Below are 72,089 nucleotides of genomic sequence, written 5' to 3' on the forward strand. Positions count from 1 at the left end.
TGAGTGAAGCAGGTGATTCTACCATTAAAGCCAAATAGCAAACCTCTGCAGTGCATGGAACTTGACTGCATTCCGACACTAATTTCTCCCTGGTAAATGTTAATACCCGCAGTATACAAGGCCAAAATCAAGACTCACCGCTTCGTTGCATGTTATCATATTTCTGTGATATGCGTGACTGAGACATGGCTTGGTAAACATATCTTAGATTCTGAAATTTTACCGCCAGGTTACAGCGTTCTCAGGAAAGATAGATGTGCCAGAGCGATGGCGGAGTGTCACTCTTTGTGAACTCTTTGTTAACCGTATTGTCTGGCGGTAGGGGCTGTTTATTGACTTCCTGACATGCATTTTGGTGTACTTTAAGAGTTGCTGATTATGCAACCAAACACAAGCTAAACTGTTGTAAAATTATAACTGCTGGTGATTTCAACACCCCTGGCAAGGATTCGCCAACTCTATCTCCGAGTGGCAGTCAGCCATTTCTGATCGTTTGATTAACATTTCTGTTTCTTTTGATTTGAAGCAAAATTGTTCATTCTGTAGCCCGCGAAAGCTCAGTTTTAGATCTTGTTTTCATTTATGAGCAACTTACACAAAATGGTTATCATTGTAATATATTCGAAGGCCTGTCGCATCATAAGGGCGTCATTGTTGATTGGAATTTAACTGTGCCTAAGCTTTCTTCACATCAGACTGTACTGAACTTTGAGCGTGCTGATGACAACTCCGTAATTCACTTGCTCCCATCTTCTTTTGATGAGTTTTTGAGATTCGCTAATCGTTGCTCTGTAGACGGGTTAGTGAACCCATGGTAGAGTGTATAAGCGCGACTGGACGAGGACGTAGAAAGAAACAGATACACAGACACAGAGCTTCTCTCTGTTTTTTTCTACGTCCTCGTCCAGTCGCGCTTATACACTCTACCATGGATTCTAACCAACTAGCCCGCCAACGTGTTTTAACCAAGTTCATTGTTAGTGAACCCTTTTGATGCAACTGTCTCGCAATGTATCACTGATTACATTCCAACCTACTGTGTAAATTACTATCCCAAGCACCCGTGGTACGCACGTGAGATTATACAATTTATTCGTTGCATCAGGCGTCTCCGAAAGCAACCCTATACTAATAATCTTTCGAAAGCTTCAGTATTGTCCACACTTAAAGCAACTTAAAATCTGCTATGTCAAATAAGAAAGGTTTCTATTTTGATAACACTTTATCATCCTTCATCAAAAGCAACTCATCAATGTTCTGGAGAACCATCAGTCGACGAAGTCAGAGCTTTACTTTATTTATTATTGCCGATCAACCATGCTCAGATAATCTTAGCCTCACTAAAACCTTGAATGACCAAATTAAAGCGGCATTCACCTGGGATGACAGATTCACCCCAACGTTTCGCACTGATCCTTCGTCATCATCTTTTCATCGTATGGTAAGCACTACGGCTGGTGTACGTAACGTTATGCTCAAGATCGATATGAGAAGTGCTGAGCTAGGTTATAAACTATATGGGTTATTACGGCGATATTTGGAATTGAGTTCTCGGTATTTATCCCTAATTTTTTCAAAGCCTGTCGAATCATCGACTGTTCCAATACTCTGCAAATGTGCTAAGGTTATTTTCATTAACAAAGATTGCAATAACCAGGTAATCTCTAACTACAGAACTATTTCTTTAATATCAACATTTCAGAAACTAGTGGAACACATTATTAATAAATATGCTATTGAGTACTGATTTGAACATATTATTCTCTCGAATGCTCAACATGGTTTGCAAGAGAAGAATTTAGGCAAATGAGAAACAAAGTAACCGCTAAAATAAGACTAGCTAGGAAGCGCTACCACACAGGCAAGTTTTCAGCTTGCAGTCGTAATACCGGTAAAACGTAGAACTTGGTTAACAATATAATAGGGAGACCTGCAAAAAAGAGTATTGAAAATACTCTTGCGGATGCCTTTCTCCACTCACCTGCTGTTCAGATAGCGAATAATTTTAACAAACATTTGATCGAGTCAGTAAACAACATCACAAATGGTGCATACCGACAAATCTCCGAAACAATCTTACGTTCTCTAACATTCATACTGCTTTTCTGCCTACTGTTGATGAAGCAGAATTGTGGGATATAATACGATCCGTGAGCTTAACAAGGTCTCCAGGTTTTGATAAAATTTGGATAAGAGATATAGCTGCGAATTTCAATGTGCTCAAAAGTTTTGTATCCATCCATCCAAATCAACACTGCTTTACATCTTAAATGAAACATATAAAAACCGGTCAGATACATAAAAACACTAAAGTTGGCATTGTGAGTCCTCTTTATAAGAAAATATCTCAAAAACTTTTCAAGAATTACCGATCAATTTCAATTCTGTCGTCTTTGGCAAGCATATTGGGAAAAATAGTCTATGTTAATATGACCTCATTTTATGAAACGTTTAGCCTTATTAACCCAGCGCAGTTTGGCTTTCGCTCAGGACAGAGTACTGTAGGCCTGTTGGAAGACTTTAATGACTATATCTGTAACGAAATCGATGAAAACATTATTGTTTTGACTCTTTCCGTTGACTTACAACAAGCATTTGACACATTAGATCATGAACGGTTACTATCAAAACTAAGCAGATGTGGTTTCAGAGGCCCGTATTACTCATTTTTAAAAATTTTTTTAACAGGCAGACACCAGTGTGTTCGTGTGGCGGAGTCCTATAGTTCTTTGTTGTGTGTTAAATCAGGGGTACCGCAAGGGTCCGTATTGGGAGCGCTTTTGTTTGACATTTACATGAATGATCTTGCTTGCTTACCACTAAATTCAAAAGTTTATTTATATGCTGATGACACGGCTTTGGTTGTATCGAACAAACTGTCAAATGAAGCCGCTAGAGTATTACAGTATGATGTCTGTAAACTACTTGATTGGTTCATTAACAACAAAATGTTTATTAAGACTAAGATGATATGTTTTCACAGCCCATATAAAGTAGTTGCGGATATTTCCCCTCTTTATCTCCACACCAGTGACTGCCTTGCATGCTCATGTCTTCCGGTAACTATGGTAAATAACACAAAATACCTGGCTGCACTTCGACGACACGTAATCATGGAATGTCCACATTGAAGAGCTCGCAAGGCGCTTACGTGCTGCGTGCGCTCATTTGTATGCCCTAAAATCTTTCTGGGATGTAAATGTTCGTAAAATGGTTTACAAAGCACTTCGGGAATCGATCATAAGGTACGGAATAACAATTTATGGCTTTGCTTCTTCTAGTAGACTTAAGATAATTAACCGCATCCTAAAAAAATTGCCTATAGCCTCTCTTATGGCAGGCACACTTGGTCATGGGGAACATGTCTTGCTGAGCATGTACCAGTCAGACATGTTGTTTGTTGAGCAACAACTTCTATGCGACGCCATGTGTAAGAGTTATTTTTCTACTAATTTTAAAAACTTGAAGGTGAAATCTCGCAGCTTACGTCAGACAGAAAAATATGTCGTACCTCGTGCGCACACAAACTACGGCAAGAGGACTGATGCTTTCTACGTGCCAGCTAATTTCAATAAATTGAATGAGAATGATATCGCAAGAACATTTAAACAAATAAAATCGCATTTAAGGTCATGGGGGATATGTAATGCCCATATTTTTTAAACTTTTTCTTCGGGATTTGAAACATGCGAACCTGATTGTGAAGTTATCTTTAATGTCAATGTCATTTTTTTCTGTTTATGGAATATTACCTTATTTTGCAATATCATTTTTTTAAATATCATATTTCCCTATATTTCTTTATGTATTTATTTATTTGTACACATATCAGTACTACCAGCTGACTGCCCAGCCTTGCACACAAGCAATGCTGCTTATCCGGGCTGGATTTGTAACCATGACATGACTGGATGTAATAAAGGTTATTATTATTATAATATTATTATTATTATTATTATTATTATTATTATTATTATTATTATTATTATTATTATTATTATTATTATTATTATTATTATTATTATTTACGTCCTTGCTTTCCGACGGTGACACAACTTCTTGAATTCTCCCACGATACTGCATTCACGTTTAACCTTACAGGACAGCTTGATGTCATTTTCATTAATTACAGGAAAGCTTTAAATACAGTGTGTCATAAGAAATTTCTCAGTAAGCTCAAAGTAATAATTCATGATTTCAAACTACTGGATTGTATACAGGATTACCTAAGTACAAGAACCCAGTTTGTTGCAGTCAATCATCTTCTTCTTAATCTTCTTAACATTACTTTCTTGAATTAATCGATTGATTGTTTAAGTTATTCTTTTCTTCCACATACAACTGCGATTTGTATTAACCTTGAGGAGTCCTTACGCGAGTTATAAAATGATGAATGCGCCGACCAATTGCCTAATTATGTTTATTAATCAACTATTTCTTCCTGATATTTATTTTCCCATGTTGCTTTTTTCTTTTGTGTTTGCATCGAAGAAGCATTTTTCAATTGTTTGAAAACGTGTGTGAACTCACTCCTGCAATATCTTGGTATACAAGATGTCAGTATGTGTAAACAAATAAATAAATGCCTACATTCATTAATGAAACGTGGTTTTCATACCTAGAATGAAGGAAACAGATCACTAACTTATTGTTTCAAGCGCAGTTTACAGCAGGCTGGTTTAGGCCGTACCTGGACAGTTTAAGAAAAATGGGCAAGCAACAGTGCATCGCAGCCGAGCAGCGAACGTCGGCGCACGTCTGAGCATGTGTCCTGTGGCTGCGTGTCCCTTTCCTCCAACCGATGCGACGCGTCGCGTGCTGACGGATGCCAGTGGTTGGGTCTTTAGCGCAGTTAACTTCCTTCCTCGCCCGTCTTTTCCATCACCCCGATGCGCGGCACTGAACATGCGGACGTGGCAGCAACCCAGCCAAACGATTGCGCTCTGTACGGGTCGTAAAATGTCGGCGCGTTACGACCAGCGAAGCCGCCGCAAAGCGTGCCAACACGTAACCGTGTCGTCGACCCACAAGCCGGTTTGTAAGAAAGACGCCGCTCCGAAGTGACACTGCGCCGGCCAGTCAGCCGGTATGGAGATAAGTTGCGTCATTCGTAGGTCTTTGTTTTCTACGCGCCACCCATGTCGCCCGTCGGGTGCGACTGACTGCTTTGCTGGCACGTAGGTTAGATGGAACATCTGGGCTCGCATTCGCAAAGCAAGTCTTACACTATAGAGCAATTCATTGGAAATGGCGCTGTATTTCCCAGTCGTATCGATGCGTACTCAAGGTCTAAGACGTCAAGCCAAACCCGATATTGTTTGGACTTGACAGCGTCTGTATCTCGCATGACCTACCGTACGACGTTTGACGCGTCCAGAGAGTCACCCTAATATATATATATATATACATATATATATATATATATATATATATATATATATATATATATATATATATATATATATATATATATATATATATATATATATATATATATATATATATATATATCACAGAATGATATCAAGTGCGACAAGGCAAGACAAGGCAACAAACAAAATAGTCACCCTTAATATATATATAGATATATATATATATTAAGGGTGATTATTTTGTTTGTTGCCTTGTCTTGCCTTGTCGCACTTCATATCATTCTGTGACCTCATGTATAATCATCGCGACACCATAATGATATTTCATACATATCATTTATTGTGCTTAAGATATACATACTGCTGCACTTTTTCTGTTATTATTTGCAAGTGTACACGTGCATGGACTGCTGATTATGCGCACGTGCGCATGCCCATAAAAGCGGGTGAGCACTTGTATCTGTGTTTATTCTGACGAAGGCCGTGCTACGGCCGAAACGTTCAACCATTAAAAATGCAGTTTTCGTAAGTGTGCTCTTTCGTTTCTTCAACTACCTATGCACCGGACCTGCAGAACTTTTCATTGTATTCTATGTGTATATATATATATATATATATATATATATATATATATATATATATATATAGAGAGAGAGAGAGAGAGAGAGAGAGAGTGTTTGAATCCCATATGTTGCGTTCGATAATATGTGGGATTCAAACACTTTAACAAAAGGAGCTGCCACGCTTGGAAGTACAACGAACCGAGAAAAAAACAGCAATCCAGACTGGAAAAAAAGCAATACAATGAAGGAAACAAATGGAGCACATGAAATTGTATTTGTGAAGCCCAACGTGTCATAGGCGAAGACATTAGGTGAGTAATTAGTAGTTTATAACTGCTTACAAAATGATTACTCATTATCTAGTTCCTGTGAAATGCCTCCTGACGTGATAACAGGAAAAAAATAAATTTTGACCGATTTAGCCGAAATGTTTGGCGTATCAAAGAAGAAAATTAACTGGGACTCTATCTGTGAAGAAATTAAATTCAATTAGGGCCTTTTGTTATGTTTTTCCTGAGATACCTTCGGTGACAGCTACATACGCTGAGCACAACATCTCTTTAAGTACAGAACAACTTTTTATTAATTTTACATCCGAAAGAATTGCGGAAAATAAAAAATTCGCGGTTTAGCTTTTTCTAAATCTGTTGTTATGTTTTCAAGATGACAAGCCTTCGGCTGTCGATGTAAAGAAAAGTGTGCTTTTAGTTTGCCCAACCTCCCACATCAAACATCATACAGTTATTGCCAGTTCCTCGGGGTAAGGCATCGAGCACTTTCTCCGCGAAAGAACAAATTATATAGCACGGAACAATGTTATACACAATAAAATATTTTTGAGTATCGATCGACTAGGAATAAAAAAAAATGAAGGTGAAAGTATTTTTTTTTTAAGGCTGAAGAAGACATGCAGCCCATAATGCTAAATTTAATAGCTGACGCTTCGAAAGAGCTTCGAGTGAAAAGGCATCACGGAGGAAGAAATGACACAAGGCGCTGCACACAGGATTTTTCGCGCATCAGCGGAAGCACTAAGTAAAACTCTTTTTCGCGAGTAATGGCGAGCGCCCTAAAACAGTCGTCCGCGGTTAAAAAATTGCCGCAAGGTGTTTAAACCGAGCGAGGCCTATAGTAGAAACCCGACTGACCATAAGACGCACGTTCGACACAGCTTGTCCGGAATACTGGATCCAGTTTGATGAAACGGATGTAAAGGGGTGCTTGGCGAGGGGTATCAAATGTACGAAGAAACAATTTCAACGCAGCAGAGCTGTCGTTGAATCAATCATCGTCATGTGAGAGACACACCTTTGGAACAAAAAGCTTACCATAATAAAGGCTTGTAAAGCACGCACAAGCGTTTTTGAGCATGCGGTAAAAAAGTATAGGTGAGGGCTTGTGCGGAATCAACCTTATTCTCAGCGACTAGGCTTTCTTTCTCAGCACGTGGCAGATATTTATCACGCCGTAGGTCGTACAGCATTCAGAACCACAGTTAAGCAGTTGGCTCTGTGATAATATTTTGACAAGCTATCAACCTCTATGACATGTAACTATTCTACGATACCAAGGCATATAATGAGTTCGCGCCTCTACCTTCACCAAATATTGTTCTCCTGTATGACAAGCATGAACTCAGGAATGATCTTTTGTGGGAGAGACCAGTCTTTACAAGAACTGATGCGAATTTGTTATGAATGCTAACAAACCTACCGCCCCTTTTTCGATATTGTGAAAGCGCGATATCGTGTTGCTATCAGCAGCATCATTTTTAAACTGCGTATGGCAGGACTGGAATCTGTAACAGTACAGTGACTCCATATTCTCCCCCAAAAAAACGGCAGCCGTCCAGAGTTATGAAAAAAAAATCGGTCTTCCGTTTCTTTTATCACCTTTTGTTGTGACCGCCAATTACTTGCTATTGGTGAATGTTGCAAAACGCAATCACCGACTCTGAGCGTTTCTAGAAACTCATCAGTTTAGGCGGTAAGAACGATAACGCAAACATATTCTGCCACATGTTTCTCCAACTCCCGCTTTCCTATTTCGAATGTTGCAGATCGAACTGGTCCAGTGTATTAGGTTGGTACCACCGTATCCTCAAGGACTACACCAGAATGTTTATGCCATCACGAATGTAAGCTTTAGTACCCTTGAACTGGGCAGTTTAGCTTTATTTCGTTTTCCAGCGGCCCTATAACCTAAAACTATTGCAATATGTTTTTATTCCAATCTCCTGACGTCAAATTTGCGTAACCGCCGACGCAAGGCTCGGGCGGTCACCCACAGGGTTGTCTGAACAGACCAATCAAACGCTGTCCTCGTTCATAGACGGTCACTTTTGTTTGCTTGAAGAACGAAGAACATTGCCTACACTGAGCGGCTTGTCTTATCTAATTGGCTGGCAAGAGGCGAGGAGCACGCTCAAGTGGAGAGGGATTCGATGAGGCCGAGCCACTGGAGTGAAAATCGATAACTGGATGAAGAGGGTGGTGCTGGCGTCTGCGATTGGTCCGCTTTCCCTTACTTGGCTTGAGGTGGCTGGTCGAAAATCGCGGAAGCATGCAACGGAAGGTTGAGATTGCAACTAAGACGCTAGAATAGCAGCTTGGGCTTGTTGGTTTTCCATCCTGCTATTAACAGTGCTTGTGGTGTCTTCTTGTCTCGTCTATTGTTTACATTTTGCGCTGTTAATAGCAGGAACTAAGACGGATCCTCAGCAAAGAAGAGTTGGCAAAGCGAGGTCGTAAATGTGCCGAAAGTGCTCGAGAACGTTACACGGCCACGCAAAAGGTTTTATTGTACGCAAATAAACCCATGCTCTCCGGCAGTTGCGAGTCTCTAGTGCCTGAACGAGCGGTGGCAGCCATCCTTTATTCCTTTCTAGTCTTTCTAGAAAATGCAGTTTTGTTCGGCATATTAATGCATCTTTATCGCATACACGTCACTTTGACGCGTGAGTTTTTGCGGTTTTGTGACGTAGCATGACAGGCAGGTGAAGTGGGTGCAGCCCGAAAACTTTTGACCAATAGCCGAGGGCTAATGGCGAAATGGGGTCGAATCAGAAATAACTATTTTTCTTTTGTTCGACCAAATCATGCATAATCCGTGTGTACACGTTATATCAGATGGGGAGCTATCACGGTTTTCGTGACGTCGCGTGACAGGTAGGTTAAGTGGGGGTGGTCCAAAAAAGTTTTCACCAATCGTGGAGGGCTGATTGCAGAATTGGAATAGAAAACTTTGGAATAGTTTTACGTTATAGCGTCTCAGTTGAAGTAGCCTCTTGATTCTGGTGCCCACATCTTCAATATGCATTTTTCGCGATGGCGTGTCACCAGACATTGCCTAACTGCATGTCAAAAAGAAAGGCAAGCAACAATCGTAGCACTGTCTTCCTAATTACTGTGGGTTCTTGGGGGAACACTACATGCTCAGCCGGAACAATTGCCGGTTACGCATGCCAGGCTAACCTCGTCTGCTGCTACACCGCCTCCACTATCACCACCAAAACCACTACCACGTATGCAGTATTTAATAAATCCCAAAGAAGCTATGCGTTTGAGGGAGTCAACGTATTTCCCAAAATGGCTGCTGTCAATATTTTAGCGAACATATAAGCTGGTATAGGTGATGCGTTATTTTACATTTTCCTTGTTCATTTCTCATTGCATCGTTGTTCAATGATTTGTACCGTGTCGTCTGTCTTTTTTTACGTTTTTCCAGTCTAATTATTTAAGATAATGCTTCTTCCTTGCTCTGATATACGATGTACTTTGTGTTTGCCGGGAATGCCGGGGATGTCCCTTTTTCATGGAAGTTTGTGCATTAATATGTTGTACTCATTTCTAGTAGTGTTGCTCCGTTATATTGATTGCAGTTTCTCAATCTTATTTTGGTATATTATTGGCTCACAATGCGGCGGTAATTGACACACTTATAGAAGTAGGCGATACTGGAACCCTCTAATTGTTTTTCATGCACTGGCCATCTTTCTCAATGCGCCAAGCAGGTGCTTTCTAAGAAATTTTTATGCAAGAAAATAATAAAAAATGACACATCATCATAAATTAGGTGCTTTTAATGTGTACTATGTTACCGCGGTGCACAATTGCCACCATAGGCCTGTACTTCACTCAAGTGCAAGACGCTGCGGTGTTGGCACAATTAGTTCGTCTTAGTGTTGAACACCGCAAGAAACGAGGACTGAGAAAGAGCTGGTATAGTGTCCCTTTCCGGTTGTCATTTATTGTGCGGCTTCCACGCTTACCAAATGTTCTAAGCGGGGCTAGTTGCTTTGCGTACAACATTACGAATAGCACAGACGATGGGAAAATTAATCATCCTGTTTGCTCGCTTGTCTCAGCGTCTGTTTCGTTCGTTATCCTTAACGTAATTCATATTTTGCTCAGACCTTCTGGGCGCGCTCAGAAATGATATACTTTAACAAGTAACGCGCTGGCTGAGACGTGAAATGAAATTTCTTCTTTTTTTAATGCATCAAAGCGGGGCGTGACGAACTTCCAAAGTTTTTTTTTTTTTTTTTTGTATTCGCTGTCTGCGCTGTCAGAATCACTTGTGCGCAGCAATGCTTCCGTGGTAGGAAGTAAAGTAAATTACACATTCTGTGTTACATTCCTCACCCATTCACAGTATCTGCTGCGTATATACGCGTAAGCTGTAGGATGTTTTACACCTAGTACGTATTCAATTATGTTTTTTCCTCCGACATCACACAGGATGTCCGACATCACACAGGACAAACAAGAGGAACACAGGCAGACGAATTGAATGGAAATGACAGGGGCTTGCTGAGAGAGCGCAGGTCAGGCTACATTCCTTAATATCAGTGTTAGCTATTTAAAGTACTTTGTGTTATCACAGCGCAGACAAGTAATGCCTGCGACAAAACTCTATCGCAGTCGCACAGAAAAATAGTATTTACATCGTGTGCACCTGTCCAAAGCAAGGATACACTCATGCCGTCCACCTCACCGCCATCAGTGGATCTGTGGTCCCCTCCAGGGAGCCCCGCTGGGTTTCACTGAACAGAACAAAATATACTCGCACATATAACTTAGTTCACTATTCTTGTGCCACTGGGCGGAGATTTAACTTCAAAAAGACACATTTCCCATGTACAGGGTGTCCCGTCAACCCCAACGCAATCGTGCCTAATACCTAACACGTGACTGACCGCGCTACTTATTTCAAAGTTTACGGCTTTCGAAGCAGTTTTTCTGCCCTCTCCGTACGCGCGCGCAGAATGTAAGACAGCGTCCTTTGCGAAGTTTCCTTCCGGCTCCACGCCCAAACCAGATAGTCCTGAAACGACGGGGCGCCCCATTTTATTCCCGCGTCTCAGATGATCTCCTTGTGAAATCGGTGGGCGCTTTCAATTTCTCCCTCCACCTCACGTGCGTCTGCGCGCTGTTACCATCTAGTCGACCGAGGCGGGTTGCGAGCCGAGACCGTGCTGTGACAATCCGAGAAGGTATCGGTGCTTCGTCCTGAAACGAAGAGAGGCCAGTGGGCAGACAGTCCCGAGTGCGGAAACATTGCGACGACCAGAGTGAGTGAGTTTGCGTACGCTGATAGTCAGCTAAGGCACCGACGTTAGGCTCTTCCTGCACTGTGTACAAGCGTACAATAGCACAACCTAAGATAACACCGTAAAATCACAGTAGAATAAATAATGTAATAGATTTGCCATTTAATTGATTTAGCATTTTGTAAGTGTGCCATTCGGTCACTGCAGGCCAAGAAGTTTTACTTGACAATGTAATTCAGTCGGAAACAAATTCACCGTTATTTAAATGGCGCGGGAGGTCATTCACTAAATGTATTGCTAAGTTCGGCAGTCGATCTTGTGAAGCTGAAATTTTCGGAAAGCAAAAAGGCGTAAAACTTAAAGGCAAGGACACTCACCCAGTGGCAACACCGAAGTGTAAGAACACCGTGTCCTTTATTCTGCGTTTTTGTTATTTTGTAAATGCAATAATCCCGCCAATCGTCCTATTGCCCACAGCAGAGTCTGAGTATCTACAATGATGTCCCCATGGGAGTTGCTAAGCACCGCCTTGGTGGCGATGGTGGTGATGGTCGCCACGTCGTGGGTCATATCACGCCGCCGGCAGCACAGCCTCTTCTCTGGACTCGGATACCCGGGGCCTCCGCCGGAACTCGTGTGGGGCAGCTGGAAGCAACTGCAGAAGGACAGGATTCCGGTGCGTACACTCGCTGAAACATTTGCCGTCACCTCCGGGGGATACAGTGCTTTATTACGGAGTCCCTGACCTCAGTCTCCCTTCCTCATGTTAGGCCTAGCATAATGCAATGAATACCAAGGCTTATGCTTGACTCGTGGCATTGTTCGAACAAAAACATCCATATAACTCGTGGACGGCCACTAGGGGCGTAGAAGCCGCGCTGCTTGGCATTTCAGTTTTCGAGGGTAGAATTGACCGCAATGTATTGCTCCTGGAAAATTAAGAACTTGAGCTTTTTTGGGTACGTTGAAGTGGTTGTAACATCTTCGTCTACGGGCTTAAACATTCGTATATGGACCAGTCCAGTCTGCATATAAAACCCTAGTTCGTCTCAGTTATATAACTATACAATTAATATCTAGAGCCTATTGGCAAATGTATGCTGCTCTTTCAAAAGAAATTCGGGTGGGATTGTTTATTTATCTTACTTCCGGATATGCAGGAAACTTTGAGCGCACTTTCTGAAATTCCCAGTATAAATGAAGGCTGGAATAGCGTCAGTAACATCTTGAGACACCGTCCTCAGAAAAATGGCTAACTCGGTTTGCTATTAGCGGCTATGTTGTATTTTGTGCGAGGAAGCAAACTTCTTCGTAGTGAAATAATGACTCCGATGGAATTCTTTATTGTTTTTTCTCAGTTATAGAAGTCATTTAACAGATTTTAGTTTAACAGAACTTACAGATCACCAGCGAGAATGTTGCTCCAGAGGTATTCGTGATCACTTTTTTTTTTTGGCTCGCACGTCAGCTATATAGTACACCTTTGAGTAGCATGAAATGTTACGCACAAATTTATATAAACAGGCCTTATATAATGACTAAACATTCATGCTTCGCATAAAAGTGCTAAATGAGATTAAATGTTGAATCGAAGGGTCACTAGCTACCCAGTGAGTTTTCAGATTCTGGTTCGCGCATCACGATCAATCACTGCCTTAAAACGAATTCAGCGTTCCTTCTCACATTGCTCGATCCTTTTACGTGCAGACACGCTTATCCCTCTTTTTATTATGACAGGCAATGGTCACCGAACTCTGGGAACGAGTATACCCAGAGTGTTTTTATGCGAAGCATATTACTGGAGCTCAACCGAGCTCCTCAGGCGCGGCGATGTCGCCTTCAATGACCTTTGACCCCATGACATACCACGTGACACCGTGACGTCATGACAGAGGAGAAACGGGGCTCCAACTCGCGCCGTCGCTCGCGGCGTCGCCTTCAAGGCTGACCACGTGACACCGTGACGTCACGACAGAGGAGAAACGGGGCTCCAACTCGCGCCGTCGCTCGCGGCGTCGCGGCGGTATATAAGCAGCTGCGCTTGTTTCTAGGTGGCTTTGGCTCAACTCTTGCAAGATGGGCTGGGTGGGAATCGAACCAGGGCCTCCGGAGTGTGAGACGGAGACGCTACCACTGAGCCACGAGTACGATGCTTCAAAGCGGTACAAAAGCGCCTCTAGTGAATGCGGTGTGGCCTTAGAAACGAGCCTGTTTCTAAGGCTCAGGCGTGCGTCGCTTGCTCAGGCGCACATTTCGTTGCCGCGCCGAACGCTGCGTTGCTCGACGCTCACCGCGTCCAATGCGCGGCGCGTAGTCGCTGCGCCGTAGCCCATTGTCTTACACCCCTTGGCGGGTCGACGGGAACGCTGTCGCGTTCCACTCTTGAAGGCGAAGCAGAGTAACGCATGAGTTGTTTCCTCGTCTAGCCGAACCAAATATAGCCAAGCAACAGCAGTTCACCAGGCTAAACAGTGGTTCAACAACTAAAATAAAGGCTAGTATGCTTCGCATCCTGGGCTTAACCTTAGCTAAGCCACAGCCATTTTTTAGGATTTAGGCAAGTAGGATTTAGGATTTAGGCAAGTCCGACTCCTATTCGTTGGATCTTCTTGTATGCCAAAATAATTAAATTGGACCTCCGGCTTCTTCATTATAAATCTTCAAGTCTCGTCTGATGGTGATGAGAATAATGCGCGTGTGTCTAATAATATACCAACTGTAATTTTAAGCAATAACTACGTTGTGCTTATTAACAGTCGACTTACGTGCAGTAATCTTATAGAATGCATCCGAAGTACCGAGACTTCACTGCCAGGTCTCGCCACTTATTGGCTCCTGATACATTATTTTCGACTTTAAAATTATAATTGCCACTTCAATCGCGAATAGCGGGCTGGATTCTTATCGCTATATATCGCTGTTATTTCATTTCGATCAACGTCTCAAAACACATTCTGGCCAGGTGTCAGTCCCTTGAACATTAGGTTTTATTGCGATAGCAATTCACCTTTTGCGATGCTTAGTGGCGCTATCGTGCGGTGGCCACGAGAAACAATTTGCCAGGCGCCGTTGCGCGCCTCGGCAGCCGCCCCACGCGAGACCCGCGACCAAACAAGCAGCATGTCAGACAAGACCGAAACAACGTGTACGCGCCGTCATATTTTGTCATCGTCAGCTGGCCATCGAGCCCGATGGTGAATGCTTTGTACCCGGAGGTTTCTTCAGCGTGACGAACGGCTGGAAGAAGAGCTTCGGCAACACTTTACAAGCTCCTCCTTGGCCAGAAACCGCTGCATCTGGCGCGTAAAGTGGACAAGTAGTAAAACAGTATGAGTACGCACAAAAACACAGGACTTGAATAGGGCATGAGGTTTAGTTCTTAGGGCGAATATCATGTTCACCACTGCATGTCTTACTTTATGGTGTGCCATGTGCTAGGCGTACATAGATACACAGACAGTGGGGAGGCCAACAGAATGCCCACATAAAGGTATTTGCCCACATAAAGTGTGTGTAGATCTAAAAAAATGCCAAGAAATGGTCAGAATGACCAAAATTGGTGTTTGTGGGGCGCCTGTCTTCCTCTTAGAACGCGCCGCGGTACGAACATAGCGAACACAGACAGTTTTCGCTGTCATCGAGCGAGATGTGTTCATGTTTACCTGTGCGCGCGTGACACCGGGTTGGTTACTCTAGCTAAAAGACGTTGACGGGCTAGTTGGTTTGAATCCATGATAGAATGTGTAAGCTTGACTGAACCAGGGCGTAGAAAGAAGCACACACACAGAGACAGCACTGTCTCTGTGTGTCTGTTTCTTCCTACGTCCTCGCGGAGGCACGCATACATACTCTATCATTCCCAATTTAGCTAATCAGCCAATGTTTACAAGTTTAAGCCACCAATAAATCTACTACCCTTACATAGAACAGCTATCTATTAATTTCCTATCGCAATCGGTGCTTTGCCTTTCGGGCGGAACTGCGAACTTCTTATTCGTCGCATCGCATTTCATGTTCATGAGAACAACTGCACATACCCATGTCCGGTGCAATCCATTGTGCAAAATGGCTGCCCAATGACGCGACGACGGAACGTGGGTGAGGGAAATGGTGTAGGTACCCTTTGCATAGTCACGGGATGACTTCACTCCTACAATAGATATCGTAGTTTGCCAAAAAAGAAACGAAAACCGCGATACACTAATTCACTGCACTAAATACGCCTTGACATGGCATTCAGCGAGCGCTATGTGAACCCTAATATGAGCATACGATGTAACCGCTGTTGAATCCCACAGGTGCTGGCGCAACATATTTCCCGTCGACCCAGCGTATAGAAGGCGCGCACACCGGCCACTTCTCTGGCAAGAATTAGCGCTGGGTGATTATCGTACTTCAAGCGGCTGAGGAGTTCTATATATATTTATACAGCACCAGTGGCACCCACGACGATAATGGAAGAGAGAATAGCCTAGAGGAATTTCAAATCCCACAAGTCACGCCGAAAGAAGTAAAGAGAGCCTTGGGATCTATGCAAAGGGGGAATGCAGCTGAGGAGGATCAGGTAAAAGCAGATTTGTTGAAGGACGGTGGGCAGATCGTTCTAGAAAAACTGGCCACCCTGTATACGCAATGCCTCATGACCTCGAGCGTACCGGAATCTTGGAAGAACGCTAACATAATACTAATCCATAAGAAAGGGGACGCCAAGAACTTGGAATATAATAGACCGATCAACTTACTGTCCGTTGCTTACAAAGTATTTACTAAGTTAATCGCAAATAGAATCAGGAACACCTTAGACTTCTGTCAACCAATGGACCAGGCAGGATTCCGTAAAGGCGACTCAAAAATAGACTGTATTCACACTATCAATCAGGTGATAGAGAAATGTGCGGAATATAATAAACCCTTTCATTGATAACGAGAAAGCGTTTGATTCAGTCGAAACATCAGCAGTCATGGAGGCATTACGGAATCAGGGTGTAGACGAGCCGTAAGTAAAAATACTGATATCTATAGCGGCTCCACAGCCACCGTAGTCCTCCATAAAGAAAGCAACCAAATACCAATAAAGAAAGGCATCAGGCAGGGAGATATGATCTCTCCAATGCTATTCATAGCGTGTTTACAGGAAGTATTCAGTTCAGAGACCTGGATTGGGAAGAATTGAGGATAAAAATGAATGGAGAATACCTTAGTAACTTGCCATTCGCTGATGATATTGCCTTGCTTAGTAACTCAGGGGACCAATTGCAATGCATGCTCACTCATCTGGAGAGACAAAGCAGAAGGGTGGGTCTAAAATTTAATCTGCAGAAAACTAAAGTAATGTTTAACAGTCTCGGAAGAGAACAGCAGTTTACGATAGGTAGCGAGGCACTGGAAGTGGTAAGGGAATACATCTACTTAGAGCAGGTAGTGACCGCGGATCCGGATCATGAGACTGAAATAATCAGAAGAATAAGAATGGGCTGGGGTGCATTTGGCAGGCATTCCCAGTTCATGAACAACAGGATGCCATTATCCCTCAAGAGGAAAGTGTATAACAGCTGTGTTTTACCAGTACTCACGTACGGTGCAGAAACCTGGAGGCTTACGAAACATAGGGACGACGCAACGAGCTGGGGAAAGACGAATAATGAGTGTAACGCTAGGGATAAGAAAAGAACAGATTGGATGAGGGAACAAACTCGAGTTAATGACATCTTATTTGAAATCAAGAAAAAGAAATGGGCATGGGCAGGACATGTCATGAGGAGGGAAGATAAACGATGGTAATTAAGGGTTACGGACTGGATTTCAAGGGAAGGGAAGTGTAGCAGGGGGCGGCAGAAAATTAGATGGGCGGATGAGATTAAGAAATTTGTAGGGATAGCATGGCCACAATTAGTACCCGACCGGGGTAGTTAGAGAAGTATGGGAGAGGCCTTTGCTCTGCAGTAGGCGTAACCAGGCTGATGATGATGATTATCGTAGGACTTTATAATGGATCTTCGGTCTCACACAAGGCAGTGACAGTCGAGCTTATTTCGGAATTTTTCGCGTCTCCCCGAGCTTGACGCTGCCCTCTACTTTAACATACTGACTGATAGAAATACCATCACTGTTGTCTGTCACCATCGTACATCATTTAATAAGGACTGAAATTGAGCTAGTTGTTATAGATTTGTCATGGTGTCTTAGCTATAAGCAGAACGCAATAAGAAGAGGACAGACAATGTCACATCCGTCCTCTTATTAGGATGTGGTGTTTGGTGCCTCAGACGACAGAATGCATGCATCCCTCTTAAGTCTCTCTTGCTCCTTACTAGTAGAGAGCCGCGGGATATAGAGCACACGAGCTCTGGCTTATCTATTTGCTTGCTCCCTCTCTCTCTCTCTCTTTATATATATATATACACATATATATATATTCTATTATGAATACACCACAAGAGAGCGGCAGAGGCAGGCAGCGTGTCTCCACCAGAGCAGCTCAGGCAATCTCGAGCTCGCGCCTCCCTGGCGACTGGCGATGTGGCTGCGGCGCCGAGCATTCCTCTTCACTACAACCGCCCCCCACAAGAAAAGAAGCCATCCTGGCGACTTATAGGGAACATAGAATCATGGGGTCGTAATACGGCTTCAGGCGTTGTACGTGGACGGTTTCACGACCACGACAGCGTTGTTCCGTAGGTGGCGTGACAGGCTCGACAATATAGTTCACTGGCGATGTCTGCGTTACAACACGGTAGGGTCCTTGATATTTGGAGACAAGCTTGGATGAGAGTACAGCAGGAACGGCGGGAACCCAAAGCCACACAAGGGAGTCCGGAAGTAAGTGACAATGCGGGTGATCATCGTCAAGTCTAGATTTTTGTTTCCATTAATTGGTCGGCGGCTGTAAAGGTACGGGAGAGCTGACGGCATTCCTCTGCGCGGCGGGCCGCTTCAGAGAGGGACGTACATTCGTATGAGTCGGGTATGTACGGAAGAATGGTGTCGAAGGTAGTCGAAGGTTCGCGGCCATACAAGAGGAAGAATGGGGAGAAGTTTGTGGTCGCCTGTGGTGCCGTGTTGTAGGCGAACGTGGTGAATGACAAAATGAGGTCCCAATCAATGTGATCAGAGGCGACGTATTTGGAGAGCATGTCGCCAAGGGCGCGGTTAAATCTTTCCGTCAGACCATTAGTTTGAGGATGGTAGGCGGTGGTGGTGCGATGAACGACGCGACTGGAGCGCGTTTGCAACTTCGGAGAGGAAGACACCTCCTTTATAACTTAAAGGTTTGCGACGTTCACCGTGACGGAGAATAAAGTTTTTCAGGAGGAAGGATGCTATATCGCGAGCGGTGGCGGCAGGCAGAGCGGCTGTTTCTTCGTATCGCGTCGAATTGCCGATGGCGACGACTATCCAGTGGTTCCCGGAAGCCGTGCTCGGAAGGGGTCCATACAGGTCAATTCCAATGCGATCAAAGGGCCTGGCAGGACACGGGATTGGTTGGAGTGGACGAGAGACATGCTGAGCAGGAACCTTGCGGCAGTGGCACTGAGGGCACGACCGAATGTACTTGCACACAAAGGTGTACATGCCACGCCAATAAAACCTGGAGCGAAGCCGGGTTTACGTCTTGAAGGCACCCGCATGTGCACACTGTGGGTGAGTGTGGAAGGCAGAACACATGTCATCACGAAGATGTCGAGGTATGACCAGCAACCACTTGCGGACGTCAGAGACGTAATTCCGGCGATAGAGAAGTCCATCCCGAATTTGGAAGTAGGATGCTTGACGGCGTAAAGCTCGAGAAGGTGAAGGAACAATCGCCGGGTTTGAAAGGAAGCGGATAAGAGTACTAATCCAGTCATTCTTGCGTTGCTCCGAAGCCTTGTCGCAGGCTGCTGGGAACGAAAGTACTTGGCCAACGGCAGAGAGGGAGGCATCGCTATCGGTTGACACGGGCGAACGGGAAAGCGCGTCGGAATCGGTGTGGCGGTGCCAGACCTGTAGACAATGCGCACGTTGAAATCTTGCAACCGTAAAGCCCAGCGAGCTAATCGACCTTAGGGGTCCTTCAACGTGGACAGCCAACAAAGTGCATGGTGGTCACTAATCACGTCGAAGGGGCGGCCATAGAGGTAGGGTCGAAATTTACCAAGTGCCCAGATTACGGCCAAACATCCCTTCTCCGTAACGAAATAATTATTCGCGGCTTTGGTGAGGGTGCGGCTTGCCTATGCAACGATGTACTCGTCGAATCCAGATTTGCGCTGCGCGAGCACAGCGCCGAGTCCGACACCGCTGGCGTCGGTGTGTACTTCGGTCGAAGCTGTCGGGTCGAAGTTACGCAGTATAGGTGGCGAGGTCAGTAGGCGACGCAACTCTTGGAAGGCATCGTCACAAGCGGACGACCAGGCGTAGTCATTCAAGTCGCTCCGTAGAAGCTGACTCAAGGGAGCGGTGAAGGACGCAAAATTTAGAATGAAGCGGCGAAAGTAAGAACGCAGGTCAAGGAAGCTGCTAAGTTCTCTTACGGAGGAAGGTTTGGGAAAATCAGCAACTGCACGGAGCTTGGCGGCGTCAGGAAGAATACCGTGTTTAGGTACTACATGGCCAAGGATGGTGAGCTGACTTGCGCCGAAGTGGAATTTCTTCAGGTTGAGCTGAAGTCCGGCGGCAGTTAGGCACTGCAACACTTCCTCCAGCCTACAGAGATGGGTGGGGAAATCGGGCGAAAACATAACCACATCATCTAAGTAGCACATGCACGTTTTCCACTTGAGACCCCGCAAAAGATTGTCCATCATACGCTCAAATGTTGCGGGGGCGTTGCAAAGCCCGAAAGGCATGACACGAAATCCATATAGGCCATCTGGTGTTACAAAGGCCGTTTTAGGTTGGTCTTCGCGTGCCATGGGGACTTGTCAATAGCCGCTGCGTAAGCCGATAAAAGAGAACTCCGCGCCTTGGAGACAGTCAAGGGCGTCGTCAATTCTCGGAAGAGGGTAAACATCTTTACGAGTTATTTTGTTAAGACGACGGTAATCGACACAGAATCGTATCGATCCATCGTTCTTCATAATAAGAACAACGGGAGATGCCCAGGGGCTGCCCGAAGGATGAATGATGCCGCGCTTCAGCATGTCAGCTATTTGGTCGTCGATAACACGGCGCTCTGTCGCGGATACGCGATATGGTCTTTATCGCACTCGTGCACTGGTAAACGTGTCGATGCGATGACAAACAGTTGACGTGTGACCCAAGGGAACATGCTGGCACTCGAAAGACGAACGAAACTTGTCGAGAAGGCGTAGAAGCTGGGCGCGTTGAGAAACAGTCAACACGTCGGCGATGGAGCTAAGTAAAACATCGGGCGAAGTCGGCTCCTGCGCGGCGTTACAGGTTACTCCGGCGACCTCCTGAGTGGCGTCGGGACCAGTTGGCATGTCAATGACGGCAGCACGGTCGACACACTGGGCACGGCCAACGCACTCCCCACGAAGCAAAGTGAGAGGACAGGATAATCGGTTGGCGACGAGCAATCTGCTGACGCCGGCATGAACGTCCGAAAGAGCGAAAGGCAGCGGGGAATATTTGCGAATATATATATATATACATATATGAGTGGGGGTTTGTGAATGGTGGCGCTGGCTAACACTCCCATGGTTAGATGTAGTATGACTAACATAAATACTAAAGAAAGTGGAAGGCGAAATGGCGCCGCAGTAGCTCAATTGGTTAGACTATCGCATGCGTAATTTCCCCTATGTTGTCCTTGGTGTCTGTGTTGGCTTCTAAGGATATATATATATATATATATATATATATATATATATATATATATATATATATATATATATATATATATATACATGCGCACTCATATTTCGCTACTCAAGCGCCTACAAGTAACCATTGAAAGATATACGGTTGCATTCGCTTATCGCCGCATCGTACAAGGTTCCGCTACGCCTATTAATGCGTCAACGGCGTGTTCTCTTGATGCCGTGACCATCACATAGCGTGAAGCCCTGTATCGAGCTGCTGCCGCTAGTAAAGCCGTGTATCCGTGGCTATTCGTTTGGGAGCGTTTCAGTAGCTGCGCGCGAGCGCCTATCTATTTCGTATTTTTGATGTTTCGGGCGCTTTTGTTTTTTCTCGCAAAACCAACGAGGCAATGATGAGCACTAAACAAATGCTCAATTCGGAGGTTATTTGAGGTGCCCAACAACTTTGTAATTGATATGTTTGCGATTCAAGCAACATTTAAAAATTTCACTAATTAAAAGTAATTATTTAAGTAGTACTTCGTGATGAAAAAAATACTGGCCGTAAGCACATACAATACGGCTGCTATGCAGCGAGTACGATTTCTCTAGAGCTCTTGGGTATATTTAAAATCTTCGTCCAATTTATCTGGGACACCCTGTATAGATATATAGTGCTCCCAAAATAACGACATGCAGCATTGTGAATGGTTCTCTGTAGAAATATCTGTTGGTATCTTGGTTAGAGTGTTGGCACTGTGATACCAGAGAAGGGCAATCAGGCAAAGGGGAGATCATAACGGGCTACTCGCTCCGATAGTATTTACGACCACCGTATGTAAACCTATTTGTAGAGGAAGTAGTTCCAATCTAGGGTGTCTCTTCAGCTGTTGACTACGTTTGAAAAATTGAAACTATGAATATTTCACAAGTATTACAATAGAAACTGAATTAACTTAATACTCGATAGTTGTACTTCATAACCTTACTTACAAAATTATGCTTCCAGTTAGGAAAGCGCTGCTTTAGTTCAAAAGCATGACAACCTACCATGCATTTGTACCTGGTCGAGTAATTTCCGTTCAGTGAAGTTTCCAGGTATAGACTAATTAGGTGCGTAAATTCTAGAAACAAGTACACTAGAAGCTCTCAGCACCATCCGTCACATAGTTTTTGGAAGTTTTCCTGAACGTTCATGAGAAATGCAGACATGTATAAATCGTTTTTTGAGTACTTCATTCGTTAGTTCACGTAATATTTCTTAACAAAATGGCCAGGTATTTAAAACGTATTCTTGGGGAAAACTACGCTTATCTGCGACAATTTTTCCCAAATTGTGCCATTAATTAGGGTGAACGAGCTTAAGCTTTTTAGGCCTTTTGGTTGGTTACACAGATTTAAGTCATTTTGCGTCTACTTTATAGGGGCCCGTTTATACGATGCGTGCATATATAACCTCTTTAACATGCACCGTATAAGCTTCAGCCCATCCTGATGATGCGACATGAGCTTGAGATCTTTGTGATACACGTGCACGTTGTTCCTCGGCATTGACATCACTGCTATGATGCCAATGTGATGATGTCACTATTATGGAGTCCTCGTTATGATTTTTCGGCAGTAAAAGTATGCAATATTCTGATTATTTTCTTGTAAGTCACGCTGCCACTTTTTGTCATTTAAGTTCATCTGTCGGGTTCATTGCCACCTCTGCAGGTAATGGGAGAATGGATACGCAAATATGGCAAGATCTTCGGTTTCTACCTGGCCGAGAAGCCCTACATGGTTATCACAGACGTCGATGTGATCAAGGAAATATTCATCAAGGACAGCCGAATATTCCAAGATAGACCATTGTATGCCCTTGACGTGGAACCCATGACAAGCTCCGTCTTTTTTGTCACAGGTAGGTCCACGGTTGACCCCTGTGTGGTTAACAACCTTTGCGTAGCCCTATGGCGCAGGTATGACAAAAACAAAAAAAAAATTTTTCTTGTGTTCTATAACCAACCGGATCACGTGCGTTTGCAGCGCACTTGTGCTGGCGCGGCATCACGCACTGTCTTTAAACCAATGAACCAAATTACACGCACAGATAATGTGATTGCCCAGTCATGTAGGCTGCATTCTAGTGTATAATGTAAAACTAAGCACCGTACATAAATTTACAGGCATGACTGCCGTAGTTAGCTATCTTAGCACGTGCAGAAGGCGTCCACAGTTTCCCAAGGCCGTAATGATGCTGCTGTTTCTCGGCACGTTTCCGTTGTTGTATTGCTCCTTGGTATTGTGCTCGAGCACAATACCAAGTTGCATTGTATCTCAATACATTGCGTCCCTTTTCAGCGGATTATAGGGGGAAAGCCTTAAAATTGTGTCCTTATTGTAAAGTTTCTTTGTGTTGTCGCCCATGCTCATCCATATCAAAAGCTAATCCCGTTGGTCAGAGTAAAAACTACAAAATAAATGGAAAAAGGAACTACTAACCGTCGAGGTTATGTTTAGGTTCTCGTGATGAAGCTTATGGATTTACGTCATGATGATCATTAAACATATTTGTATTGCGAAAAGCAATAAGGAACGCGTGAAGCGAAACAGAGGCAGAAGCCACAAATCTTTTCGTTCGTAGGAAATGTCCGGCGTATGTCCGGCGTGTCCGGCGGAAATGTCCGGCGCCGGCGTGTTTTTACAAAAATGGTCTAGCGTAGGAAATGGCCTGTTGATATGGGCCCTGACCCAGGATAAAAAATTAGTTTTTACGAATCCCATACACATCACACGAGCGAAAAGCTTGCTGCATTCCGCCTGTCTGCAACAAAGAGGCTTTTCTGCGCTCTATTTGGTACGTCCTGAATGCGGTATTTCTGCTGAAACAAACAGCAAGACTGCACAAAAAGGAGTAACATGGAAGGAGTTGATTCTAAAATAATATAAAATAATCATTTAGTTCTCATTAAAAGAACGAACAATTTATATTGGTGTCTTTCTTTGATATCGAATTTAATATTGAGGGGCTGCCCAGGTACAGTCTCACGACACTTACCTTAGTATTTTGCTGACATAGATAGTGGACACGGAAAAGATAATGTTGCTTGTGCACAGCCTGTGCTGGCTACCGATGATATGTTTCATACAGGGAATACGGTAGTTATCAGAGGACAGTACACAGGTGTTGGAACAACCACAAGCTAGCGTTGGCGTTGTGAGCAGCGCTCGTAACCAAGCGCCAGTGCACTTATCCCGTGCACTTCATAATTGGCGTGTTGTGAGACGACACATCAGATTATATTACCATGGTTAGTAAGAGCGACAAAATTGAAGATCTTTATGTAAACACAGAACCACTGAGCATGGCCCAATAAATGCAGTTCGCCCATGGGCGCCTATCATCTCAATATTCTGTTTAGCATGTTTTGCCACACGGTCGCTGTGTCCCGCTGAATGCAAGGTGCTCTCAGTGATCAAACTTCACCCTTGCGTAATGAGAATTTGCTCGAGTCTATAGACGCAGGCACGCTATTCTTTAGAAAATGCAGCATCTTTGACGTGCGATGGGTTCTAGATGCCACATCCGTAACTAGAGAAGAAATTTTGGCTCTGTTTTGTGCCACTTGCAAGATATTGTCACGCCTTTGGAATTGCTCTTACACTAACAGTCCACGACAACACACTGAACACTTATTATACCCAGGCTTGTACACATTACTGAGAAAAGGTAACCGATCGCGATTCAATTACTTATTTAAAAAATATAATTGTTTGCAGTAACGAATTAGTGTGCCGAGAAAGTAATCGAAGAAATGGTAAAATGTAATCGATTACATTAACGTTACTTTCCTCCTTACTTTTCTTAATGTTGCACCCATACAATTAATAGAACGAGCTGGCCTATCGCTCATTCAATACATCCTCTGGTGCCGGCTCGAGTCCCGGACCAGGACGAATATTTCATCAACTGCGAGGCTTTTCTTTCGAGGAACCTGTGTGTTTCCTTTGTAGCAATTGCTACGATTGGGCGCATGTCTCATTATCTCTTTAATAATGGTCTAGAAAGTGATCTCCTTATATCAACGCCCGAAGTGGTCACTGCAGTCGACACATCTCGCGGACCTACCTCTGCCGAGTATGACTCGTTGGCCATTTAGACTTGTACGACTAATTGTAACGAACGCCAGAAAACGCTCACGTTCCATGCAAATGTGGCCAAAAGTTTAAGGCAATTTAATATGAAGCCGCATATTATTCAGCCCTAAAACTACTGCTCGTGTGTTACAATCGTTCTAAAATAGGCGCATATGAGACGCGTATATCACACCGATAGAAACACGTGCGCTTCTGTCAAGGACTTCTGTGTATATCAGAGAACTCAAAGTATTCACTAAGTGAAGAAGAATTTAGAAGCAGCTTTTACCGCTTGTGAAGACCGCTTGAAAGCACTTGCAGCAGAGAGCAATTTATCATGAGAGAAAGGCTGAGAGGTTGGATTTCTAAGTTAGGTGCGCAAATCTGCAAGCCCGCGAAGTTTAGGTGATCGAAGCGTGCCTGCGGGGCGCTGATTTTTGGAAGACGGCAACCGAGGTACATGTTTTCATTCCTGTGGAGACTGTAGGTCCCGCCTAATCTAAGTGGTCAAACCGGCGGTGCTATTTCTAGCTTATTTCCTGAAAGATGTAACTGGTTCCATGTCATTGGCTACTGAAAAAAGTAGTTTAATATCAAAGGATGTTAGCGAGTGAACAAAGTAACCGTTAAATTAACAAATTACCAAAAAGTTTAACGAATTGCAAGTAATTAATTAGTTGTAATTTGTTGCGTACGACTCGCATTGTAACGCGCTCGTCCTTTGTCAAAAACTTTAAAATTTACAAAATAGCATATATACTCCACTAACCTGGCCTGGCCGACATTAAGTAACCCTAACTTTACCTAACTTTACCTGGCCGACATGGTATCAGGGCGCATAGTTTTTAGCTCTTGGAAACAACGCATAAATTTTACGTAAGTATGCACCACTGACGACAGCTACCAGAATACTCTTTCAAAACGAATTGCACCTTTTTGATCTGCATATCCTTAACAAATTCTGGTACAACAACAAAGCACCTAATTTCGTTATTATGCTCAATATTATCGAATGCATGAAATGCAGGCCAGAACACGGGTCATTTAATATAACTGCCAGGAAGGACCAGAAAGGCTCGTCGTGTGCCAGTCGCCAACATTCTCATTTAAGGAATTGTTCGATGGGAAGGATCACGGATAGATGGGTTGCGTAAATTGAGGCAGCCCTTTCTCTGAAGTACGCAGCCTCTTCCCGTTCACATAGTTGGCCGACCACAATAGTGTTCGACTACAAGTTCGCGCCCGGACGCCCTAATAAATGTGGCAATGAGCCAGTGCGCAGTATTGAAGCTAGTCTTTTGGCATGCATCCTTCTGCAGGTTCCGAGTGGAGGAAGGTGCGCTCCATCATGAACCAGGGTTTCACAGCCACAAAAGTGAAACTGTACTCCGGCATCGTGAACAAGTGCGCAGACGTGTTCGTCGACCTGCTGGGAGAACTATGTTCGAAATCGAAGGTCGCCGAGATGTATGGGCTCGCGCAGAGTTTGGCACTTGACATCATCACGAAGGCAGCGTTAGCGTGGGAGGTAAGAACGGATGACGCTGTTACAGACCGATTCTCAAGGAGGCTGTCTCAAGCTACTTTTAGCTTTCTGATGAGCGAAAAGAAGGGGAACCGAGTGGATCGAATATTGTTAGCCAGAAACACATGAAGCCAGAAAATAATGAAACGAATGAAAGCACAGAGATCATTGAACGTGATTTCCATTTGTACTATAGTGGTGGAGCTTAAGACACGAAGAGGGGTGAGCCTCGTTTTCGAGGTGCAAGGGAAGCTTTCGCGAATCATGTTGCTTGGAGCGCGGTTTATTGTCATGAAGAAAACAAATATGTCTCAGATTTTTTTAGCATTCTTGACCCCTTATCTGAATATGCACTGAATAATGTCATGTAGCATTGGAGTCCGGCCTTCCGGTTTCTGTTTCAGATTATTTTATTGTTTTCGTCTGGTATTTAGTGTCTTTTTTCTACAATTTGCCATTTATCTTTTTACTGTGTTTCCGTTGTAGCCTTTACACCTTGGAGTTTTATTATTTTTTCCCCACATTTTCCTCTTTGTATGCTCGCGTGGCACGTGACAGTGATAAAAATAAATAAATAAATGTCCGCACGCGAAATTGCATTTCAACCGCCGCACCTGCGGACGCCCGCCATAATGAACAGCTACAGCATTAAAGAAAAAGGCGTCGTCCTTTTTGCGAAAATGAGCTTTAAAGGAAACACGATATCTTCGACCCTTCATTATTTGTGTGTTAAATAATATTCCTACACCTTAAACCTTACTAAGTATACTATAGGAGCCCACAGTGCGCTTTAAATAGCTTAACATAATAGCTTTTCTACGGCCAGTTTCAGTTTTACTTCCTATTAGGAAACTGTCTTGATGTTGTGTTGCAGAAGGCGATAACTTGGGAGCAGGCAATCACGACGATTTGACTCTCACTTTCGCTCTTTAGGTCTCTGCTACGCTGCCACGGTACAGTAGGGAATGACTGCCGCAATGTCGTGTTGCCCTCTTTCACGTAAGGACCTTCTGTATGATGACGCCAGGGTACAATCCCATCTTCGCAAAAGAAACCGAAACTGGCTGTAGAAAAGTCTTTGTCTTAAACTATTTAGGGCGCAATAAAGGAATCTAATATTTCTTTTCGTCTGTGCTTAGAAGTCTACAACCTGCATGAAAAAGAAAGGAGTCGAAGATATCATGTCGGTACTCCATAAAGATACACTGAAGACAAACACTTAGTGAATTCAGGCTGCTAATGTGTTTCTCTATACTCGATATTTCTTAATTACTCAGTAATGTGCTGGTTATTGCAGGAGACAAAGTCAGTTAGATCGTTTGAATTTCGCGCCTAAACACCAGTACCAGTACGTCAGAGCGATGTCACGAATATCAATTTTTTTCTCAGATTTTAGGCCAGTTTGCTGCAGTAAGAGTGCTTGAAACTTGCGAAGTGTAGCCCCTGCACCTTGTAGAATGCGATTTAAATCGTCTTTGGCTATGAAAAGTTAACTATGCGAGAGCAGAAACCGTCAAAACTAGCGACATCAGGGCGGTTCGATGCGGTAAATCCGAGGTGTCGTCGACAACCATGCTTCGTTCTCGCTTCGTTTCTTGCTTACCGAACGTCTTTTCACACAAATAGCTGCTTTTCATTTGGTACCAGACATGCGTAACCTACCATTGCAACTGCAACAAAATTTTGGACAACGTAAATAACCAGGGCGGACAGGCCGCCATTGGGATATCAACCTGGCACCGTTTAACGCTAGAACCTTATCTAGTCAGGCGAGTCTGGCAGTGCTATTGGAGGAATTAGAGGGCACCAAATGGGATATAATAGGGCTCAGTGATGTTGGGAGGCCAAAAGAAGCATATAAATGCTAAAAAGCGGGCACGTCCTGTGCTACCGAGGCTTAGCGGAGAGACGAGAACTAGGAGTCGGATTCCTGATTAATAAGGATATAGCTGGTAACATACAGGAATTCTATAGCATTAACAAGAGGGTGGCAGGTCTTGTGAAACTTAATAAGAGGTACAAAATGAAGGTTGTACAGGTCTACCCCCTACATCCAGTCATGATGACCAGGAAGTCGAAAGCTTCTATGAAGACGTGGAATCGGCGATGGGTAGAGTGAAAACAAAATACACTATACTGATGGGCGACTTCAATGCCACGGTAGGCAAGAAGCAGGCTGGAGACAAGGCAGAGGGGGATTATGGCATAGTAACTAGGAATAGCAGGGGAGAGTTATTAGTAGAGTTTGCGGAACAAAATAATAGGTGGATAATGAATACCTTCTACCGCAAGCGGGATAGCAAAAAATGGACGTGGAGGAGCCCGAACGGCGAGACTAGAAATGAAATAGACTTCATACTCTGCGCTAACCCTGGCATCATACAAGATGTGGACGTGCTCATCAAGGTGCGCTGCAGTGATCATAGGATGGTAAGAACTCGAATTAGCCTAGACCTGAGGAGGGAACGCAAGAAACTGGTACATAAGAAGCCGATCAATGAGTTAGCGGTAAGAGGGAAAATAGAGGAATTCCAGATCAAGCTACAGAACAGGTATTCGGCTTTAACTCAGGAAGAGGACCATAGTGTTGAAGCAATGAACGACAATCTTGTGGGCATCATTAAGGAGTGTGCAATAGAAGTCGGTGGTAACTCCGTTAGAGAGGATACCAGCAAGCCATCACAGGAGACGAAAGATCTGATCAAGAAACGCCAATGTATGAAAGCCTCTAACCCTACCGCTAGAATAGAACTGGCAGAAATTTCGAAGTTAATCAACAAGCGTAAGACAGCAGACATAAGGAAGTATAATATGGATAGAATCGAACATGCTCTCAGGAACGGAGGAAGCCTAAAAGCAGTGAAGAAGAAACTAGGAATTGGCAAGAATCAGATGTATGCGTTAAGAGACAAAGCCGGCAATATCATTACTAATATGGATGAGATAGTTCAAGTGGCTGAGGAGTTCTATAGAGATTTATACAGTACCAGTGGCACCCACGACGATAATGGAGGAGAGAATAGTCTAGAGGAATTCGAAATCCTACATGTAACGCCGGAAGAAGTAAAGAAAGCCTTGGGAGCTATGCAAAGCGGGAAGGCAGCTGGGGAGGATCAGGTAACAGCAGATTTGTTGAAGGATGGTGGGCAGATTGTTCTAGAGAAACTGGCCACCCTGTATACGCAATGCCTCATCACCTCGAGCGTACCGGAATCCTGGAAGAACGCTAACATAATCCTAATCCATAAGAAAGGGGTCGCCAAAGACTTGAAAAATTATAGACCGATCAGATTACTGTCAGTTGCCTAGAAACTATTTTCTAAGGTAATCGCAAATAGAATGAGCAACACCTTAGACTTCTGTCAAACAAAGGACCAGGCAGGATTCCATAAAGGCTAAAGAATAGACCGTATCCGCACTATAAACCAGGTGATAGAGAAATGCGCGGAATATAACCAACCCTTGTATATAGCTTTCATTGATTACGAGAAAGCGTTTGATTCTGTCGAAACTTAGCAGTCACGGAGGCATTACGGAATCAGGCTGTATATGAGCCGCATGTAAGTATGCTGAAAGATATATATAGCGGCTCCACAGCCACCGTAGTCCTCCATAAAGAAAGCAACAAAATCCCAATAACGAAAGGCGTGAGGCAGCGAGATACGATCTCTCCAATGCTATTCACAGCGTGTTTACAGGAGGTATTCAGAGACCTGGATTGGGAAGAATTGGGGATAAAAGTTAATGGAGAATACCTTAGTAACTTGCGATTCGCTGATCATATTGCCTTGCTTTGTAACTCAGGGGACCAATTGCAATGCATGCTCACTGACCTGGAGAGGCAAAGCAGAAGAGTGGGTCTAAAAATTAATCTGCAGAAAACTAAAGTAATGTTTAACAGTCTCGGAAGAGAACAGCAGTTTACGATAGGTAGCGAGGCACTGGAAGTGGTAAGGGAATACATCTACCTAGTGACCGCAGATCCGGATCATGAGACTGAAATTATCAGAAGAATAAGAATGGCCTGGGGTGCGTTTGGCAGGCACTCTCAGATTATGAATAGCAGGATGCCATTATCCCTCAAGAGAAAAGTGTATAACAGCTCTGTCTTACCAGTACTCACGTACGTGGCAGAAACATGGAGGCTTACGAAAAGGGTTCTACTTAAATTGAGGACGACGCAACGAGCTATGGAAAGAAGAGTGACCGGTGCAACGTTAAGGGATAAGAAAAGAGCAGATTGGGTGAGGGAACAAAGGCGAGTTAATGGCATCTTAGTTGAAATCAAGAAAAAGAAATGGGCATGGGCAGGACATGTAATGAGGAGGGAAGATAACCGATGGGCATTAAAGCTTACGGACTGGATTCCAAGGGACGGGAAGCGTAGCAGGAGGCGGCGGAAAGTTAGGTGGGTGGATGAGATTAAGAAGTTTGCAGGGACGACATGGCCACAATTAGTACATAGCAGGGGTTCTTGGAGAAGTATGGGAGAGGCCTTTGCCCTGCAGTGGGCGTAACCAGACGGAAGAAGAAGAAGATGATGATGATGATGATGAAATAACCATTTTCAAGTAGTGAAGAGATACAGCCCCCTCCGCGCTAAACTTTCCGTTTGAAATACTAGTGCATGGGTCAAGGATAACTAGCAAAATAAGACGCTTTGAGTAGAAAACTTAAAAAAAAGACGCTGGTGAGCCATTACCGCCCGCCGAAAGTGACGCACGATCCCGACCATCGACCACCAGCACGGATCCTCTGCATTACCTCCAAGATTAGGCGGCGTTGCGGTGTGCTGAAAATATTCTAGGTGACCAGGGATGCCAGATTGGGCTACCAATAGCCAAATTGGGCTACTTTTTATGCTGGTTGGCTTTGAAAATTCTGAGTTGGCTACATGGCTATATTTGGGCTATTTTTGTCTTCAGGAGTTCCGAGTCCCGAGGACCACGTTAACGTTAAGACAAAATTTGGGAACGCTGGTTCATGAACACCGAAAGTGCATTGATGCTTGAAAGATATGTAGACAGTCTCGAAGGTTGTGTTTTTTGTCAATGCTGGTGCTTGGAGGATGACCTTAAGTCATGGCTGCCATGTTTATGTGTTATTCAAGCACTAACCTCTCTTCTTTTTTGTTTTGGTTTCGACGCCATCTGCCGCCGGTTGACGCGTGGTTCAGCAAGAAAAACGGTGGGGCTGACAGCTGTCGAGTACGTGTTCCGTGCCAGCTGTTGTATAGCATACTATTGTGGACTTGCGCAATAGCTGAAGTATGCGCACACGTGCAGTGTAGCGTCATTTTCGCGTATGGTCTTTTCAATGTTTATCAAGGGTTTCTCAAGGCCTATTGCCTAGTTTTCCTAAAAATCACTGCATCACATATTTACCCAGTAACTTCACGAAAAAACATTCGCAAGTCACCTTAAATGAGAAATGTCCCCACTACTGCCTCAGCTTTCTTTGTCCCCACTTGTGCTACCTCTTTGGAACGCAGTTGTCGAACGCAGCTGTCGAACGCGTGTCCAGCCAGGTTTCGTGGACAAAGAATGATTTGAGAAACCGCATGCCGAATGAGACACTGCAAGAACTCCTTCACGTTAAGTTTGATCTGGCAGAGAGTGGGGACTGCTGCAAAGATTTTGAGCCAGAATAACAGTTTCTGTAGCGTTTTAACTCTGCAGTTCTGTATGTTACAAGTGACAGTGGAAGTTAATTCAAATGGGGCTACATTATATGTTTAATCCACTTGCGCAAGTCCCCCGTGCGAGAACTATCAGCTGGAACTCTACGCAATGTCTTTTTTCATTCTTCGTTTTAGTCAAGCAGCCTCGTATTATGTGAAAGTTTTGATTGTTTCATAGTACTTCTTGAACGTTGCATATTATTACAATGATAAGCTCTGCAAATATATGAAAAATTATGTTCGTCCAAAGTAACAATGGCAAGGCAGTGGTTCACCAAAGGTCGCTGAGTGGGTGCCTTCGCAACGTCAGGATGATAGCTCGTCGGTTTTGATACCGTACTCCTGCAGCAATTTTTTTCGCTTTGAACAATGTGCCTACGAGTAATTGCAATTGTGGCATAATTTTCATATGCACGCACTTCATGATCATTGTAATTCCTCTTCGTTCGTCTTACTAGTCATTGCATTGCATTTCCTCACGCGTATTTTCCAGCTGTGCTGATAAAAAGAAACTTTGTTTAATGTACATAATAGGTGTTTGTGGCACTGTTATTGCGTCCATATTTTATTATTTTTGCACACATTGCAGTGGTGGTTGGGTAAACAGTTCTTGCCAATTTGTAAAGGCATATATAGTGTTCTACTGACTTCCTATTATGGTGCATAGTGCTTGAATTTCTTAGACAAAGGGCTTCAGTTTGTACTTAACTTCATGACAGCAACACGCAACCCACAAAATAAATTTTGTGTATTCCCTAGGAGAATTATACTTCATTTTTTTTCAAGCTGCACTGAAAGTAACGTACACAGACCCCCTCAGAAATTCGGCAACACAAGCATTTGTGCCTGCATTCACAGAAACGTACGACCAGGTTTTCATAATGTGTGAATCTTGCCAGCGAATCCATGTTTAAATTTTGCACAGTTCAACTCTTTTCGATACTAAAACCACCTGTATTATTGCCGGTGCCGTAATCCAAGTGGCAATCAAAACTATAAAGTTTGACTCACCTCTTCTGTTATGGGCCAGCAGGTCGTTCTGTTTGTGTTCCCACTCAAAGGTGAATTGCGGTTGGAACTACCGCTTCCTCGCACTAGAAAAATGCCAGAAGGTTTCAAATTTTCTCCAGAGTCCCGTGTGCCACCAAGCGGCAGCATTTTCTGCTTAAAAGTGAAAAATACTAAAATGAGACAGATAGAAAGAGAGAGAGAGAGAGCGGTAGAGAAATGACATGTTTATTTTATGAATCAAGCTTAGGAAAGGCATACCTATTCCAACATGCCTTGAGCATGGGCCGCGTATCGGGCACTACATCGTGACCAGCCCAAGCTGATCCTTGAGGTTGGAGCTGGCAATATTTTGCCCTACTTTTATAGAAAAATGCTATAGGTCAAGCGAGGCATGAACGAAAGTTAGCTCAGAACGTGGCTCAGTAAATGCCAAAACGTCATCGGATTCAGAAGAGGAATCCTTTGGCTCATTGTAACAATAAGTAGTATCCAAAACGTCTGAGTGGCAGCTCTCACTGCAATTATTTACGCAGAACTTGAGGCCAGTGTTGTGCTGGCTGCATGCGCCGTAAGCAATTTCGGTGCTGGAAACGCATGGTGAGATTTGGGCACCATCTATAGGACACCTGCAGAACATCATCAAATGTTCTGGCTATGTCTTTGGCTACTTCTCGCTCACGAAAAATTTGAGTCTGGCTATCTTTGCGCTACATTTTGAGATAATTTGGCTGTTTGTTGTTGGGACCATATGGCTACCCTGCAGCTGATGTGCGGATATTTTCGTCACATCCGTTAACCAGTTGGTACACACGTGCGTACGTGCTATCTAAATCATTTTAATAAAGAAATTAGACAATTACCAATGCCGTAGCTTTGTCAATATCACTTAAACAGTATGCACTACTCATTTGCAAACAATTCCGCAAAAGTTAAATACCGTCCCCCTCAGCCTTTAAAGGCTCACCCCACCATAAGCGTTGCGAGTTGATGTACATGCAAGAAATTTTTCAACGCTGCGGAGGCACCATCGTTTACGACAAATTCTCATGTTAGTATTCCTCTTCGTGGCTAGATTTGTGTTATCACTGACGCTGTGCAATCGAGACAACGCGTAAAACCATTTTTGTTTCTAACACATTTTCCGTGCCTACCTTATTGTGCTCATTTGTGCGAGAAGTATACGGAAAGCATGGCAGCGTATAATACGTAGTTACTAAAAGACAAACAAAAAAGGAACCTCCTGTCTCGTTCTTCACTTTGTGATGAAAATATCGCAGCTCAAAACACGAGCTGCAACATACAGGGTGTGTTTCTTTAGCTCCCAAAATTTTGAAAAATTGCCTGTGGCAGATAGCACAATTCAAATCCTTGATCTGAATTACTTGATCAGGCGGCCATTATTGCTGCAAGAAATCAAAATACATAACTAAATAATTAGCATAATTATATTCATTATTTTTTAAATATTTACATAAAGGCCAGTATTTCAATCTATGAAATATAGTCCGTGAGTTCCAAAGGCGTATTCGCTTGGAACGAATTCTCAGGACTGCACGAGTTTCGATATATTAATTTTCAGAGTGTCCGCCGAAATGCATTGGCGTTCCAGTTTTTGTATTTTTTAGGAAAAAATAGTGTTATTAATTGAAGCAGAACAGTAATTGGAAAACCACTGCATTCCGGCGGACACATAGAAAATTAATATCTCGAAACTCGTGCAGTCCTGAGAATTCGTTCCAAGTGAATATGCCTTGAGAACTCGCCGGCTATATTTCGTAGATTGAAATAGAGGACGTTATGGTAATGAGTAAAAAGTTAATTAACGTAACTACGCTAATTATATTGATAAGCCATAGTGATTTCTCATAGAAGCAATGGCAGCCTGCTCGAGAAAATGTGATCAAGGATTAGAATTGTGCTATCTGCCACTGGCGATTTAAAAAAATTGGTGCAGCTAAAAAACACCCTGTATTTTTTGTGTGCCAGTAGCAAACTCAACTAACAGCACTCTCTCAAAGTTACCATTATTCTAGAATATTTGGCGTGTGAAAGATGACGGGTAACCGATGAATCTTTCAGATTGACTGCCAGCGAGAAAGCAAGGACCCTTTCCTCACGTGGATGCGCAAGGTCTTCGAACAAGCGGACAAAACGGCTCTCGAGAGCTCATTCGCATTTCCCGCTCTGCGCCCGCTTTTTCTCCTGTTCTACCCACTGTCGTCCTTTGCTCGCTGCATGAAGAAAATGATGGACGACGTGGACAAAATCACCGAGGAGCGTCGGACGGGGAAGAGGCCCCGCAGCGAGGACATGATACAAATGATACTGGACGCCCAGGAGAACGCAAACTGCAATCACGCCGCCGGTCAGAAGGTTAAAACTCTGGAAGACCGCCACGTCAGTTCGAACGCCGTGGTACTTCTCATAGCGGGCTTCGACACCACCGCTTCGGCGCTCTCCTTCCTAATGCACCTGGTAGCCAAGCACCCCGAAGAACAGAAGAAGATTTTGGACGAACTGGAGGAACGCTTCCCGGGTGTACAAGAGCTATCGTTCGAACAGCTACACGAGCTGGAGAGACTCGACATGGTGGTCAAGGAAGCCCTACGCCTCTACCCGCCTGTGCCGCTCATGGTGGCGCGACGTTGCATACAAAACACGACGGTTCTTGGGCACTTCATTCCTGCCGGCGTGAACATCATCGCGCCTGCGTGGTACGTTCATCGCGACCCGGAGCTGTGGAGGGAGCCGGAGAAGTTTATGCCCGACCGATTCTCGGAGGAAGAGTCCAAGAAGCGCCACGGCGCCGCCTACTTTCCTTTCGGCTTAGGTCAGAGGACCTGTCTCGGCAAGCGAGTGGGTCTGATGACGATGAAGACTGCCTTGATAAAAACTCTGCGAGACTACAAGCTGGAAATCTGCGAAAAGTCGCAAGATCCCTTGCTCATGACTGTTCCGAGCCTGGTGGGTAACCCGATGGGCGGCGTGCATCTGAAGCTTACTGGACGGCATGCTTGAGCGTGTTGAAAAATCTCACATGTCCAATGCCTGCGGTATGTCTGAAAAAAGAAAAAAAAATACATTGTAAGACATCTGTTGTATGCCTACTTCTCAGTTCGCACTCTCTATGATAACCACTGAAATCTGGACAAATTATAGTCGGAATGTGGGTGATGAGCATGCTGATTCACATATTTTGGGAGCGAGCGCGTACTCACGAACTATGCATACATAAGGTACAGCTATAGTTTCAAATCGTTTCCCTGCTCGTATACTTTGCACAGCTAACCAACACGAGCCTGTGTGAATGTAGCAGTATGAATATGTAGCACAGCGAAAAAAATAAATGACAAGTAAATTTGGGTAATTTACGTTACAATATTTAGGCTGCATCTAGTGCTAGCATCCTTATTTTCTTTCAAATATTAGTTTTCACTCTTGTTGACATGTCATCGCCATTTCAAAATCCTCTTTGCCCCCAGTCTTGCCCTTAATTCAGAGAAAGATTGATTGCTCCAGCTACTAAACAATGGAAGGCTAAGTATCTATCGGACAGCGTTTCATTTTTCTCAATAAGTACTTTATCTGTGTTATTGGCCCACTTGTAGGATGAGATCACATTTTTTTTGTTAGAAAGGGGAATATTGTCTTGTATCTGTGCCTTCTGCCCATAATTATTTGAGTCTGCCAAGTAACTTATGAAGTGCAATTCTTGTGCACTACATTTGGTAAATATTTCGATATTCTTTCTGGAAGTCTCCACTACCCTTCGTAATTTTTCAAATATTTCAATATTTTTATTAGTCTCTTGAAATTCAGTAAACACCTTATGAAAATCGGTATCAAAGAAAGTTGAACAGACTGGGGAAAACAAATTTATTAGACGTAGGAGATCACAACAATGGCACACACCCACTGTGGGGGATATTCCAGGAACCGTGTAACATTGTAGAAATAAATAAATAAAAACTCCGTAATAACCAATCATAAATCATATCAAACAATGCGTATTACGGTAGTCAGCCTTGTATTAACAATAATAAATTAGAAGAAATGAAAACGTAAAGGATATAGCTTATTTTGAATCTCTTTGACATCAGGATCATAATTACAATGGATAAGTAAATCGTTGAAATATAACATAGATTAAAAATATAGGAACACTTTAACAAGGAAAGCGATATGTTCCGCAGAAGCAAGCATTCACGGCTCGGTAAGTAATGCACGTGTAAGCGTAGCGCGAAACGAAATCCCTACACTTCTGGCACTTTCTCCTCCGGCGGTACAAGCAGTAAACTTTTTGCAGCTGTCGACGTGTCCTGCATGTCTTGACAAAACCTACCTTCATATTATTGACCTGGCCCTTGCACCACTAAACATGGTATTAGCATCACCGTGCTGTCATTATGCGCTCTGGAGTGCTGAATGCATCGGCACGTGGCTTTTCATCACCGCGTATTCTTTACAATAATGCCACAATTTTAATTCGTTGAATTTTGCTTATCGGCAAGAATCCCTGCCGATTTGCCGTAGTTGCTATATTTCGTCTCTTGCTTAACAACTGATGCAGATAGACCGAAAAGAAAAAGGGAAAGAAGCCATATGTTTCTTCACTTGCAACAACAGCTATAAACGGACTGCTACTAGGATACGTATCCGTGTTTGCACAAATGTCAGGGCGTCTGCCAAGAGGCACCGGGGCGAAGAAAGTTAGATTATGGGGGTTTGACGTCCGGTCACGGCACAGCTGTTTATGGGAGACTCCATCGTGAAAGGCTCCGAATAGAATTTGACCACCAGGCGTTGTTTACCGTGGACCCAAAGCACGGTGCACAGGCGTTCTTCCATTCCAGCCGCATCAGAATGAGGCCGCCACGTTGGAAATCAAGCCCGCGAACTCATTCTCAGCAGCACAACGCCATAGCCACTAATGAACCGCAGTGGTCGTCTGCCAGGGTACTCGCTGAAGTCGACGCTTTCATGTCTGGACTCGTTGAACCAGCATGGCACTATGAGAAATTCGTGCTGCTCTAGCAGGGTGATTATTTGACGCAGAATAGTTTCAGTATAGTGGCATGACATCTAAAACTGGTTCACTCGACGCGCTCTCCAAAACTCTTATCAGCGTGACTTCGTTTCATTACGTTCTATACCAAGAGTCTCACAGCTATTTGGCGAGAGGGCCGGATGGGAGATTATATGGCAGTATTGGGGGGCGCACAATAAATAAATAAATAAATAAATAAATAAATAAATAAATAAATAAATCTTACTAAAAACAAGCTTGCAAACATATATAAAGGCACTGGGCGTTAACTAAAACGTTTATATAAATTATTAAACTAGTTTCTTTAATAATTTCTTATTTTAATTTTTTTGCGTTCACTGCCTAGAAAACGAGAGTATTGATTATTCTGTGATGATGATTTCGCTTTTGCCGCCAAGTCTACGCGGGTGTAAGGATTTGAAGGATTAAACATTAATTGTTACAAACAAGCTTGTTCACATTTCCATGTAGCAAAGTCTTTTTTTTTTTTTTGCTTGTTCACAATCGTTCTTTCTGCACCAAACAGATATTGCCAGGACTTTGAGATGGTCTCGAAAACGTCACCATTCATTACAAAGGGGTATTTGTTTGGCTAATCTGTCTTTACAGCAACTCCTGCGTCTCTGCGGCTCTGTGTTGACTTTTGTACATAGTGTTCAGATTTCTGTTGTGCAACAATGTAGGTCAGTTCATGTAGTATTGCCATGAATAAATTAGCGTTGTGCGCAGGACATTGCTCGTGTGGTTTCGTTTCGATCTCTATCGTGAGCAGTACGTTATCTTATACTTGCGAATGTTCACATTTTAAGAGCTGGCAGAAAAGGCAACTCGTTTGGGTTCGAGCGTACGCATATTATGATACATAAATGCCGTCGCTAATTTAAAAGCCGCCCTATTTCTTTTCTTTTCTCTGTGATCCCAGCCATGTGCAGTTAATTGCTCTATTGTTCAGTATTCTATTTCTTATCAGTAATCATTGCCGTATTGGATACCTTAGTTCATAAGAAGACGAGTTCAACATGCGCTTTCAACTACACACAATCATTTTCGAATGTCATGCTAAGCTGATTTTCTTGCGCAGTGGAACCGAATAACCTGTTTGAAAATTGCCAAGCCCTAAAAAGTGAGCTTTTCATCGGTGGTTTTTAAGTGGGGTTAAAATATACAACCCTTGCAGGTGGTTAGGAGTATAATTTAGGTGGAAACTTGCTGTTAAATAATAACCACATTATCCACATGTGACACAGAATACATCGAGCAAGACCTTCTACATCGAGCAAGAACGACTTTCTAGAATGCGTTGCAACCTGAAAATGATTTAGAAGAACAGGAGATCATTCAAAATGGAACACGGGCAATGACGCCGTGCGACAGCGTTGACACAAGGCACAAAACACAATATCATGAGGTCAGAAGAAAATTTAATCTAATAATCAAGGCTTTAAACTTTTGACTGAGAACGATGGCTGCAGACACCAACAAAGTACTTATGTAAACATTTCAGGTAAGGTACAGCGCTATCGGACTGACACCAATCGAAACGGATACACATGCAGCATATTATACAGAAGCAGCAGATTAAAAGAAGTCAAAATTTCGTCCGAAAGGCGAAGCATTGATAGCGATAAGAAAGTATTAAACAACTACACGAATTTGGTTCGTGGTTTTATCGGCCTTATAAATGGAGTATTAAACATTCGCTCACTAATTATATTAACGAGCACGATGCACGCCCGCTCAGTCAGACACAGTGTTTACTCTTAACGCATATGAGCAGCAAGACATTGTAAACAAAACACTATACCCTACCAATGTAGTTAGTTTGCTTCTGTAACTGCGAATTCCTTAAATTGTATGGTTTTATATCACTATGTTTTCACTAAGCATAGAACTACGATGCAATTTGTCTTCTCTTGCTTTATTATGTGCAAGTATGATGCTATATGTACCATTATTTTTCGTTCTGGTGTATAATAATTATTTGCTTTCGCTTGTGTGCTTACCCTGTCACTTTAATTATTCACTTTTTAGTTGTATAATTATTCGCTTTTTGCTTGTACATTTACCCTGTCATTGCTAATACAGCGTGGACAGTGCTTAGTGAAGCTGCAGTTTCCGCAGCTTTTTCGTTGTCTCCCCCTTTTCACAGATGTTTCTATTTGGTGAAAAGAAAACACTGACAGACTGACCGACTGACTGCCTAATTGACTGACAGTCATACACTCTAATCTTGGTAACCTATAAGTATACCTATAAACGTGAGTAACGAATAAAATAACGGTTACTTCGCCCGTCCTTTTGATGTTTTCATTATATTGCTCATGCTAAGGGTTACAATGACGAAACTGAGTGAGACGGGTGCTGCTTATTAGTTACATTGATCTGCTGCCAGCATGTAACCTCTATATTGTAACCTATAGAATTTTAGTAACCTTTAACCGAGACCCCACGCAGACATTATATAGGGAGGGGAAGTTCGCAATTTACACATTAACAAAGCGAAGGATAAGTTACCTGCGTGCACACATGGTTGATCCACTTGATGAGCACTTGTGCGGGTGTTCAGTCGCAAATTTTGACTGAGAGCAAATAACTCATCGAACCGGCAGAGCCGCATATCGGAAGTAGGCCACGGGAAAAGAACGCTCTGCAAGACTAATGACGATTCTTGCCGGAAGTACAACCATCGACTGAGCAAATATTATATACAATTAGCGCTTTTCACAGACCCTACATGTGTCCTGCAGAAATCTATCTCGTTGCCGTCGCATGCCGCTGCCGACACATGCCGCCGCAAGTGTTTTTGTTGTTTCTTATGGGTCTCACATTCACGGATTGGGGAGCCCTTTTGACATACGTTTAGCTTATAGCATCATAAAATAATGCTCCTCTCGCACTTCTGCCTTCTTCATGAGGCGAGAAAAAAGAAGCATGGTTATTATTATTATATGGTAGGAACCTGGAAGGGCCTTTTGCCGTGTTTACTCAGTGCGAATTCGGTTGGGTGCATTCATGGAGCAAGCTCAATCGCAGACTGATGTACGAACATTTTCCTCATATTACAGCCATCCAGCGCAATGCGTCGTTGCCTAGAAAGCGTCCAAAGAAATTAATGAGTGTTGCCCCAACGGAAGATATATTAAATGAGCATTTTAGCAAAGAATCTCTGCAGCCGAGGTGCGAATTCGGAGCAAACAAAATGCAATCATTAAAACGCTTGGCACGTTTCTCCCATTATTTTTTGTGCACTCAGCAACGGTACGAGTCAACGTCTGCAACACGCCACATTTCCCTATATTGTACAGCAGCAACACGGTTGATGCAACGCGCCAATGCATGTCAGCGCAGCAAACCCAGCACGGAAAAGCCGCATACAGCCACTCCATTACCACGGAGCCGTGTAGACAGATGAAAAGTACAGTTGGCTGAAGTTCTACCACCATGATAGCTATAAAACATAATTCTGTTCAATGCAGCAGCATTGTTTCCAAGAGCGCACTATGTCCATAAGTTTGTGTTTTCGTTTTACTCTCAACGAACATGTTTTCGTTTGAATATGTGCAGCCGGATCAGAATGTCCGAATCGTGCTTCAGTTACTCTACTTCAGTACAGAAGCAGCGGCCATGTTCTTATGTCATCTCTCCGCGTTTCCGTATATATTTTTAGCATTGCATGACGGGAAGTAGTTTAAAACATGGCGTTGTGAGTTGTGTATGCACGGAGGAAGGAAACTAAGGAGAGGCCCTGACGTCACTCTTTGTGAAGCAAAAGTGAAGCCGGAATTTGGCGTTGCTCATGGCGATGCTCCGCCTTTTGGGCCACCCTCCTCTCTTGTTTACATCTTTCGCGAAACCACGCCGCGCTGCGCGTGGTGTCGCGCGCTCGCGCAACATCTGGCAGAGCACGGTGCAAGTAACACAGCGCAACAAGACACGGTGACTAACGCAAACCCGCCCACTCAGCGCCTTTGCCACGGCCCGAAACCTACCAGAGCAACACGTGTGAGCGCTCAAAACCATAACAACGCCGCCATTTTGGCCCAAAAGGCGTAGCCATACAACAAAAAAAAATAAAAAAGCAGCAAAAAAATGAGAACCTACTACGTCATTTCCGCCACACTTTTCTCCTAGCGCGCGGAGGGGGTAGGGCCTCTCCTTAGTTTCCTTCCTCCGTGTGTGTATGTGTGTTTTGTTGCTATAGTCTCGGCGCCAATTTTGTCAGTGGCAATGGCAGTGACGAACAGAGACTTGTTTGGGATAATGCGCGGCCGCTGCAAAGAGCCATTTTGTGACTGTGAGCGCTTCAGTGTCCTCATTTCGGCGAACCTTCGCTGTGACTACTGCGACGACAGCCCCGGATCGCATGGGAAAATAGACGAACTTGGTAAGTGTGCTTGCATTGTACTGGTTTGTCTGTATTCAGCATATAGCTAGGCTGCAGCTTTTCTTTCATTATAGGTCAGGGAAGTGCAGAAAAAAAAGAGAGAGAGAAAGCAAAGGGGTAAGCAGCGATATGCGCGGAAATGCATCCGTGTTTCTTCCACGCTCAAAAACGACACACGTCCACGTTACCGGCACGGCAGGCCGCCGCGCGCCGTTCGCGGGCCGCCGTTCGACGGCGGCTTTCCTCGCGAACGGCGAGATTTACTTGCCGTAGATAGGATGTGATAACATGATGTTGCCGGGACCCATTTGTGTCGCATCCGTACAGCGAAGTAGCGACCGAGGAGTGGTCGTTCTGGCAACGTCGGCAGCCTTACCGCCCCTCATCGATATCGGCGGCGCCGATATCGTCGCTAGGCCTTTTCCGGTTCACGTTGAAGCGAAGGCTTATGACGCTTCGGAATGAATCACCAACGCTCACAAGCCGCAATATTTCATACCGTTGCTGTCGCTCTTCGCAATGATTATACACAATACAGAAAATACGCTAATATTAGCGGCGCCATTGGCAGTGATGCGAGCACAGCCGCGCCCGTCGTCTGCCGTCGGGAGCCATGCAGTGCAGCGGAGCTGGACAGGTATCCGTGCTCTCGTTCGTGTTTAACGTTTGACAGTGGATATTGTTTTGCGTAACATGTACAATGTACGCATCACTTTATGTAGTGGAAATTATTTTGCGGGGATTTGCGTGGAACAGAAGCTGCAGCCGATGTTTGCGTTGCCGGTGGCGGAGGCGCACAGCTTCGCGGTCGTCGATTGGCCCGTCGGACGTGAGGCGGCAAGGTGGCTTTGGCGGCGGGCGGTGCGCCGGCCGAATTTCCGTCTACATTAGACACCTCTCGCGCGGTAGACGTTCTACGTCACTGGAGGCCGGTTTGCCGTTCAGGGATATTTACCGCTAGTGTGGTGTCGTTGGGATGCATCTTTGCTGAAAAGAATGCAGATGTAGACCAAAGTGACCGCAATATTCCAGAATAAGCTGAGGTATGGTGGTACAGTGCAGGTGTCCTGAGAAATGAAAGGAATTTGAGTTAGTGCCTCTCTCTGAAGTTGCTTGTCATCCTGACAGCTGCAACAACTTTGAAACCAAATGACAGAAAATCTCAATTTACGCACTGTACTTTAGTTCATGCATATATAATGGATTTGTTTCTATATTCAGGGCTAATCTTTCTACTATATTTGAATTCGATATGAAAGTACTGCTGCTTGAACAGCCCTGCTTTTTTACGACGATTCTCATCAGCTTTCATTTACAATCATGTGTCCTAATGTGTATAAAATGAAATTTATCTAATTCGCTCTAATAGTAATAGTTGTTGCTTAGGTTTTCTTGCAAGTTGGTCTGGACAGATCGTTTATATGTAGTGACGTCAGTATAGTGAACATGAGTGCGTATAAAGAAAAAAAAAGTGCGACGTACATCTTGACTGGTGGACTAGCCTTTGTCAAAGCGAAACGTTCGGAAAATGTACTGTGCAATAACAGTGTGTGGCGTACCATCTTTTTTCTTTTTTATACTACCAGTACCAGCCCGATATATATATATATATATTGGTTAATATGCCATTGATGGTGCCGATATGTGGTTTACATCTATGCCGTGGGAGAAGATCTTGTGCATTGTCTTGCTTGTTGTGCGACCTCTTCTTGCCTTTCATTTACGAGCATTAAAATAATGGGCTACAGATGTCAGACGATAAATAAGTTCTGCTTATATCCTGGGCTGAATAAAATTTTTTAAACAGATAGGAGGGCAATTTATTCATTCTTTTTGTGGAGATATTTCTTCCACGAAAACTTTGGTATGAGATGCGAACAATAAAGAAAACAACGCAGGGGAACTGGCTCAACCTACACTAGGCTAGAGATGCGAGTTTTGAGCGTTAGTTGTTTTCAGTGAGTTAGGAAATCCAAACTACTAAGGCACAGTCAATCCATGTTGACTGTGAGTAACACACCTGCCCGGTTTACTAGTGCCAGCTTTCCTAGCAGACTTCTCTCCTTTTGCCCTTGTTCCTACATCTCTTTGTTTTATTATGTGGGAAAATGCGACATGCATGCCGTGCTCTAAACTACATAAATAAATTTCGGGCAGTGGTTTATGTCATCTTTAATTTCTTTTTATAGATGGCATTGCCAGCTGATGAGCTCCAAGTAACAGCACCTCACATTTACAGCGCTCCTGACAAGATATGTATTTTTGCTGGCAGCCAAGCCGAAGTCATCACTGTCTCCACGTCTGAAATACAACGGGCACTTATTTTTTGCCTTTTGGCATATTATTTTAAGAACCTAGAATATCCATTTGCATTTTACCAAATGCTTGCTCTCGTGCAAAAAGATTGTGCTGCCAGGAGACAAGCTAGTGAAAGGACTGCTTTCTACCCGTCTGAAACGTCTCTTTGCGCTCCTAAGCGGTAAAAATGTAATCTAGGGAGTAGTGCTGTTCGCGCTGCTTTCCATGTTTTTCACCAACTCTGAAGTGAAAGAAAAAAAAACAACATAGTGTTTGATTTACTTCAATGCGGTTGGTTAGCTCCAAAGGTGGGAGAGGCTTACACCATAAGCAGCTGTTTTTTTCACGTCATACATTGTTTACTTCTAGTCACAAGCAGTGCATTTACTTGCTCTAGTCATTTGTTCCTCTCCCTTGTGGTGAAGGCTGGTTAATTTTATTTCATTTGTGTATTCATAGGCCTCAGAATTTCTTATAAACATAGCTTAAGCATTTAACTCACCCACGTAGATGGTTGTTTTGCAAAATGTAATGCACTCTATTTGCCCTTTGCTCAATGAGCAGATCGGTATATATCTCTGTGCCTGTGCAGAAATCTAGTATTGCAGTTATTAAATAGCATCAATTCTGATGTTTGTCATTTCACACAGTTGTGCTTCAATGACTGTATATGGGAGGTCTCATGGATGGTATTTTTGTATCAGACCTTGTTGAACAATAAACTTGTAATATAGAATTTCGTACCTGAGAGAGTACTCCAACTTATTTTTCGAGAACATTCACAGAATATTAAACGGAACAGCTTATTACAAAGGCTAGGTGCATAGTTAGGAAGTGAAATAATGACATTGCCTTCAGCTACATTAAAACAACTCATTGTCACAATATTATTGCCAGCAGCGCTTTGCAGTATGCTTTTGCTCACCTGAACTAAATTATTATGGCCAATCTACAATACTCATGCATATGTCGCTTCCCCAAGTGTTTTTCTTCATTGAGTGTACTTCAAGTAATTTTGTGCCTTTGGAAGATGGAATTTTAATAAATAGTGGCTTTTCTGCACAAGTATGTAAAACTCTAGCAACTGAAGGTATTTTTGGCTTCCACATATTTTAGAGGGACATTAACTCAGAGGCAGTATATGTTAGAAACTTACAGCTAAGTTATATTGGCAGTCAAGCAGGAACTGACCCCCAAAGGTTATGTTAAATTTAGGGGTTACTTCGGCTATTTATTCAGATGTCTTTATTGTGATTGCGCTGTATTGTTATAGCTAATCTATAAAATCTACCATGGCGTCATGATTGAAAATGTTCTGCATCTCGAATGGGGCCAACATTGTGATGCCTGTCAGTTGCCTCTGATTTCTTCTCGCCACAGATTGTCATGTAGAAGTTTGAATTATGGGACTGAAAGAAAAATGTTTGGGTCGATACCAACCCGAGCAAATTACATGCTCTCTTTAAAGCTTTAATGAAATGCATTGACAGTGAAAGTCTCTTCTTTTATAGTCCCACAGTTTAAACACCAGCATAACTATAATCTGAGGTGAGAACATAGCCAGCTGGCAGGCATGACAATATCGCCCCAATTCGATATGGCAATATCTTTTAGTGGAACAGTGCAAATTTTCTAGTTTGGCTATAAAAATAGAATGCAATCAAGAAGAAAATATCCGTATAAGTTACTGAAGTAACCCCTAAATTTAACACATCTTTAGAGGTTACATTTGCTTTAAGAAAATAAAGGACTACAGCGTAACCTCTAAAGCTGCATATTTTTCAAGGGTAACAATGTACCTTTTATTTTATATTGGTTACAATGTACCTTGTAGTATAATGGTTACAACGTACCTTATATTTTGTATTAGTTACAATGTAACTTATAATATATTAGTTACAATGTACCTTATAAATGCGAATTTGTGCACCTATACTAAGGGTTACCCAGCTAAGGGTGTACAGCGTGTGCATATTTTTCAAGGGTAACAATGTAACTTTTATTTTATATTGGTTACAATGTACCTTATATTTTGTATTAGTTACAATGTAACTTATAATATATTAGTTACAATGTACCTTATAAATGCGAATTTGTGCACCTATACTAAGGGTTACCCAGCTAAGGGTGTATACGAAACAGAGGAAAGCACGCACAGCCAAACATGAACAGATTTCACTCGATGACCGCGCACACTCGCTCTCCCAACGATGGCGTGACGAAGAGCTCAAAGGGAACCGCCTCTCACTGGAGCACGTCTCCGAAAGTTGGGCTTACGCAACGTCCAGGTACAACGCGCGCGGGGGACAGCGCATACGAAGCGACCACCTATCTCGGCTATCCCAATTTTGAACCCACCACAGATTGCCTGAAAGATAAAGCGAGCGTGCTGAGCATCCGCTCAGCATGAGATGCACAGAACAGCCATGCGCAATCACGGCTGCACCAGAGGAGAAAACGCACGCGCCCCAGCCTTCCCCCCCCCCCATCCTGCCACACCTCTCTTGTGCTATATCAAGGTACCACGCGGTCACCTCCTGAAGCAACGCGCTTTAAGGGCGTGAAGAATAAACGGTCCGCGAGCGATGCGAATTCTTAAGGACCTGGGAAGAAAAACGCTAGTCAGATACAAATGAATTGTCCAAGTACGCAACCATTTTCTATGGCAGAAAAAGGTCACCTCTCTTTTTAACTTTAGAGAAAGTTTGCTCACAACGGGAAGTTGTGCCAATATTCGATATGTACCTGCGGAAATTACTTCAGCTTTGGAAGTTATCGGAGGCGATAGAGGTAATAAATTGATTAAATTCACCTTTTTGCGATTGTACTTCACTATATCGTTTGACAGCACATAAATTTTTTGAAAGTGAAAGGAACCTAGATGTACATCCAGATGGCAGCTCAATGAATTTAGCTTGGGACACTTGTTCCTTTTTCATCCGGGCAGAATTGTCACAGAATCGTTCCCAAAGTTCTGTATCTTAGAGTTCTTGTCACAAATAGGTATGTGCCGTATCACAGTGCGCACTGATCCTTGGACCGCAACGCAACGGCTGCTGCAGTTTGGCCTGAAGCCTTTTATGTATACATGTATAGGTGACGTATTAGGTGTGCTGTTCCGTGCAGCTTCGCACTTATCTTAGGCATGTGGTTTGTTAAGTCGATGCAAAAGGCCAATTTCCAGAGCCGCTCGTAGCGGGCCGGTAGTTTATCAGGGCCATCCTTTTGCGGAGTGAATGTGTTTTTCTTCCCTAAGGTGAAAGAGAGAGACAGAGAGTGCAAGGACGATAAAGGCAGGGAAGTCAACCAGACGAGTAAGGTTAAAGAAACGAGACAGAACTTTCCCGCAGCTGAGCTATTAAACTGCCGAGCGATACATCACGTATGCGAACACAGATTTTGTCGCCTTTAGAAATTTGCGATACTGCACTCTAAAAACTAGGAAGGGTATCGCAGGAGTGAAGCTGCCGGTTCACTCTTCAAAGCGTCGTTTTACTCTCGCAAAATGTCGAGGAGAGTGAAATGCATTGTTCACTCTGTCACCAAGGAGAGAGTGAAATGTGCTTTTCACTCTCCCCTTCAGAGAGAGAGAGTGAAAAGACTCTTGCGACAATAGAAAAGAGAGACTCTTGCGGCAATAGAAAACAAAACGTAGCGTAATCTTCTGCTTCAACTGTAGGTGGCTGGCCCCTAACATGGCAATGTATCATTCATGCACGCTGAGCAAAGAACACATCGTTTTGCTTCTAAGAGAACAGGCCGCCGCAGTTCAAAGGAACGCGTAGCGAGCGCTCTACTTTTTCACTCGGAGTTGCTCCACCGCGCGCGCGCGCGCGCTCAAGATCGCGGAACAACACAGCACCGAAAGGTGATCCCTCCGCCGAGCAGCACAGCAGCAGCAAAGGCCAGCCAAGGGAGATCGTATGTCAGCCATCTCGCGTCGCCACGAAAACACGACAGTCGTTCGTCATGCCTTGGATATAACAGCAAATCCTCCACGGTAAGTGAATTCTAACTTAGGTGCACATTGTCCGTATATGTCATGCTATCGCCAGGAAGTCGTCGCTGCGCTTAGCCGACGCGATTGACAAAGGCCTAGGCATACGCGCTGTGTCTCTCGATGTCAATCGAAAAAGCCAGTCGTCGCGATAACTGCATGTGATTTTATCACTTTTCCGTTGTCCGTAAGAGCTTTAAAGATCGCAAACGCTGCCTGAACTATGGTATGTTCAATAAGACGCCAGGCGAGAGGACGCTTAAAATGGTTCGCTCACCAGCCTGTGATTCCGAGCCTATGCGGAGCGTGATTAGCGTGCGTTTTGTGTGTTTGAATTTATTCAGTTTGGCAGTATACTGTGTACGGAACGCTGTTGAACTAAGGAATCACATAACAGAAGGCGTCATTTTGCTGGCAGCATGCTTTTTTTTATAAATAAACCGCGCGCTTGACGGTGTCTCGCGCAGGGGGAATCTGCGACCACTGAAGTTACGTGCAGCACCAGTGCTAGTTAGAAACTTTGCCGCAGGCATTCAGCTGCATGCTGCAAGAGGTCAGTTGGGCGCGTTATCTTGAACTTACAGAAAACGCATGAGGAATCCATGTTTTATGCTGAAAAAAGTATAAACCCCATATAAGCGATCTTGCGCGCGGCAGCTACAAGCGACGCGACGGAGATGGCTGTCGCGTTCGCTCGTCGCCTACAAGTCGTACTCCGTGCGAGCGACGATTTTGAGCGACGCCTCCCCGGTGTTGCCGGCATGAGGGCTGCAGTCACGCGTGACGCGTGCTTTAGTAATTTACGTTGATGTATTTTACTATAAAAAGTAGCATAAAATATTTCCGGAGGTCTTGCAGTACGTTCTTATCCTTGCACGTATAAAAATTGAATCATTTGCTCGTTCCGCGCGACAATCGGTAGTATTTGAGCGATGTATGTACATCCAGTTCCGGCTTCGCGCTATTGGCTAGTCGCTCATAGCACTTCTGGGCGACGAGCGACGATTTCTAGATTTCCAGAACCGAGCCATCTGTTCAAGCGACGGCCCGTTTTGTCGCTCGAAGCCGTCGCTCGTCGCCGTCGCGCACTAAATCGCTCTCACAGTGTTTATCCCTAAGACTGAACTGTTTTTGCTCATGTTGAAATGGTGTGATTATAGGTCTGGTTTTGTCTCCTGTTGCGGTTTTCGTGCACGGTGCCAAACTGAAAGGATGCTTATGTCTACGAACTCGGTGAATTGTCGAGCAGCTAGTTACGCATCGGCATCGAATATAACGGCTGCTGTGTGGAATTACAATTGCAGGGGCGCTTTGCATGCGCTTATTGTTTTGGACATGCCTGTGCATTTGCTAATATGAGTTGGCGTGTCAGAGTTATGTCATATGAACAGCTAAATCAGCCTTCCTCTGGGGGTTACAAGCGTAATGTGTGCATTTTGCTATAGCATGGCAGATCAAGATGTGTTTATCGCTTGAATATTTTTAGTAGAGAAATAAAATATCAAAATAAAATGTTGCTTTAATTCCGTGTTACCACTCTGTCGTACGCAGAACAATAGGTTGGTGTAATAAACTAATAACTGCGGTTTAACTGCAACTTTTACATGCCTACAAGAATCTAAAATGCTAGATTTCAAACTGCAGCAGTAGTCGGGTCTGTCAAAAATGAACTCCACTGCGCACCTCATGCATGAAAATAAGTTCATGCCTTTTAGTAAGCTTAGATGCAGGCCGCAGTGAACTTGTTAGTATTGAAATGTGGGTAAGCTTGCCATAACAAGCCTTGTTGCCCTTTTTTATAGGCACATCCATATATCCATTGAGCTGAAGGACAATATTTTCATCCCTACTGAGCATCATGTTTGCAGCTATAATCCTCAAATTATGGCTTCAGCAGTGGCACAACCAGGGATGGTGCGGGGGGGGGGGGGGGGCACACTGGGCACGTGCTTAGGATGTGTCACAAGTGGTGTTTGCGATACACCAGACTCATGACAGACCTATGACGTCTGAAAATGACCAATATTCTATTCATTACCAGGAGTATTCTAACATTCATGAAAAACAAGGATGAACTGTGGTTTATTTGTTTTTTTGCTTAAATCTAAAAATTGAAGTTAGTTTAGCAGTTGACGGTTGCAGTCATTTGGATGTTTTGCATGCATTTCACTAGGAAGACTGAGAGCTAAGACTTTTTTATTGCCATGGCCTTGACTGTCTTGATGTTGTTTTGCACCATGCCCTTGTGTTGACTTTTGCATACGATATTTTTCAGGCACCCGCTTTATATAACGCAAGAAGGCAGCTGCAAGGACACGAGGATGTGAAAGAGCCAGTGCAGCGCGACTTCACGTAGTGCAGAGGAGCCAATGCCAAAAAATCAATATACATTGGCATGTTATTTGGACAAGAAAACTAGTATGTGGGTATATTGGGTGTACCATTTGACCAAATGTCAACAAAATCAAGATACAGTATGTTACACGAAGATGAAAATTCTCACGTGCTCCAGGCAGTCATCTTAACATGGTATATTTATGTAATGTCTCTGATTGGAAAGTCCAATCAAGTATGCTCTCTGGAGACAAACACATAGCAGCAAGTGTCATTGAAAAGTTAAAAATGTGTTTTAAGAAAGCTGATTAGTTCTGAGAAGTGACTGCTTTTTGTCTTGCCTCTCAACAGATATATCCATGTGATAAAAAAATAGTGGTACAATGAAATTGCATATTTGCTTAGCGACATGATACATACTTGCAATGAGCACGGTGCCTGTGTTTACTATAAAAAGCAACAGCCCATGCTTGGTTAGGTTAGGCCCACTACAACATGCAGGCATGGGTGATTGGCGCTTTTTTTATTTCTGTGTCGTGAGGTTTATTGACGTGCGTATAGGTGCAGTGGCACGCAGTATGGCTAGTACAAAAAAGGGGGGGGGGGGGCAGATATATGTAGCTCACTGTACACGACACAGGGCAAAGGAAATCCGTGTTCAGCAACTATGTTAAATGCCATGTACGTAAATTTTACAACGCTACTCGTTCGAAGCGCGCACAGGTGCATATTGAAGAAAAGTTTCCAGGGTAGATAATTTAGTTCGTAATTTACACTAATTTTGCTTAACCACGAGACATAATAATTTGAATATACTGCACGGAAACACCTAGAGCGAATTAAATTGTGTGTCAGCTTCGTGTGTATACATATAGTCTTTCCTATGCATTAGATTTTTTGCGTAATGCATTAACAGTTGACAGCCTATCTTATGATGTGTACTCTGTTTACATTACAGTTGTTTATTAGTTTACTCGTTTGTTTTGCGACTGATGAAATGCCGGCATATATATATTTTCAACATTTGACATAACCCTGTATGTTTTGCAGGGACAACCCAGGACGTGCATTTCTCAGCACCCAGTCAACTGCTAAAAGTGACTCAAACACAGGCCACCAGTAAGTGGACATCAGTTGCAATTTCACATTATGCAGTTGGTGGCTGCCTTGTACGGAGGCTTTTTTTTTAATGAGATGGTGATGTCGTTCTAACGTACACTTTGACCACAAAGGTGCGATCATGTCTCACCGAGGCATATATGGTTGCTATTCTCTGCCAGGGACGTGTTCTCGTGTTCGTGAAGCATTTGTGTTTGGCAGTATTGTCGCCCAATGAGTCGGATATAAACACTAACTCGCCACTGCCGGCAAGTAGTTGCGAGAAACGCATTATGACGCTGTGAAGTTATTTCATTAATTCGAAGGAAAGTTTCGCAGCAGGAAAAAAGGTTGCTATTCCAGGTAAACATGTCTTTTTCTCACAGGTTATTTAGCCAAACTGTGGGTGCATGAAATTCGTGACTTATGAATAGATTTTAATTTATTCTTTAGTGATGCTTCTAAAAGAGACTAGAAATAGTATGTGACTACCTCTGCAATCAGCAGACCATACATTTACAGTCATAAGTGGCAGTTCCATGCAGTCTCGCACTTTATATAACCTTTCCTTTCAGCAACATTGGAACTGGTGGCTGCGTTTTCAGAAGGAGAAGTGCACTTGGCACTGTATATGTATGTGTGAATTCGGTTTTCTTTGTATGTGTCGGCTCACTGACAAACAGTGCAAAAATCTGTTGTACCATGAGCCTGATGACGCCTTCTGCTGCTAGAAATGCGGCACTTCGTATCTTATAGTACTGCATGACATTTAAATCAAAGCTACCACATAAAATGATCAAGAAAACTAACCGCTGTTATAGCTGTTTTCCTCAAAGAACGCTTGTCCTTTATGGGCTGTGTTAATCTGAGCTCTCCACCGATGTTTCAGTAGTATTATCCCTTAGTGAGTGAGAGATTGGGGGTAAATAATCGTGTTAGTGTTTAAGTGGTGTCCTAATTATGTGCATTTGTTCCAACAAAGTTGTCTAGATTACTTTATTGTGTAGTGTAAAGCTTATGAAACTATCAGCAACTAGTGAGTTGCTAACACGCATATGGATTTGTCACTATACAGGTGGAACTCGGCTGTACCACTGCAGTGCTGCGGAAATTGCCTTCACCAGCGGCTTTGCAACAGCTGTCTCGCAGCATGTCTGTATGTGTTAATTTATAATTATGTTGGGATGGGCTAGTATTATGGACCACTGCTACTCTGTATTGTGACAGATCCATATGATAAGGGATGTTATGGGCACAGCGAAAACCTTTGAATTTTTTACTATGGTACATAAACAGGCTCTCCTTTTCGTCACTGGAGCAGGAGAGAAGGGCATGCAGGCACTCCTGAATGTACATATATTTCAAAACATGAGAGAGACATATACACACACACACACACACACACACACAATTAAACTAAAGGCAGGGACGTTCCATCTTTCATCTTGAATTGAATTGTGCAGCGCAAAAATACAACACAGACCACAGAGAAGCACACATGTTAACAGGTTTGATACACACGTTAGTTCAACAGATTTGATACTTCAAGTGTGCTATTTTACACAAGGGGGAAGGGAAAGGGGAGAAAATCTGAAAAAAAAGTGGAGTGGAAAAAAAGGAATCGTGCCAAAAAGCATGAGAAGCATCGCGCAGCCAGGATCACCAGCAGGACATCTAAAAAGCACTCTGATAAAATTACATACAGGACAATCTTACGTATAGTTTGTTTCAATCAACTCAGATCACATGCAGCCATTACTGCAATCAAGTTGTTTCCTTATGTCATATGAGGGAATGATGTGGGCCCAAAAAACTGTTTAGAGCTGAAGGATTATGTTCCATTCTAGCCTCATTGCCTGCTTTTTTATCATATTGTTATCAGCTGCTTATGTTAGGGACAAAAAGTAAGAGTACGAACTGTTTCCCGATTCGCCATTCCACACAACATGTCTTTGTGACTATATGTACATGCAGATGATCCATAGTTGAAAAATATTCAGTACAGTAGAATCTCATTACAAGATGCACTTGGTTGTAAGAGACATCTGAAAATGGTTTGGTTGGTTTTCCGATGTTTGCCACGTTAACAATACTGTATACAAGAGAGACCTTTGTTACTAAGGATGACTTTTTAAGTATTCACTACTTCGAAGGGACACAACCCAGACACATTCACTTTGTGCACCTTGTGTGCTCCGAAGGGCGTAAAGATCACGCAATCCTTACACAAGTCAATCACGCATGTCTCTTTTAGCATGAACCAGAAAAGGAGGGAAACGAGGACAGTGCAGGGCAGAAAGTGTCGGCAGTTGAATCTGACGAGCGTCTAAGAGCACCTCAAAGGTACTGCGAGCAACAAGGCTTGCAAAGTGAAGTGTTTAAATTCCAGAAGTTGGGAAGGAAGCTAACACAATCTACAGTCACTAAAAAGCTGTGAATGTCTTCTTTAAAGGGCCCCTAAACCACTGAGGTTGAAATTTAGTTGCGGTGTTGCAGTTCTACACAATAAGGCAATGAACAGGTAGCCACGAGAATTTTTCGAAACGGTGCAGTAATAGTGGAGCTACGTGTGTTTGATTATCGAAAAGTAGTCCCCACTCATTTTACTCTTTCATCTGGTACACGCCATATGGACAGTATCGTCTTTTCCTTGCCTAGTACACCTCCAAATGTTACGGGACAGGCCAACACCAACGAGCTCTGTTGCTGTTGCGCTGGCCCGTCGTCCTGCGAGGGGTGGCGCTAATACAACGGAACTGTATGGTGACTCGTGTTGAAGAGCCTCATAGGGAGACCCTTCTGTTGGCGTTTCTGTTCTTTGCCCCTATTGGCTGCCCACAATGGCATCGCGCGCAACACGACGAGGAAGAAGAAGTGTGTGTATTTGCTTGCAGGCCTTGCCGGCAGTCGTACACTTTCGTTCGACCAATCGACAGCACCGGAAACTGGTGACATCATCAGAGACAGCCTGGTGACGTCAGGACAAACTGGGGGGTGCAGGATAGGTCCAGAGAGGCGCACGGGGTCATTTTCTTCATATTGTGGTGCTCCGGCAGTGCTACGCACTCTGGCATTTGGCTTCGTCGATCGTGACGGCATTCTGATTTCGATACGCGTGTTTACTTGAAATGTTCAAAAAATGTCGAGAAGTGGTTTAGGGGCCCTTTAAGCCACCCTGAGCATTTATTCCTTCAGATATATCAAAACATACTTTAGTGATGATGCATAATAAAGTGATCTAGTCTGGCTCCTCAGTGTCTCAAAATTTTTGGTTTCGAGAGACATGTTTCCCGTGCCTCTTGAATATCTTCTGATGAGGCTTTACTGTAATATACACAAACAATTGTGTAACTCCTCCTGCAAGTATTATTCATTAAGCCCGGTCACTTATGTGCAAAGCTTGTGATTAAGTCTTGATGTCCGTACTTTTTAGAGCTATGTTTATTAATTCATGCTGTTCTTATTGGTTCTTTGATGCAGGAGACAATGCCTACGAAATTATTGGCCCTGATCATGAGAGCCCTCAAGGGGCAAACAACATCTCTGTTGCAGAAGTGAGCCCGATACCACTTGGAAGTTACCATGACAGATGACACGGCAGCAATAGATACAGAGACTGCCATGTCTACTGCAGCTGCAACAGTGTACGAGGCAAGCAGCAGTGCGTCAGCATCAGCAGCAGTGTCAGAAGGAACCACACCAGGCCTGGTAGAGCAACATGTGTGCTATCACTGACTTTTTGTAGTGGATACAACTCATTTGCTCAACATACAAAAGCTTTTCACCACGACTGTGAGCCAGTGTTATTGTGCAGCAAGTGCAAGACTAAGTTAGGTGTTATAACACAGTACAAGCATCACTTTAATATATGCAAATGCAAACAAACATATTACAGTTGTTGCCTCCCCAGCCAGCCCACATAGTGACAACAATGTGGAACACATGGTGGGACACACCTCTCCCCCATTACAAGATAGTAGAGACTGTCAGTGTTGTTGCTAGATTGACTGGTCTTTGTAGGCAACTAGAAGGACAACACAGGTGTCATAAGATTGTTGTTGATGTTGTTGAAGAGGTAAAAAAGAAGTTTGATGCAGCTGAAGTGCCAACTGGTATTGAGCAAATCAAAAGCAACCACCTGAGAAAGCAACACTATCGAAATTTGGGTATCTATGTGCCGCCAACTCTGGTAAGAATGGCATAGGACAGAAGTGTGATGAAAATCACACAGACACTGCTGTTGCATCACTGGCCACAGTGAGCAGCGACTTGTAGGGCAAGAGAGTCAACTGAAACTAACATTATGATATCATGCTCCCATGTGACCACTTTTCAAGTTATTTTGCAAGATACAGCTCAACCTCCAGAAACGAGACTGCAACTTGTCTGTAAAAAAGCTTTCACAAAAAATTATTCATAACACTATTAACATAGCAGTATCTTTTTTTTGTGTGTGTCGGTTCGAGGTTCCCGGCTGTCCATTAATGCAAAAATTGAGGAAAAAAAGAACATGTGTCGTACTTACACCTTTTTAACAAGTACGAGGGGGACAGAACTTTTCTAGTCATGCATCTTCATCATACTATCAAGTTTTTAAATGCCTTTTATAATTATTATTACCAGTTATATCTGAGGGCATTGTATGCATGTAGCAGGTGTAAAATCGGGTCAGTTGGATCAGATGCCTTATCTGCAAGCGAGCCCTATATTCAGGAAATTTGAATTAAAATAGTTACGTTAGAGACGCAGTCTTTCAGCACTTTATTGCCTGTGGTTTAAGCATTGCTCAATACTTTTGTGGGTGGCAATTTCGACCGGCACAGCACTGCGCTTTGCCACAGTCACATTTGTCTTCCAAGCGGTGTTTACCATTTGTGTTGATCTGTTTGTGTATGCATAGAGCAAGTTTTAAATTTATATTTTTCTGCATTCTTGTGCTTGCACTAAGCTTGTATAAGGCAGTTACAAAATGTGCGTCACTATAACAAACTGTTCTGTTGAGCTTACACTTGCAAATAATCGTGTTCAGATGGCCGCACTTCTATGCGGGTGCACCGCTAGCTTTGTGTATGTTCTCATGTTTGTATAAAGCTTATATAAGCTAGTTAGAAAATGTATGTCACTAAGCATTGTGATATTCTTTAAAGAACTGCTTGGTTGGTTTTACACTTGTGAATTAGTATTGAGGCGGTGGTATTCCCATGTATGCCCACTGCTAGCTTTCTGTGTCCTCACGTGTTTGTATTAAGTTTCTACAAGGGAGTTACAGCATGTACGTCACTAAGCGCTGTGATATTTTTTAAAGAACTGCTTTGTTGGTTTTACACCTGTGAGTAATAGTACTCGGGTGGCACTAGTCATGTGTAGGTACACAGGGACCATTTGTATACATTATGCTCATGTAAAGCAGTTACAAAGTGTATGTCACTAATTACTGTGATATTTGTTGAATTGCTGTGATGGTTTTACACATGTGAATAATAGTGGTCAGGACACAGTACTTGCGGTGTATAGTTGAATTTATACACTGCCAAGACATGGGCTGTATACGTACCAAAAGAAATGTATGTCATTATATTGTTGTGATTATTACTGTTTGGATTTTATTAAACTGTAATAAAATTGTTTCTTGTATCTATTGAGGTATGGCAATTTGTCATGCAACCAAACTGAGGACCTGAACTTGTGCATACAAATAAACAGCTAATTAAAGAGTATACTGCTCATATTCTGCTAAACCAGTTTAACAAATCTTGTACTACAATGCTGGAAAAATGACAGAGCTGACTCGGATGTACAGAAAAAGTTCTGCACTGGCTGAAGGACTGCCCCACAATGGAGTTCGTAATGTTGCGTTTATTGGAGTAGAACAGAAAGTGCACTTCTATTAAAAATGCGACAGTCGGTGCAGAAACATAAGGCACACGAGCGGATGTGGCACATTTTTTTCAGGGCCCTCCATGCCTACTACTGCATTTCTAGTCTTCCTGTGCTCTGCGTATAAGCCCCTGTTCAGCCAAGGTTTTTACTCCATGACAGTTGTTCTGGGTTTGTAGCAATATTGAAGAAAAAAATTCAATGGTTTTCAAGGACTTTCGAGGCCCCGACACAGTAACTTCAAGGACCTCGTGCAATGTGTGTAGTAGTTTGGACAGGCAATAACTTGTTCAAGAACACGGTTAACTTTAATGCAAACAAAAGAAAACAAAACAAATCGCATTTCAGTGATTTCAAACATTTGAAAGACTGCTAATTTGCCTTTCAACGCCCACCACTAAACGCACACAAGGAAGCATTTCAAGAAAGCGCTCAAATTTTTTCTGCAATAGCACAATTAACTACTTGGACCTGCAACATTTGCAGTTTTTGAATACTGTTTGGTTTGGTTTGACAATGTACGTGATGTCATCTGTTGCCTCAGCTTTTTTCACCATCAAATAAGCAATAGTCATTTCTAATTTCTTTTTATTGTGTCTGTCGCTCTCAATTTACTCTTCACGGCTTCTCTTCGAATGCCTCAACTGTTGAGCTTCCTGCTTCTGCTCCTCCAAGCACATTTGTCGCCGGTTCCATGTGCATAAAACTGGTATCTGCAGCTCCTTTGTAATTTCAACTTTAAGGATGTCGCTTTCCTTCTATTACCTCTAGAGACAATTTTCTGTGACATGCGAAAGAGTGTCACAGAAGGGAAAAAAAGCGCTTGGCAATGTCTGCTAAGTCTAGCCAAGTGTACAGGACTTTGCAGTACTTCTAAAAATTCAAGGGTTTTCAACGCCTTGAAAATGGCATTTTAGAAATAAAGGATTTTCAAGGATCGCTACAAACCCTGGATTCTAGCACCTAAATTTTACAAGCTTATTTTGGCATGGAGTTAGGAAATTCATGCTTTCTAGCTAACGCTGCACTATCTCTGTACAGTGAAGCCACGAGAGCGCAACTATTTTGGAGTAAAGAAAAATACTGAAAGCTTTTAATACCACTCTTCTTTTTTTCTATGGAGCTTCGTATTGCCTAGTTAAGTTTACGAATGTGCCTGGTTTTGGCGGGCGTTTCTTCGACATTTTCTGGAAGAAGCAGATGTCTAGCCCCTGTATTCAGAAATGTATCTTAATACAAAGCTCATGCTTGACTTGATATAAACGACGCCTGGTGCGAACGTCCCCCAAGACGCTCACTGCCTTTCTTTTGGTGCGTTCACGACTTGCGTCGTTTAGATCAAGTCAAGCATGGGCTTCAATTTATGATGCATTTCTGCATATGGGGGTAAGCGTGCACAATTCCGGGCAACGCACTGTGCCATTGACACTGAGAGAAAACGGGGAAAACAGAGTTAACCACTTATGCTCCTAAACTTTCGCGTACCTGTGGTGTGCGTGAATCGTGGAAGAAGAAACAGCGCAAACACAAGGACGAAAAAAAGCATCAACCACACCAGCGCTTCGTGGTGTGGCATGTTTTTGCGTCGTCCTTGTGTTGCGCTGTTTCTTCTAAAATGCTCAACCAACTAGCCGGCAAGTCCATCCTGTGCATATATAAATTGAACACACGCATGAGTGTAGATGGTCTTCGAAGCTTTTAGAACGAGCACTGCCACAGGATACGAGCAGTGCACGCGTAACAAGTGGACACATTAGTCATTTAAACATGCGTGCCAATGCATTTGACGCGGCTATCGGCATAAGCAGTCTCCAAATGCTGGAATGCATGCGCTTCAAAACGCTAACGATCCGCTGCTAATGCAGGACAACAGCTCACAGCGGACTGAACCAAACTCTAAAACTAATGCACTTGGCAGTGTGAGGCACGTCGAAATGCCTGGTACTGGCGTCGCAGTTGCTCACCAGTATACGCGTGAATTAAATTCACATACGTGGATGGTTGGCGCAATACTTTGTATCCGCGTATTTTGGAGAACATGGACTGGAGAAGCACTCGATCATGAGCTGAACGGCACATTTGTTATTTTCCTGCGGTGACGACAAGCCGTGAATAGTTCTCACGTTGTCGTCTACGTTGTCTTCCTTCGTTAGTCGTAGCAAGGAATGGAAATGATGCAAACGCACACGTATTCCAGTACACAACAGCACAGCACACTGCAGAGAAACCCCACCCACCACAGCCGATTCATCAAATACGTTTGGTATATATATAAGCTCTAAAGGAACACGACTGGGCGTGGCGGCGCTGTGGTGTAATGGTTATGATGTGTGTTTTGAATTGTACAAACGTGAGTGTACGCGGGTTCGAATCCACATGATGTATAGAGCATTGTGATTCTTGATAAGTATGTGATTCCCTTGGCAATTGTATTCTAATTAGATTGTGTGACTCCTGATTGTGAAATTTGCGATGATATTTGCAGGTTAAGTGTTCGCTTTTTTTTCTCCTCAGTGGCGTTCGTGACGCATACGCATAGGCCGCTTCAGAGCAGTCACGCCTCACGGTAGGCAACAAATAGCCAGGAAAAAATGACTTTAAAATCCTGCATAACTTTGCTCACGCCTATTCTGAAGGCCGCTTGGAATCGGGCCTGTGTCTCTGAGGAGCCGCCTAGGGAACAGTATATCAGCGGCCCTAATTTGATCTGATTTCCTGCCTGCATGCGTGACCAGGACTTGGCTAAGAGGGTATTGGGAAGAGTACTAGCACTCTGTTCTGAAGGAGTACAAGCACTCTGTTTGGGGGAGTAGAAGTACTCGGTCTGGCGGTGTACTATTAACCCTGTGGGGAGAGTATTAGCACTCTGCGGAAGAGTACTAGCACTCCCTGTGGGAAGAGTATTATCACTCTGCGGAAGAGTACTAGCAATCCCTTGCGGTGGAGTAACAAAACTCTGTCAGGAGGAGTTGACCTACTCTCTCTCAAAGAGGGTCGATCTACTCTCGAAAAGAGAGTGAAATATGGGACAAGCAGCTACTCCCTCAAAGAGAGTGCCCGGCACTCCCTTAGTTTTTAGAGTGTGGCGGTGATAAAGCCTCATAACATTAGCAGTTTAACCAACAGGTTTTATAACACGGGACATGCTCGCGCATTTCCCGCAGAGGGCCTTGCTCGTGTATCATGCACTGCAGAAACATTGGCTCTGTAAAATGCGGCAACTTCAGCAGCTTTAACTATTTGCCCTACGAGGCCTTTCTTTAACTCCGGATGTCTTTGTCCCCCCGTAAGTGTTGGCAGATTTTACTTTGTCTGACAACAAGCTGTACGCGGTCGCAGTCTTCGGCGTGTCGCATGACGTTGTGATTGGGCATCGGACCGCCTCCGGGCCGGGCGCAAGACCACCGCGAGTGGACACCCCAGTTCTGTACCACCCACGTCACTTCTGTTGCTCGCTGGTGTTCCTACTGTCCCGAGAATAAATTATTTACCCATCGCTAAAAACATGAGCTGCGTTTTGATTTCATGCCTTAAGTATGGATATATCACCCACAATTCATGTCCGCGCCTGATCACTTGAGCTGCTGGCCTCTGGGAACAATGCAGGCCTCTGGGAACAATGCACAGTTTCGGAAACAACAGCAATGCCTGTCGCATATATCATACCGGATGATACCGGCCCGGAGGCGGTCCGATGCCCAATCACAACGTCATGCGACACGCCGAAGGCTGCGACCGCGTACAGCTTGTTGTCAGTATGGTAGTGCGTGGGTGTAGCTAGCTGCACTACATGGTGTATGGTCGTGATGGTTTCATGGTTGGGCAGAAATGAGACACATTTGGGGCTATACGGTAACAATTCTCTCGTTTTTGCAACATTGGCGTGCTAACAGAAGAGCTCTCGTAGCGTCAACAATAGTCGTATGCGCCTGCAAAAACATCCTTATCGTCCAGTAGCATTCTACGACATCGTTACTTAACATGCTTTTTCTCTCTCTAGCACAACTTACGAAGCAGTACTCCCGAAATTTAATAAAAAATCTACAATATTCAGCTAAGGCGTCCATTTCGCAATGTCTTTGGACCAAGGGATCAGTTTTTCAGACGGTAAGGAAGGGGTACAATGTGTTGATTTTTGTTTGTACCCGTTTGTGGAGAAGAAAGGAGGAGAAATGGCACACTTTCTGTCACATACCGTCTGTAGCCGATCATGTAACGGCGGAAGACAGTATTGTTTCGTGGGGGTTAGGTGTTCAACATTATTACTGCGACGTATGGTAATGGTAATTCAACATTCCTTTCATTTTCTGTGGACATCCTGGGTGTTACTCTAGCGTGTCATCAGGCAAGTTAGCAAATGCTTATAATTGCTATGATAGTACTCCTACTTAATTTTAGGTCTCCTCCGTTTCGGCAGTTAGGTTTGTAAATTAAAGATAAAAGTCGCGTCTTTCGATAGGTTAGATATGCAGATCAACACAGAGAATGTGCAATGCGCCACAGAGGAAAAGCACACCGAGAGCGCCGCTCCAAGCAGGCAAGCATGCACATGCCAAGAAACTACCTTCACTAATTTCGGAATGAAATTTACTGTCGCGAACAATGTATTGGGTTGAAGTACATGAAAGGGCTTGAGTAAAGAGGCCAAACACGTTCGGTGGTCGTCCAAGTCGATCATTCGTACAAGAAGCTTTGTTTTTCTGGAGTATCTTCATTCCGTTTGGCCAGAGTTTCGTCATTCTTCGCCGACAATGAATGAACAGTTCAAGGAGTGGTTTCAACCGATCTCACCTGAAAAATCACTCCAATATAGAAAAAAGTTTTCTTCAGGAATTGGAAAAGAAAGAAGAAAAACCAATTTACTCTTCCCATACTTTTACGACTGATATACGTTAACATCAGATGCTTTGGTTGGGGCTGCGTTAAAGAAAAAGCTCAGTGAATGTGCACTTCCGTCTTTGTCGTGGGACAATTCGTTAGTTTTGCCGGAGTTTCCTCATTCTTTGCCCACAACGAATTAATTAACAGTTCAAGGAACGGTTTCAACCGATTTTACCTGAAGCATGCAATCGAATACAGGGAAAAATTGCCTTGATGAATTGGAAAAAAATACTATTCACATATTTTTATGACTGATATACGTTAAGAACAAATACTTTGGTACATGCTCCGTTAAAGTAAAAGATCAGTGAATATGCACGTCCGTCTTTTTCGTGAACAATTCATCTAACTGGTCGGCGGTGCAGATGACGGCGACCACGCGACGGTTACACAGTGGAACACTGTGCTGCGAAGCAAGACAGGAGAAAGCGTAATGAATCAGACGTAACGCGCACAGCTCATAACGTCTTGTCCTCAGTCACGCAACACACACCTGAGAACGTGCCCCTGAGAACCAACTTTCCCACCACAACACATTAGGTGGCAAGTCTGACGATAAAAGATCCATGGCCTATCTTTGGTCATCGAATGAACGCCTGCAAAGTGATCGAATACACTAGCACGCGCATGACGTTGATCAATGCTAACTGTTCGCAGAAGTACGCGCGTTACACATGCCATTTTTTCTTTGGAAAGACCATTGAAATCGCATATCTGAGGTGGGCAGGAGACTCTGACACTAGCGATTGTAGTAAAATACAACACTGTTACGTTTTCGCAAGCATTTATGGCCTCTATTAGACATTGCAGGTCTTTGAAGGAGCATCCATACAGCCGCCCCCCAACTACACGCCTAGACGTAACGGCAGAATGGTCATACACTTCATAGAAATTCCACAAGATGTCACACCATAAAACATGCGAGATCATTTTATTAACGCGCCCCATGTATCTCAACTTGAAGATCGAAAACTCACACGATGGCCCCTTGGTCTGCAGCGCCCTTTACCTGTCGAAGTCTTCACAGGTATCGTATGCGCCTATCTACGACGGCGAAAGCCATGGTGACCAGCCGCCAATCTGCCGTAGCCAGCTGGACCGTACTGACCTGTCGCATAGCCGGTGGCACCGTAGCCGGAAGGAGTGCGTCCACCACTGGGATAGCCACCAAATACCGCTAAACTAGGGGCGTAGCCGAAGCGCCCGTACCCAACATACACGGCTCCAGCACCACGGCGGCCGTAAGCATCAGATCCGTATCCATCATATCCACTCAACGCGTTGTTGTAACCAGCGGATGCTCTGGTGCCGTACGCAGCAGGTGTTGCTGCCCCAGCAGGAACGGGTGGGACGACGAGCATGGCATTGAACACAACGTCGGCGCTGGCTCCGGGTGCGGTGCCCGGTTCATTGGAGTCTATTGTGGCGCGGAAGCCGTTGGCGTCCGCGATGTATAGTTGACGCGCCGGTAGAGGCCGTTGACGTCCGTGTAACCATACGAGCCAGTCTTTACGTTGTTGCAGTAACCTTGCTCGCTACTGAACTGCCGGTTGCCGAACTCGTCAGCCGTGTCATAGCCAAAGCTGTACGGCTACGGTGGCTGCATCAAAAAAGAGTAAAGAAAAGTTTACAAAACCTACCGATATGTTAAAGCTTAGTGTAAGTGGCGCTTAACAGACATGTCTGATGCCTGTCTCAAAGGAAAATCAGCTCACTATAGTGTAATATAATACTACCGACTAATTATGAACACGGAACACTAGCGAGTTCAAGGAAGCCACATCTTTGAGTGTTACGGGCGTCATAGACGTAGTGGAATACTTGGCGGGATAATGCGCTTAGCGTAATATCGTATCCACATTTGGCTCGAGCAGAACGCGATTTGAGGCTCTGCGTGCTGTAAACGCCCCACATGTATGATGTATTTCTCGTAGCCTCAAAGCGGAACTAAAGCTGGACCACTTCGGATCGAATTCCTCATGGCTCATGGAGTGCCCGCCCGAGCTAACCTTCGTGTGCCAATAAGGGGTGGGTGTACCCTTACTATTGTAAATGTGAATAATACCCACCGTTCGCCACAAAAACGCATAATTGCGCAAAAGAGAACTAAAATAAGGTGTATTTCACAGGTAAACGCATGTGAGATAGAAATCGCCTTTGCTTGACGAACAAGGAATCACATCAAATGGACTCGCACAGAAAGCAGCGCAGGAAGAACACTGCGAAGAACAAGCACAAAAGCGAAAGTGTAAAATTACAATTTCTAGTAGCGTTTCTCTTTAATTACCTCCGACAGAAATACAGAGAAATATATATTTGTGGAACAATTACAGTACTTTTGGATCCCTCGTTTACTGCTTACGAAGTTAAGTGACAAAAGCGGCTCGTATTGCTATTTGGGAAGTTGCGTAACGATGCATGGCTACCAGTCCCATACAGCCGCGCAGAGCGCAGGACGCTGCGGTTCTAGGAGTACTCCGCCTACCACGGAATGGTAGAAAAACACCCACATAAGCATAGCAGAGAAGTGGGTACATCAGGTGGCTAGGCTGATAACAGTAGAAGCGTCTTTCAAAACACACGGAATCCTTCTCCAGTTGCGGCGGCGTTCTGGCTACTTTTTTCTTAAATAAAAAGGTGTCGATCTATAAATAGTTCCATGAGCAACGGTTAAATTTGTTAATTTTCGTTTTCCCTTCCTGTTTGGATGTTGCCTCCGCTCTTCCCTTTAGTAGATCGGTTAATTTCTCAACTCCTTGCGACTTTTGTTTCCAGTTGCTAAGTTTGCATGAAAAGTGCTGTGCAGTTTAGGAAAAACCAGACGAGGTAACGGGTGACATTCGTATTCCATATGGGTATAACGGTTATTGCAGTATTTGATCACGGACGCTGTTTCGCATGATTATATCTTCCACCTTATCTAACCTAAATCACGGGTATATGGTTCCGAGGATATTCCAGCGTCGCGACGAGCCGTCACTCGAGGAAATAATGAAGCAAAAGGAAAAGTTAAACGCTACTGGCATTTAACAGTTTTAGAACAGTGTTTGTCGCCTTACGTGCGGTAAACGTAATCACCTTTGAGGGAGGTAACGGTGCGCGTTCTTTCACGACCTTCAGTTTACCGTACGGGAACGCAAACGTAAGGAAAACGTTATAAAACAGGGCGCCGTCTGGTGCCTCGTGCCAAACGTATCCATGCCAAGACAATTCATTACCAATTATCCTGTTGTTGCTATGCTAACGCGTCTCGTTGCGCACAAGCGCCGGAATCGCTGAACCATTTCAGAAATTGGCCGCGGTATGCGCTCATAACTAACGTTTCAGATGAGTTTAGAGAAAGCGAAAGCTTTCTTTTTTGGATACGTTTGGCACGAGACACCAGACGACCCCCTGTTTTATACCGTTTTCTTTAGGCTTGTGTTTCCGTAAGGTAAACTAAAAGACTTGAAAGGACACGCATCGTAACGTCCCGCAACGGTGCTTACGTTTAACGTACGTAGGGCGAAAGCCGCTATTCTAAAGCTGTCTAATGAATCCCTTTCCTGGTCACTGGATCTGTTTAAACAAAGAAGGTTGAACTAAAGAAGCAACAGCGATGCGCGTGACTGTTGCAATAGATGGTGACAACTGAACGCATCTCAAGTTAATCGCGCGGGCACCGAATCGATGATAAAACTGACCATCACACCCTAAGAGAAGCCGATAACTACCGCCATCCAAAAGGAGTGAAAAAGGCAGCAAAATGATGATTGCAGAATAGCTGTCAAGTCTCAAGAATGATTTGGTGGCGCTTTAGGAATGTGTATGAGGAGTGGTGGCGGCAATAGGGGGGGGGGGGGGAATTGGTTTCGAGGGGGGGGGGGGGAGGGGCTGGCCTCCTCCTGGGTACGTGCCTGCCATGTATATAGATAGAAGCTCAGGAATGCCGACCTAAAGTTTCGATTCATTCGCACAGGAAGAAGGGCGCCGCCGGTGTGCGTACTCGTCATGCAAAGGGCCGCAATTTGGCATGAAACTGACGTTAATGTCGACACTATAAGTAGAGTATAGCGCCAACACGGCCATGCGACTGTGTTTCAACAATATACTGTTGTCATAAAGTACAGTAATGCTTCCCTCTAGGAGTGGTTATATGGTGTACGGGGAAACACGATGGCTTTAACATTCTGACAAGTGAAATCCTGTGTGTGAGTGCATGTGTTCGGCTTTGAAAGAACAGCGCGCATTTTTATAAGAAAGCTCTCCTGGCCTTGACAGGAAGGGCTACTTAAATTTTTTCAGCATGAGAGGATTGAGTCTGCATATTTGAAAAAAAAAAAAAATGCAACCGGTCTATAACGCATGTGTCCGGTCAAAAATATGACGTAAACCATTTTCTTTTTCTTTTCTTGGAAACCTGAAACTTTACCCTAATGTTGGCTGCCTGAAGGCGAGGGATGGCGGGATAACAGTTTCTGAATTATGCAGGTCAACATGGTGGCTAAATCTCTGACCAAACTTTGATACTGACGTAGGCATTACACATTGCGCATTTTAATCTCATTATCTGTTTCATGCTCGTGCAGCACATTTTGGCAGAGAACGACCGATGTAGCAAATTCACTTTTCTCCTGCCCACACTGGCCGATAGCTAGTGCGTATGTGCACGACAGCTACTTCCTAAACTTCTTCAGTATAAACCGCACTATTGAACAAAGTATCTCCAGTGCGTAAGTTTATGCAATTACAACGACAAAGAAAGTGAAATTCGGCATAATCCCAGCACATGCATTACCTACTGCTGAGTAATCAGCGTATCCTTGGTAAGGTGTGCCTCCTGCGGGAGCGTCATAGCCACCGTATCCACTGTAGACGGGACTCTGGTATCCAATTGCGGAGTCGTGGGGATTCAGCGCGCACGTCTGCGACAAAGCAATACACGAGCAGTTTGACCTTCAGATAAGAAAAATGAAGCACTGGTTACGCCATTTCTAGATAGTGACATCGGGCGCAGAACCTAGCAAAACCATCATATATATTCGTGTTATGGAATAAAACCACCTCAATAACACATAACGATAGCGATGCAAACAAATGTGTAAAAACCACTACGACAGAATTACTCCCTAGCATGTAGTATTGGGCAAAGTTCATCTGTAATATCAGTGTCTAGCTTAATATTTCAATAAGTTTCTGCGCAACCATTCTGAAAACATGCAGACCATGCAAGATAAGGCCTTCCTCATTGAAAAAACAAAGAGCGTGAAGTCATCTCTGGTAACGTGTCAGTATCTTATGATTAAACTTCTATGTATCGTTTGTATGGCAACGTGTCAAACTGTATAGAATGATATGCAACATATATTACATAAAATAATTTCTGCGCCCCGAATCCAAAAATTTATGCCGTGCACGTTATCAGTTATGGCATTTGCGTTGTATGAAAGAATCATCAAGACGTCGGACGGAAAGACACCGTGCGGTAATTTTACCTTCGAGAACATTTTGATTGTGCCCGGTGCCTCCATACGACGTATGGTATGCAACTGCCACTTGTTCTCTGTGATGTAGTTGACACAGTGCAGACGTGGTCGGTGTTTTGCACTAGGAGCTTGTCCACCGCAGCCAGCTTTCATATCATGTCAAGCGGACGCTTTCCACCAGGTCTCGCGATGACATGTGGAAAGGGTGTACGCTTTTCTGCTTTTGAATATGTCTTTCGTGCGGGTAGTCGGTTGCATAAATGGAGCTGTTCAGTGAAAACGCAACGCCTCTGACATGCTTGTTGGCTGCAAGCAATGTCAACAACCGCGAAAATTTCGTGTTTTGCGCCATGCCAGCGCTCGTAAGAAGTCGTGACTTGCCTCTCTCAGGCTGCGTTACATTCTAAACCTCTCCGAGCAGCCACTGACTGATGCACTGCCCAGTTCTTCAGTTAGCTACAATATCTTTTCGTTCCAGGATGAATGGATGGATGGATGGATGGATGGATGGATGGATGGATGGATGAATGAATAACTTACTTGACGTCCGTCGGTGCACGCGATTAGCGCGCAGCGGGCCGCTCCCACGTCGGGACAGAGAGGCAATGCCCCTCCGCCGCGTCGTGGGCCCGATGGACAGCCCAGAGCTGTGCTTCAAGTCCGAGCTGCGTAGAGCTCGGTCCCACTCTTCCTTCGTGTCCCTGGCCCCTGGCGCCTGGGGCCAACCCCAGAGCATGTGAGCAAGGATAGCTATATCTTTACAAAAGCGACACGCCTTGTGAGGGTGCGCATCCGGAATGATATTGTGCAGGAAGGCCAGGCTTGGGTAGGTGCCTGTCTGAAGCCGCCTGTACGCTACTTCTTATGCTTTATTGAGTGCTTTGTGCGGTAGTAGCATGGTTCCCTTGACTAGTCCGGGCTCGCACGGTGAGTTAGATCTCGTGCGGCCTCATGTGCCGTCTCGTTGAGGTTACGTCGCGGTCCCTCTAATGGTCCCATGTGTGCCGGGAACCAATTGATGTAGTGTGGGGTGAGGTGAGTACCAAGTATTCTGCCGACGGTCGGGGATATGCTCCCTGTTACGAAGGACAGAATCGCTCTCTTCGAGTCGCAGTATACCAATCTTTTATTGGCTTCTAGGAGTGCAAGGCTGATGGCCGCCTGATCGGCCACCTCAGGACTATAAGTGTGGTCCGTGCACGCGTTCACGACCGTGTCATCTTTGTTGAGCACCACTGCTATATAGGCTCGTCTGCCAGGATATTTGGCTACGTCCGTAAAACAGCATGCTTTCCCGGAGGCGGCTGCCTGTCGGAGGAGTGCTTTGGCTCGAGCAAGTCTTCTGACGATGTTGTGCTCTGGGTTCATATTCTTGGGCAGTGGGGCTGCCCTGATCTTTTTCCTCTGGTCGGGTGTTAGCCCGTGGCTGTTACACTCGATCTGCCGAGGCGAGACGCTGGTTTCTCGTAGGCTCCATCTGCCCGCAGGTGTGCCGGACAGCCTAGTGATCTGTGCCCGTTCCTGTGCCTCTGCAATCTCGCTCAGCGTGTTGTACATGCCTAATGCATCCAGTGACTACGAAGGCCTATGCCAGTCTAAACAGGTTGTCCTTCTTGAGTCGGTGACGCCGGTTGGCCACTCGTCTCAGTAGACGTGTGGCGTTCGCGGCCTTCGTGGTGAGCTTAGCGATTGCGATGATGTTTGAACCATTCGCCTCTATTGTCATGCCCAACATCTAGATGTGATTAACCACCGGAATCGTGTTGCCTTCAGCGGTGTACAGGCGGATGCATGGGTCGCCGCCCGTATCCCATCCCTTCGGTTTGGGCCCTCGTCTCTTGGGTATATATGGCAGCAGCTCATACTTGCTCGGCGAGCACCGCAGGCAGTTGGTTTGAGGTGCTCCTCAGTGGTTCGGATCGCATCTTCTAAACTGCGCTCCATTTCTCATTCGCTCCCCTTTGCCACCCATATTTTCACGTCATCTGCATAGATGGTATGTTGGAGGTTCTCGATTCGAGTCAGTTTCCTGGACAGTCCTATCATGGCCAGGTCGAAGAGGGTAGGGTACACCACTGAGCCCTGCAGGGTACCCCTGTCGCCCAGTACGACTGGCTCTGACTGCAGGGAGCCGACGCGTAGCGAGGCCTGCCTTCCCCTCAGGAAGTCACGGATGTAGTCATGGAGATGTTGACCAAGTCCGAGTGTTGAGATTTGTTGTAGAATGAAGGAGTGCCGTATGTTGTCAAAGGCCTTTTCTAGGTCTAGGCCTAGGATGGCCTAGAGGCCTAGGATGGCCTCTTGTTGTGCTGTCTAGTATCTGGCTTTTGACCAGCTTCATAGCGTCTTGCGTCGCCAGCCCCTGACGAAAACCAATATTGTTGTGAGAACATAGCTCGTTGTCTTCCAGGTAAGGCTTGGTACGGTTAAGCACCGCACGCTGCATTGTCTTACCCATGCTGAGAGGTTTGCCGGGTTTAGGTATTAGGACCGTTTTGGTCGTCTTCAATTCTATGGGAACTTCGCCAGAACGCCATGTCTCATTAACTATCGCAGTGAGCTCTTCCGCGCCGCCCTCGGCCAGATTGTGGAAAGCCTTGTTGGTGATGTTATCCGGCGCCGGTGCGGATCGGCTGCTGAGACCTCTGAGCGCTTGTATGATGTCTTCCGTAGTGTAGTCGGCATGAAGCTCAGCGTTTCGTCGACCCGAGTATGTGAAGGTAGCGTCCTCGGGAGCTGCCGCATCCGCCATGGGGAGGTACTTGGCCGTCAGAATTGCTACGAGCTCGTCCAGTGTTTCGGTCTTGCATGCCTCGTATAGCAGCTTGCGCATCACGTCTCTTCGCGAGGTCTTGGTGTTCGCGCCCTCCAAGAGGTGTTTCAGAAGGTTCCAACAGCCCCCTCTGCGTACCTTCCCGTCAGTCAAATTGCAGATCTCGTCCCATTGTACCCAGCTAGTGTGGTGCAGGGCCGTTCGATGCACCGGCTTAGCTCCACAATCTTCTTCCGCAGCCAATGGTTTTGGCGTTGCCCGTTTCATCTTTGCAGTAACGATTGTTTCGCTTCTAGCATGAGGGCGAGTCTACTGTCCATCTTCTCAGTGTCCACGTCGGTGGTAACCATTCGTGTGCTACCTCG

At 44.2% G+C, this 72,089-nt stretch overlaps 1 protein-coding gene and 1 long non-coding RNA gene across 2 annotated transcripts; both read left to right on the forward strand.

Moving 5' to 3' along the window:
• Window positions 1-11,903: 11,903 nt before the first annotated feature.
• Window positions 11,904-39,348, forward strand: LOC129387215 (cytochrome P450 3A6-like). Its single transcript, XM_055075976.2, has 4 exons — window positions 11,904-12,162; window positions 22,949-23,138; window positions 26,674-26,882; window positions 35,650-39,348. The coding sequence occupies exons 1-4, from the start codon at window positions 11,983-11,985 to the stop codon at window positions 36,586-36,588; spliced, it is 1,518 nt and encodes a 505-aa protein (XP_054931951.2). The 5' UTR covers window positions 11,904-11,982; the 3' UTR covers window positions 36,589-39,348.
• Window positions 39,349-49,157: 9,809 nt separating this feature from the next.
• On the forward strand, window positions 49,158-53,877 carry LOC140216190 (uncharacterized). The gene is made up of 4 exons (XR_011892876.1): window positions 49,158-49,299; window positions 51,572-51,714; window positions 52,681-52,749; window positions 53,804-53,877. It is a non-coding gene; the product is annotated as an uncharacterized lncRNA (long non-coding RNA).
• Window positions 53,878-72,089: the final 18,212 nt, after the last annotated feature.

Source organism: Dermacentor andersoni, chromosome 2 (assembly GCF_023375885.2).
Source record: "Dermacentor andersoni chromosome 2, qqDerAnde1_hic_scaffold, whole genome shotgun sequence".
NCBI lineage: Eukaryota > Metazoa > Arthropoda > Arachnida > Ixodida > Ixodidae > Dermacentor > Dermacentor andersoni.

Bases quoted from the DNA above. Each gene is read 5' to 3' on its own strand.
- LOC129387215 (XM_055075976.2), top strand. From the start codon at position 11,983: ATGATGTCCCCATGGGAGTTGCTAAGCACCGCCTTGGTGGCGATGGTG. The intron at 23,139-26,673 runs GTAGGTCCACGG...ATCCTTCTGCAG, and splicing joins CTCCGTCTTTTTTGTCACAG to GTTCCGAGTGGAGGAAGGTG. The intron at 26,883-35,649 runs GTAAGAACGGAT...TGAATCTTTCAG, and splicing joins AGGCAGCGTTAGCGTGGGAG to ATTGACTGCCAGCGAGAAAG.